The sequence below is a fragment of the Electrona antarctica genome (genome assembly GCF_951216825.1).
Source record: "Electrona antarctica genome assembly, chromosome: 6".
Classification (NCBI taxonomy): domain Eukaryota; kingdom Metazoa; phylum Chordata; class Actinopteri; order Myctophiformes; family Myctophidae; genus Electrona; species Electrona antarctica.
In genome coordinates, this window is record NC_136811.1 from 3,090,369 (window position 1) to 3,160,369 (window position 70,001).

The 70,001-nt window shown below is 42.9% G+C and overlaps 1 protein-coding gene and 1 long non-coding RNA gene across 7 annotated transcripts; both read right to left on the reverse strand.

The window, feature by feature from the left end:
* Nucleotides 1–1,617: 1,617 nt before the first annotated feature.
* LOC306925517 (alpha-actinin-1-like) lies at nt 1,618–27,912 on the reverse strand (the record flags this gene model as incomplete). Of its 4 annotated transcripts, none has more annotated exons than XM_079504382.1 (5): nt 14,641–14,892; nt 11,598–11,951; nt 11,280–11,444; nt 8,465–8,560; nt 1,618–4,046 (listed from the first exon to the last, which is right to left on the reverse strand). In XM_079504382.1, exons 1-5 carry the CDS (start codon nt 14,867–14,869, stop codon nt 3,088–3,090), a joined length of 1,803 nt encoding a protein of 600 aa, XP_079360508.1. In that variant the 5' UTR covers nt 14,870–14,892. The 4 variants fall into 4 exon arrangements, with proteins under 4 accessions (XP_079360508.1, XP_079360511.1, XP_079360509.1 ...); XM_079504385.1 differs by lacking the exons at nt 8,465–8,560; nt 11,280–11,444; nt 11,598–11,951; nt 14,641–14,892 and adding exons at nt 21,246–21,344; nt 22,715–22,879; nt 23,743–23,922; nt 27,513–27,535 and having other exon boundaries at nt 3,956–4,046; XM_079504383.1 differs by lacking the exons at nt 1,618–4,046; nt 8,465–8,560; nt 11,280–11,444; nt 11,598–11,951; nt 14,641–14,892 and adding exons at nt 18,607–19,673; nt 21,246–21,344; nt 22,715–22,879; nt 23,797–23,922; nt 27,513–27,912.
* A 16,035-nt stretch (nt 27,913–43,947) lies between these two features.
* On the reverse strand, nt 43,948–46,129 carry LOC306924564. 3 transcript variants are annotated; one of them, XR_013790178.1, is made up of 5 exons: nt 45,970–46,129; nt 45,223–45,345; nt 44,220–44,285; nt 44,093–44,127; nt 43,948–44,001 (listed from the first exon to the last, which is right to left on the reverse strand). It is a non-coding gene; the product is annotated as an uncharacterized lncRNA (long non-coding RNA). The 3 variants fall into 3 exon arrangements; XR_013790179.1 differs by having other exon boundaries at nt 44,220–44,288; XR_013790180.1 differs by lacking the exon at nt 45,970–46,129 and adding an exon at nt 45,399–45,494 and having other exon boundaries at nt 44,220–44,288; nt 45,223–45,307.
* Nucleotides 46,130–70,001: the final 23,872 nt, after the last annotated feature.

Below are 70,001 nucleotides of genomic sequence, written 5' to 3' on the forward strand. Positions count from 1 at the left end.
CAGGTTGACAACATTGTTGACTTTCAGTAGGGGCTAATGGGCTATTATTATTAGATATTTTACTAATTTTACTAAATACACGTTTTATGCCAGAGCATTCAAAAAGGATAATAGCACTAGATGACAATAGCTGAAGTTACAGCAATGCATTATTGGGTGTATACAAACAGTGCACTTTCAGGCCCACAGAGATCTTTAAATTTGATGTCCAAACATCGTAACAAAAGGTCTGGGAAGGGAGTGCATTGCAACTTGCAAGGGGGGCTTTGATAACATTAAACAGATAATACATGCCGTTTATTGCTGTATCGATACAACAGCCTCTCAATCGATTCACCGATCGTCTGGATTTTCGATCGATATATTGCCATATCGATTAATTGAATGCACCACTAATGGCTGTGAGCATGAACCATCCTGCAGTTTTAGGATTGATGTCCATAGCCGCAAGCAAACTTCTAGATCCTATTTTTAATATCTGGAAACATCAAACCTTGACAGCCCATACATCCAAACAGAAAAGTCCTATCTGATTTTATTAAACAGCATTAAACTCACCAGCATTGCGGCTGTATGGAAAGCTTGAATTATCCTGTCTGCAAGACATGTAACACTTTCTGTCAAGAAATTCCGTGCAGGTGATCCTTTTTCTAAGTGTTGTAGTTTGGAAACAACCGTTGGAAATCATGCAACGGTTTTGCTTATCTTTTGATATTGCACATAATGCAGGAGGCAGCAAAACACGCCTTATTACATTTTATATTCTAGTTAAAGATGGAGTGGCGTGATTTTTTGCCACCCTAAAACATGATCACCAGGTCTTATTGTTATATAAGGATTGTTATATAAACATCATATTATTGTTATGATGGGTGGTGATCCACCTGAACTGAAGCTGCACCCACAGCTGTAGTTGTATGATAAAGGGGGATGGGGTTAGGGGAGGAGCTGATAGTGTGATATTACTGTTTATTTCATTGGCCCGTTTGAAAGGGTTCAGCCTCCAGAAAGAAACCCCAAATACAAAGTTAATACACCATTGCACATAAAAACGACTCCAGGGTGTAATGAAGTACTGTCACCTAATATACATGAATAACTGGAAAAATAAAAAAATTGTGGCACTCCCTCTTTAAGGAGATGGACCACATGCCTTTTGATGTTGATCATTGTATTGTCTTTACACTGTACATTTATATAATTACTCAATATAAAATTGAGAATAAATGAATTAATGAAATGTTTTTGTAATATAGAACAAAGGATCAGTGAAAAGCAGTGAAACCTTTATTAAAAAGGTAACATAAGATATATCTGCCTTTAGAAAAATACCTCCATTATTAAGACGCAAAACATGTGTAATGTCTTGCTGAGATCTACTACATATGTGCTGTCATTTGATAGTCCAAACAACACAAGTGAACACACAATGAACAGCTACAGAGATTGTACGGCTTCTCAGAACTTTATTCATGAGTGCACGATTATGAAATTATGACTGATATCCGATTATTTGCAGGGTCATATCTGCCGATACCGTTTCTGCCCGATTTCGAAATTATACAGAGGACCACAATGAAAACAAGCCTAGGCCCTAGCCTGTTAATAGCCTGTTAAAGTATTGAAACAATCAATACATATACCTTTTCCAAGTGTCTGTTTTCACAACTGAATGACTACTGAATGAGACGAGTACACAAATTAAATAGAGAAAAATGTAAAGTTTATTTATACTTAAGATCGTATTTGATTTGGCTTTTGTTCTAGACTAGAAATACTAGACACTTTTGAAAAATTCCTCTGATGCCTTCAAACAAAAAATACGCAAAAACCAGTACTGTATTATGCTGATTGATATTTGAACATGTTTAACAAAAAATAAGCAGCTTGAGGAGTACAAAATAAAATAACTTTAAAAATTGCTGTAACTATTTAGTTACAGCACTGTCTCCTTCTCAACTGCACATTGCACAGGGGTTCACGTTAGAGAGACAAGCTGAATTCATTATTTTGTTCTGCTGGTGAATGTTGATGGTAAGCCCCTCTCCCACTAACCTACTATGATGAAAATTAGGTATGTGGCCAATTAAACTTTATAAGTTATTAGTGTGGGTACAGACATTGAGAGATGGTAGATCATTTGTGCTCAATCTCTGAGGCCAAAGGCTTGCTTGTTCAAAGTAGCCGTTGCACTCCAGTCCAGTAATGACTGCTCATACGAGGCAATCAAGTTCGTGTTGAAAACATATACCCCAGTATCACTACTCGAAACTAATTTAATTAGTACAACAAACCCTCTCTAAGTTCTGTTCTTATAGATTTTTTCCACCATAAAACATCATCATAGTAAGGGCATTTTATCAAGTATTTGACCAATCTGGGAACTAAATCGTTACCAAGAAATTTCTTCACCAATGTGTTTATAAAGGTGTCTAATAACATCTACTAAAAGTTTGAAATTCAACTCCCGTGGGAAATTGAGTTATTAGCATAATATGTGACCAATACCCATAACATCCTATATAAGGCAAAAAAGTCCAAATTTCATCATTCTTTAAGTAGCATGTGACATATGAAACTAGGGTGATTTCATGATTCTGAATCCATTCCAAGCATTAGTTTTGCACAAAAAACACTCCTTGGGCTAAATTAGGCCATATCCACTTGACCAAATGTGCTGACCTCAACACGTTTGTGTGGCCGTTTTCCTCCCAAGGAGTGTTTTTTGTGCAAAACTAATGCTTGGAATGGATTCAGAATCATGCAAACACCCTAGTTTCATATGTCACATGTTACTTAAAGAATGATGAAATTTGGACTTTGTTGCCTTATATAGGATGTTATGGGTATTGGTCACATATTATGCTAATAACTCAATTTCCCACGGGAGTTGAATTTCAAACTTTTAGTACATGTTATTAGACACCTTTAGAAACACATTGGTGAAGACATTTCTTGGTAACGATTTAGTTCCCAGATTTTCATAGATTTCTCTTACTATCAGGTATTATTATATAAGGCGGGATATTTCTTTCAAAAAAGTGTACAGTATTTGTTAAATTTTAGTTTTCATGACACGCCCTCCAGTTAATTAAGTATGCCTGGATTGCCTGGTGGATGGTGATCCACCTGAATTGAAGCCACACCCACAGCTGTTGTTGTATGATAAAGGGAGAGGGGTATGCTTTTTTCCCTTGTATGAGTCAACATGTGCGTTTTTAGATTACACCTTTGATTAAAGCTTTTGCCACAAACTGTACATGTAAAGGGCTTTTCTCCTGTATGAGTCATCATGTGTACTCTTAGCTCACCACTGTGAACACAGCCTTTGCCACAAACTGTGCAAGTAAAGGGTTTTTCCCCTGCATGAGTCAACATGTGTATTTTTAGTTGACCCCTGTGAAAACAGCCTTTCCCACAAACTGTACAATTAAAGGGTTTTACCCCTGTATGAGTCAACATGTGTGATTTTAGATTTCCCCTTTGAGTACAGCCTTTGCCACAAACTGTACATGTAAAGGGCTTTTCTCCTGTATGTGTCATAATGTGTGATTTTAGACTACTCCTTTGAGTAAAGCCTTTGCCACAAACTATACATGTAAAGGACTTTTCTCCTGTATGAGTCACCCCGTGTGTTTTCTGACCAGCCTTTTTTGTGAACATTTTGCCACACTCCGTAGAAATTACCCAGGTATCCTCCTCCGACTCATCACTGTGTTCAGTGATGTCAGATTCAGAACGGTGTGAAGAGAGGAGGTCATCACTAGTGGGCTGTGATGTTCCACAGTCCTCTACATCAGCTTGCGTTTGCATGTGTTGAGTTGAGGTGCTGGCTACAGGCTCTGTATCTCGGTTTTCATCATCACCTTCACTTTTCACTGCTAGTAATGTCAACGTTGACCCATCAGCCTCCTCTGGTCTTTGAAGCAGCTCCTCCTGTTCAACTTTAATGTGTGGAGGTTCTGGTTCCTCCTGGACAAGACTGGGGCTCCTCTCCTGCTGTTCAGGTGAAACCTCCTCTTGACACACAGGGAGGTGCAGGAAGTCTAGGCAAAAGATACAATGAGAGAAAACCAATGAATGTTGGTCAAGAAGTGTGGGTCATGACCGAAAGAATAAGGTCGCGAATACAAGCGGCCAAAATGAGTTTTCTTCGACGGGTGGCTGGCATCTCCCTTAGAGATAGGGTGAGAAGTTCAGTCACACAAGAGAGACTCGGAGTAGAACCGCTGCTCCTTCGCCTGGAAAGGAGCCAGCTTAGGTGGTTCGGGCATCTGGTTAGGATGCCTCTCGGGCGTCTCCCTGGGAGGAGATCCCGGGGCAGACCAAGGCACAGTTGGAGGAAATACATCGACTCACTGGCCTTGGAACGTATCGGGATCCCCCAGGAGAAAGTCACTAATGTTGCTCTGGAGAGGGAAGTCTGGAGCACTCTGGTGGAGCTGTTGCCCCCACGACCCGACTACGGATATAGGCCGTGAGCCAGGACCCCAAATCTGGGGTCATCGGTACCATTGGGCCGACTAAGCCTCATAGTGATTTTTGGGAAGGTATACATGTCTAGAATTAGAAAATATGTGATAGCATTGCAGTGGTGGTAGCTTTCTGTGTGTTATCACTCCGTTTATAACCACATGCCAAAACACAATTTTCAAAATCCGAATGAAGTATTCTACTTCAAACTGATGGTTCTCTCTCATTATTGATCATTTATCTTTGAAGAATGGTTGGGATACAGCTCAGACAATATATTTCTCTGAAAAGTTGTTAAAATTAGCATATCTAGAAATATTGTAATTATCTATTACAGGAGAGACAACATGAGACGTACTTCTGTTTTCATGAAAGATGTAGCACAAAGGTTCCTAACATAAATTCTAAGGAAATGTTTTATGAAATTCAATAAACTAAATTCTAAGGAAATGTTTTATGAAATTCAATAACCTAAATATAGTGCAAGTGTACAGTGTACTGTAAGTAATGCATAAGATAACTTTCCGTTCACCAATACATACAGTACCTTAATATTACCTTTTAGTCTTCTATCTGTTCAATACTAAACCTAATAATGTTGTTTTTTGTTTGTTTTGATTTGTATTTGGGGACATAGAACAATTTTAGCTTGGTTGCCCAAACTGGCAATTTGCATAATCCAAAAAGGCCACTGAGCAGCGAGCAGCTCATTGCATTTTCATACTATATGTATAGAACTAGAATTTTGCGGGCCTTCGGCCAGCTCATCCTAGCTTGCACGCGTCGCCAAGGGGAGCATACTCATGCTGTACTCTTCTGTACTGTACTGTACTCTACTGTACTCTACTGATCTGCTCTACTGTACTGTACTGTACTGTGCTCCTCTGTACTGTACTGTACTGCACTCTACTGTATGGTACTGTACTGTACTGTACTGTACTGTACTGTACTCTAAGGATTTCACTGCGCAAAGAGTGTAGAGTGTCGGTGTGTATAACACAGAGGATGTTAACGGAGGAACGCTCCCGAAAGGGTTAATGCCACTTTTCTGTTGTATAAGTAAGATGCATTCCTGAAGCTATTTTTTTAAATATCAGGTCAATTTCACATGTTGAGGTCAGGTCAAGGCTAAATTTGACCTATGGGAGAACAACAAATAGAAACAACTTGATGAGCGTTCATGATTCACTTAAAAAAAACTGTCAAAAACATCACAATAACTGGTATTTGTAATAATAGTATAAAGGCTCATTCATAGTCTGGATTTTCGGTGGTGAGGTGACCACCGAACTACAACATAATGTCACAAGCCGCGGTGAAGAGCAAACCACCGCCACTGCCCCAGCCCTTCTCTCTGTTTTTACTCACCACCGCTCAACATTATTTCAGCTCCGGTGGTCACCTCACCCCCGGAGCGGTGGTCACCCCACCACTGGAAATCCAGACTATGAATGAGCCTTAACACACTATGATAATATTTATCTTTTGCAACTACATTCAATATCTGTAAGCTTCAACTCATAATCAGGATCATAAAATCAACCCACCACATGGCCCTAGCCCTCCTGACTGGCAGCATTATCTTTCCCAAATCCTGGTCTACCTCATCGTTAAAATCCTCTTTATCAACATTTCTCATTTGTAGCTTGAACATTTCATCAGGTGTCAGATCACCCTTAGCAAAATGTGGATGTCCCATCCAAATTGTGTGACATCAGCCAAATGAACTTTCAAGTTGAGCTTGGTGGTCTGCCACATTCCACTTGGATATGAGGTTGCACAGGACTGTCCCATTCTAATGCTCTGTACTTTATACTATAGGTCCACCCGATACACCCCAATACACCAACAAGACAAGCACATCAGTTTATTAACTGAGCATGCGTATCACCCTGCATCAGGGACATAATGATGCCTGCCTCATCATGACCAAATGCAGTATCCATCATCATCATCATTACAAGGACCATGGCAGTGCTTCTTTCCTCTATTCAACAATAGAACATCACTTTGGGTTTGGTATGGACACCATCTTGGATTTGGCAATACATAATTACCTGATGATAATTTCACTTTCACTGATTCAGCCACATTCCTTTAGCCCTAAAACCCCAAATAATGATTAATTAGTACTAGTTTTATATAGCCATTTTAAGCTCCTGGCAGCCATATTGGATTCCATCTCGAAAATGGCGCCTTTCCGGAACATATGTATATATTCCTAGATTTTCAGTATATTCTTAAGCATGCCTAGAGGTACCAGAACCAATTGGAAAAACCTTTTCTATCATTTTTTTTGGCGGTGTATTACTATATGTTTTTCATATTGACCATGTAATTTTCGCCTAGTGTTATAAAATAAAATGCATGATATATGATATGTGCACTAGCCACTAGGCAGCATGGTCACGGGGCAGCCCGTGCCCTATACATATACACTGAGGACAATACACTGACACCACGGCGCGTAATCAGCGCCTCAAACTGTGACTCCGCCCACCCCCTGGGGAAGTTGTGATTTGCGCTCGTTCACTGCAATGCAATTTGCAGCATTTTGATAGCACTGATAAAGCTACCACTGCTGCAATGCTATCACATATTTTCTAACTCTAGACATGTATACCTTCACAAAAATCACTATGAGCCTTAGTCGGCCCGATGGTACCGACCAACCCCCCTGGCTCACGGTCTAATAAGTGGTTGAAGATGGATAGATATATATATATATTTTTTTTAAAGGCATATAAAAAAACATGACTTTTACACCCAATGAAAATATACACTTCACGGAGTATAGACCACTTGGAATTATAACAATGAGGATTGCCTGAGTATGGCGCAAGTTAAATTACCGTATTGTGCCGGATATAAGACGACTCTTTTTATAAGACGACCCCCATTTTTCAAGACTTATTTGTGGAAAAATAACTACCCGATTATAATACGATTAGGATATTTCCATTGGATAAAAACGTCTTATATTCAGGCAAATAGGGTACAACTTTGTGGGGGGATGCAGAGGAATTTGTTGTATGTGAGAGGACCTGCTTGGATTCACGGTGAGTGGCATGATGCAAGCTCATAACGCGCTGCGACTTGGAGCTTGTAGATCTTCTATTTTCTGTCCATTTTCAATAAAATGTAAATGAAGCTTACTAAGTTAGTAAATAATGGCCCATGGGCGTTTATACGGACGAGGGCGGTTATTTGGACGAGGCGTTTATTACGCAAAATGGTGTCAGACCCTGGGTTGTTATTAGGTAGTGTGCGGCTATTTGAGTAAGGGCTACTATTTGGAAATATACGGTATATAAAGCCCAAACCACACCATTGCAACTCAATGAGTTGCATTGGTGTGGTTTACCTTAAAAAACGTTTTGTCTCAACCCAACCCGTTGGTGTAGTTTGGGCTTAACGCATTTAGGCCCAAATGGGCTTAACCCATTTAGGCCCGACATTTAAAAAATTGATTTTTTACATTCATTTTTTTCTGAAAAACCTCATGTTTCTATATCAGTGGTTCTCAATATTTCATTATGTATATTATGTACATAATATTGTCAAGGACCCCAAAAACTATATGCAATATGGCGCCGACCCCCATCTGAAAATATGTTGTTCCAGGGACACCACAGATACAAAGATTTTAGTTAAAAAACTGAAACTCTGAAAGAATATATATTCAAAGATTTCAGGCACATTTTTACGGTTTTTCAAAAATAGCAGACCTACAAGTGTAGATCTGCTATTTTTCAATAGCTAAAGTATAACATAATGCTTAGAACACCAAAAGGGGTTCACGCCCAGAATGGGTTAAGAGTGATGTGATATTGATGGTACCAAATATACCAGCATTCAAAAGTATGCTCAATTTCCGAAATGAATTGTAGGCAGTTCAAGCGAGTGGGAACAGGGATTACTGAAACATTGATGAGATAGTCCTACAAAAGAAGAGAATTAAAGAAGGCAACTGACAGAGCATGCCACTTACTGGTGTCCAGGTCTTCAGGTTCCTGTTTAACAGAAACGGTCCAGGATGGTTGAGGAGAACTCATCTTCACCTGCAGGCTGGTCTCCACAAACTGGTCTGGAATGAAGGAATAGAACAAGGACTTTGATGTAACATGGCATATACATGTACATTGTGCATATCTAGCATTGAAATAAGATATATTTGGAATGCTCTAGATTGTGTAGAATGCTCTTAACACACTGACATATCTTCAACGTGATGAAGATATGTACCAATGTCCCTTAGAATGCATACAATATGACGTCATATGCTGGCCCCGGACATACAGAAGCAGACCGTGCAGGTAGGTTTTCCGCGGATGTCCCATGACGTGATGAAGATTATGCACCAATGCCAGGGTATAATTGGTTTACGATGGTGACGTAATGATGATATGTTTCAGTGTCAGGACATACGCAATCAAACCACCCGAGTAACCACATTATACCACTAGTCACTCAGAAATTACATATACATACATATAGACATATACACATATATAGATGAGCATATGACGTGATGAATATATGTACCAATGCCAGGGTATAATTGGTTATCGATGGTGACATGACGATGACATGTTTCAGTGTCGTGTGGACTAAAGGTAATGCCCCGATGTATACATGTATGTAATCTGACACCACTGCCATAACAGGCATAAGTAATCATTACCACTACTACTTTTTCTCCTCCAAAAGCAATGTACGTAGCAAATAGCTAAACCTAATAATTCAATATTGCAAACGTTCTTTCACAGAGAGGCTGAGATTTGAAAGTTTGTAGCGGTCTACAGTACTTGCACGCTCTGCTTGCGCACTAGTAGGCCATTTATGGCCTACTTGTGTGCAACAAGCAAGTAGGCACTCGACAGAGTGCAGTTCTAGTTAGGTCTGCGTCTGGCGTATTTGATGCACAGTTTTAATGGAAGCACATTGATGTGGCTATAAAGTTTTAATGCGGGAAAATGTGCAGTGTAAATTTAATGTGCACTAGCCACTAGGCAGCATGGTCACGGGGCAGCCCGTGCCCTATACATATACACTGAGGACAATACACTGACACCACGGCGCGTAATCAGCGCCTCAAACTGTGACTCCGCCCACCCCCTGGGGAAGTTGTGATTTGCGCTCGTTCACTGCAATGCAATTTGCAGCATTTTCAAAACAATATTGAGCAGAGTAGCGATTATCAAACGTATTTGCAATGCCATACGTTGAAAGATCTGTTGCCCGTGGACAAGGCACGCTACCTCCGCAAGTTAGATAGCATCGGCATAGATGTTTGTCCGTATGTGATTAAGGATTGGACCAAGTTGCATTGGCAGCCATAGAAAATTCTTACCCCAGGCTAAAACCGGATGTGACGTTTTTGGGCGTTCCTGTCTAGCTTGGTGTCAGTGTATGTACACTTCTAAGTACACAGCAGCTTCCATTTGACTAACATTGCCGGCCGGCTTTGGAAATGACTGTGTGGAAGTGTTCGTCATGGACAGTGGTACATCCTGGTATTTCCCAATGCATTTTAAGTGTTGTTTATTTATTGATTGGTCACCTCATCAGTGCAGGCACGCCTCTCTAAATTGGAGGGTGCCAAGTATTGTAGAGGAGGAGGGGTGTGTTGTCTGTCTGTATTTAAGAGCAATATTTTAGTAGTCTTTTGAATGTAATGTTGAGTGAGAAATGTAACTTATATTCTGTTGTACAACATCCTTTAGGATCGTTAGGTTAGTCATGGGCTATGAGAATGTATAGCTGGGTTAATGACTGTTAATTGATTGCATGCCATGTGGTAGGATCCACTCCCTATAAGAGGGAGACTGCAGGGGCATTCAGTTAGTTGGGCTTGGAGCAACAAGCTGTAAGCACCTAGGGGAGAGCTGCCAGGGCCGTTGTCTTGTAAGGGTGTCGCCTGTTAAACAGTATCTTAAGATCCTAGGCTGTTTAGTTTGCTGTCAAGTATTAGTTTCATTTTTGCTATTTTTGGCAAAGTCTATTTTTGATTTGTTATTTAAGGCCTTCACTATTTAAAATAAAACACCCCAAACTGTGCATCTCTGGACTTTGCATCTCTGAAATAAATCATCTATACCTGTACCTGATATTATTGCATAGAATGCATTCTGTAAATACAAGTAGATTTGTAATTTGTAGATATAATAATAAAGATCGGCATTTGTCAGACACCGACACAGCCAGGATGACCAAGGGGATGGTGTTACAGGAGCTCCAGAAAATGTCTAGTGGGACTGGGGATCAACAACAGAGGGAGGACCACGAGGACATGGACGAGCCACCTGTCAGAAGGCCACGGAGGGACCAGCCCTGCAGCAGTCTGGACAGTATGTTTGACAAAATAGCTGAAGTACGTGAACCCATGAGCACCAGTACTTCTCCAGTGACTGCTGCCCAGTGCCGGAATTATAGGAGTTGAGGCCCCTGGGCTAGAGTAATTTTTGAGGCCCTCCCCCCGGGCCCTTACGGCCACACGGAAAAGCCGTACGGGAGTTCATTTTGGTCGAAACGTTATTGGGTGAGTGGCAAAATCAACCTAATAAAACTAACTTTGTGCAATAATTAAATACAAATCTCACTTCAATTGGATAGCAATACTTTACAATTTCTTTCGTCATTATTATTAATATTTATTTTTGTTTAAAAAAAATTGCCCTCCCAGGCTCCCACCCCATAATGGTATCGGAGCATCTCTAATACATGTCAATTTGAGGTACACGTCTTTAATATTTAAAAAAAGAAAATGGTGAAAAATTGGCGTGTTTAATGTGTGCGGCGTGTACCTCCATGGTGTAGTTGAAGATGAGGGACTCCTGGCTGATCTGGTGGTCGCCCTCCAGGTTGTCCATGTTGCACTTGTAGTTGATGAGGTTCTGCTCGTTCCGTTTCAGGCTGTTCGTCTGTTCCCCCAGGGAGCCGGCGACGTCCACGGACACGTGGCCTATCTCCTGGTGACGGACAGGGCAAAGAGAAGCACAGCAGGGGCACAGTGAGAAGGGAATGGAACCTGAATGGTTAATGAGAGGAGTTTATTTCTCGTATGGCTAGAGGTGTGACTGTGAAGTGATGCACTGAGAATCACACAGCGGACTGGACAGTACCTCCATCTTGGTTTGAACCCAGGGTCCAATGATGTTGGCCTGGGTGGACTGTGCCTCCGTCTTGGTTTGAACCCAGGGTCCAATGATGTTGGCCTGGGGGGACTGTAGGCATATCTCCATCTTGGTTTGAACCCGGGGTCCAATGATGTTGGCCTGGGTGGACTGTAGGCGTACCTCCATCTTGGTTTGAACCCAGGGTCCAGTGATGTTGACCTGTGTGGACTTTACCTCCATCTTGGTTTGAACCCAGGGTCCAGTGATGTTGGCCTGGGTGGTGAACTGGCACCTCAGTCTCTGCTACCTGGCCACCTCCTCCTGAAGCATTTGGTCTCTGAGGGGCACCAGTTGTTTCACCTGCAGGAGGTGCCAGAGGGTCATGTTTCAGTCAGCGTTACCACACATTTTTACCAATGAATTTACAAAACTCTTTCCAAAACATTTCCAGAATATTTAACCAAATTGCCAGACCTATGTAACAATCATTCAGTGTAATAATAAGGGCCGATTCATACTCCTATTTTACCGCTGTTTCGGCGCTGTAGTGCCGAAATGATTTCGGCTCGTCAGAAAGTTTCAGTAGCACCGAAGAGCCGACTTTAGGACGGTACCCGACTACCCGGCCCCCCCCCCCCCCCCCCCCCGAACCTAAAATGCGTCCGTCGATCTGTTCTGTCAAGACTGTCACATCCGGTACACATTAGGCTGCAATCATACAGCCTGTTCGCCGAAAAATTACGTATGTTACATATTTCATGTAATGTCAGATGTTTTTCAAAATATTTGTATTAACCGTTATCAATGGCCAAAAACAATGCATATCCAAATATTTGTTCCATGACCTTTGATAAATTCCAAACCTTTTTTTCTATTTTCTTTTTTCTTTCTAATTTAAAAATATTTCCAGGAATTTCATGACCGTGGGAACCCAAAATGGAGCAGGGAACATCTCCGTACGTAGACAAAGTCTACGTCCCAAAACAAACTGGTCAGGCTACTGCTTGGCCTTCCATCTGGAACAGTAGTCACAGTACAGCCATTTGCAATGGGCCTGGTTGGTCTACAAGATACACTACACCTCAATGATATCATCATCGAGTCTACAATCACAACACCAGAGGGAGCTCCACAAATCACATTCAACCCTAGCCCCTTTCGGAACCCTCGGTTAAGCTTTTCTGAGGTTCGGACGTCGCTTACCCCAGGGTCCCTGAGTGGTTATTCCCATAGATATATATAGAAAGCTAGATGGCTCACCCGCGCTGCTGGCCAATGAGAGCGACGTTGCTATGTGGCAGCCATCTTACCGAGGGGCAGCATAACATTGTGGCAATTACTTTTTAAATAACCATAACTTGCTAAATTTTCATCCGATTTTCAAACGGTTTGGTTTGTTATAAACGTCAGAGACGTCCACATACTTCTATGCTTTTATATGACATTTTTATAACAAAAAATAAATTAAGCAGATAAGCGTCCTGAACCATAGCCCCATTGATAACGTTTGTATTAAACCAACCCGTTTGTAAATCCGTCAAGATTTGAGCGAGTTATGACTATTTTTGTTTGAGGTGCCATAGAACATACTGTACTGTAGCCCCTCAGCAAGATGGCCGCCGGGTGAACTACGTCAGAGACTCCGCCTTGAGCTATCTAGCCTTTATATATGTCTATGGTTATTCCACTCTTGTTGGGATACATAATGTACATACCCTCCGTTCACGCCGAGTGGCGTGCCGCTTGAGTGTTGGTAAGATGCATAAAGCGGCTATAGGAGACAACGGAAACGTGGGAGAAATCGCATTAACCGCCGATGCCGTTAAGTATTTTTAATCTTTTTTTTAAAGTTTTGGCTTCTCTGAAATTCTCTCTTCCTCACTTCCTTGACTTCCTTGTTGACTTCCCATTGTACCGCCTCCCGAGCGGCGACTGGCTAGCTGCACGTCCTAGTTACTGCCTCTGATTGGCCGACCGCGTACATGCAGGATGTTTATAATGCTGTCGTGTCGTGGGAGGCGGGACATGGGAAGTGAGGAAGAGAGAATTTCAGAGAAGCCAAAACTTCAAAAAAGGATTAAAAATACTTAGCGGCATCGGCGGTTAATGCGATTTCTCCCACGTTTCCATTGTCTCCTATAGCCGCTTTATGCATCTTTGAAACATCTCACCAACACGCAAGCGGCGCGCCGCTCGGTCGTGAACGGATGATATGTACATCTGTATCCCAACGAGAGTGGAATAACCACTCAGGGACCCTGGGGTAAGCTTCAGAAACTTCAGAAAAGCTTAACCGAGGGTACCGAAAGGGGCTAATTCAACCCCATAGTTTGCACAAACAAGGGCTTAAAATGCATTCTCCTACTATGCCACAAAAATGTGGAATGCCCTACCAACAGCCACAAAGAAGTGTGAATCCTTACTCTCTTTCAAAACTGCTCTAAAAGAGCAATTACAGGTGGCTGTAATTCAGAACTAGCCCCTGTAAAGAGTCAAAGCCACTGGTATATTTCTTATTTTTGTTTCCTACTTGTTTATAGGTTTTGTTTTTTTCATAGTAGGCATATTGTGTACATTTGTCTGTCAGTATTGTTTTCAATTAATTGAGTACAAAAGGACCCTAATGGAAACGAGCCAATAGGCTTTATTGGATTCATCCTTTTAACAGACCTTGTATTGTACTGCTACTCCATGCAAAGTCAAACTGTAAAAGCATTCAATCAATCAATCAATCACAATGCACGAAGAGTGTTTTGCTAGTTAAGTGTGTTTAGTCAGCCGCTTCCATGTTTTTCAAGTTGTGCGTGTGCATGTCGAGTGAACTGAAGTCAGTTGGAAATATAATTCCACATTCGATCAGGGGAGGCACCGAGAAGGCGCTAAAACTTTTCAACTTCCTTGAAAAACATGCGAAACGGGGGCGTGAATGTGACCTCCTCTAGGAGCTACAGAATGAGCGTAGGGACTGAGGGAACGTATTGGGACTAAGCTATAAGTAGTAGCTGCCTCAAACGGGTGTATACGTGTTTGAAATGCAACTTAAACAAACCTGCTCCGTGTAGTTTTATGTGTGGCTGTAAAATCACGTCCAGCAGTTTGCCTCGTCTCTCCAGCAGAGTTTCTATCTCTCTCTGAAAGAGGCTGCACATGAACTGCTCCACCGAACTGAGGCGCTCGTTGACAACACACGATATCTCCTCTCTGACCGACGCCATGTGTTCATTTATCGACAGCCGTAGAGACTCTATTTGGAACTTTTCGCCTCCTTTATGAGACATTTTTCCACAGCGCTCTTTGTTACTCTGCTCAGATACAAAAACTGTAAACAACAAGACGGTTAATACTTCCGAGTTAACGTTGTTCAAGCATGCGCAATAACGATCCAGAAGCTGTCGTCCATTGATGCTTTTCGCCCCCTGGTGGAGGAGGTTTGTCATCATCGTGCTCAGAGAATAATAAAACTGTTTTAAATGCAAATGAAGCAAAGATAAACACAAAGATAATCATTGAAATTAGACTATGGATATACAGTATAGTACAGTTTGTATCGTCAATACAAACCTAAAGTCTCAGCTTGTACTGTACATCTGTTATTTTTTAAACATTTGGAAAAATCTTGAAAGTGTTAATTTGAACATTTAACTATACTGATTTGTAATGTGTTTTTGCAAAATCATGGGTGGTTCACCTAAAAACAAAAGAGAATTGCAGTTTAACAGTTCCAAGACTGTACATATCACCCACAGACTGACCATGCAGTGTTTAAATACTGGTTTAAATAACAATTAAAACATTTGGAAGGAAGCCCAAATAAGCAAATACACTTTAGAAACAACCCCCAAAAAAACACAACCCGCAATTACCAATATTTAATTACAAGCACCTTTACAGAAAAACAAGCCCACAGTCACTCATAATTTAAGCGGACATGGTGACATTGCTACTGACAGTGGCAATTACACTACTGAGGCTGCAGGGTATATTTTGCAGCAGCTAACAAGATTTACTTTGTAGCTACACATCTCTGGCTTCCATTGACAATGAATGGTAGACTGAATCTTTTCATCTGCCTGTCAGCAAAACTAAATGGGGAGCTCTATTAATAATAATAATAATAAAAATAATAATAATACAACTTTTATTTTTATAGCACCTTTCATGACATGAAATGCAGCTCAATGTGCTTCATAGAGCAATGGAGAAGGAAAAAAAGAAAAGAAAGGCTGCATAATACATTAAAATAATAGCAGTAATGCAATACAGTGAGGATATTAGTGAAGTGAGTACGTGGTTGGTTGAGAATAGAGGCCTGCAGCTGAGACTGACAAATGGACGACAGGATTGATTACCACCCCAAACTATAGTCTCATAATCATAATTGTTTTACGTAACGATTGTAGGTCAAAGTCACTTATCTCCAGAACATGCGAGGAAGAACATTGGTGTCCATATCCTTCTCAATGCACTACTAGACAAAAGCAACCATCAGGTCCCAGTACTGTACGTACAATGGCACCTACCATCAGCTCCCAGTACTTAATACTTACAATGACAATCTACCATCAGCTCCCAGTACTTAATTACAATGACAATCTACCATCAGCTCCCAGTACTTACAATGACACCTACCATCAGCTCACAGTACTTGCGATATGTACCATGTTTCAACTACTAAGCCATTCTACTTTATATGCTGAATACGCCAAGTGGTGCCCAGAAATGAAACCTGAATCTTGGGGGCCAAAGGCGAGTGCACAACCAACTGCACTACCAGTACAGTTAGTTGTCTTAGTTGTAGCTGTTATTTGGAAAGTGAATTTGGGGGTCTTGAAAGTAAAAGACCCCTATTCTATGGCTGGCAATGAGGGACATTAGACTGAATCGCAGGAGACAGTCAAATGGTTAAAAAGGTAACAGAATAAATCTTTGCCTTTAGAAAAATGCCTTTATTAAGATGCAAAACATTATGGGCCCTATTTTCATCAGTGCGCTGCTAAACCCCTTATCCCTAAACTTCTGCTTTTTATTTTTTACTGTTTTGAAAAATGATGGACCAGATCTGGACACTAGTACATATCAGTCAACCTATTTTCAGCGGTAACAGGTCAGGTCGCCCCAATTCCATCTCGCCCCAGATTTTTTCCGCCGACCTCACGCCGACAGCTCGGTGCGGCGGTTCTTGTATTCTTTATATTGTTTTACTGAGAATAAGGTTAGACATAAGTTTAGGGTTAGGCATAGTTTTACTGGGGTTACGTTTAGGAATAGGGTTAGGTTTAGGCATCGTTTTACTGAGGTTGAGGTTAGGAATAAGGTTAGGTTTAACCGTTTAAGCATAATTTACTTAGATTACTTTAGGAATACCAGGCCGCGCTGTTCCGCCGGCTGTACGCCCGGGGCGAGTTGGTAAAGGGGCGAGCAGTCTCGTATTCTTCCCATGGAGGAGGGACTCAGAAGTTAGTATAACCTGTAATGTTGTGTTCACCATGGTGCGTTCGCATTGAGATCGGCTGCGATGTGACTCCACTGAATACCACGGGGCCTTCTGCCCGTGGCGCCTTGTAACTGAGTGAATTCTGTTCAATAAATCTGACCAGATTCGCCGACTATAGAACATCCAGCTTGACTTTCTTCCACTCACCATCGCTGTTACAACACACATGAGTCACTTGATAGGCCTACAGAAATATACATCAAAAACATATTAAAAAATAGGGCCGTGTAATGTCTTGCTGAGACCTACTACATAATGTGCTGTCATCATTTGATCCAAACATCACAAGTCAGCACACAGTGAACACACAGTTTGCATACATAGGAATAGCAATGGACACACCTTAAAACAAAACTGGACAGAGACTAGTGCATATATGTGACACATCACATTATAGCATTTATGTCATATATACAAATATAAGCTCTGACGTTTAAAGGTATATTCAGTGATTTGACTTAATTCAAATATCACTTGTTTTTTCTTTTTTTCTGGATAATCCTCCCTACTATAGAGTGTGCTGACCATATAAGGAGTTCCTCCCTGTCCCCAGTGAGCCCCTGGGGTCAAAAAACCCTAGTTTCAGTTTTGGTGGCGGGTGGCAAAACCTTCATCCAATCAGGATGAGTGGGGCCTTCCTCCAATCATGATCGAGTGGGGGCGGGCCTTGGTGCACATGCTGTTGGCCTGTTGCACTTCTCCCCCACTGTAGAGCGTGCATGTGCACATTTTGTTAGCGGGGCGGACTGGGTGGTTTTCCAAATCACCCAAATCACTGAATGCTCCTTTAAGTGGTATTGGTGGATTGCTGCTGTGGCTTTAACACATTTTTCTCTTCTGCTGAAAAAGGAGATTCTGCGTAAAGACTCAACAAGTATGACTGGTCACATATCAAATGTTGGCAATACCAAAAGAGAGAAAAGCAATACAACAGCAACACAAGAACTACGTTTAGATTAGATAGTTTATTTGTCTCGGTCATGGTTTATCCTGCATTTTTACATACAGAAAAGGGATTGACATGATACAATTGACCGAAAAGTAAAGGGCTGAAGCCGAAGTTTATTATGCCTAACCTTTTTGAGATTTCAGTAATCTCATAGAAGGAAACAAAAATAATAAAATAATAAAGAAATCAGATTTTCAACATTGATGCATTTCTAATCAAATCAAAAAAAGAATAAACAAAATCATGTGGAAAGAAAAGATTTTGATCAATCAACAGAAAAAGCACTACTTCTACCACTAATAATAGTGATAATAATAATTGTAACAATGATGATGATGCTACATAATCATTGTCTACATCATCATCATCATCATAAGTCAATCAAGGTGAATGTATGCATTCAAATATATTGCCCGTAAGAAGTATCATTATAACTTGTCATTGGCATCCAGCAACAAATTTGCATAGGTCCTCATGTGCATCTGCAGGAAATAGTTTTGACTGAATATAGATCAGAAGTTGTGTATTTCTTCCTTGCACGACTCCTGAAAGTCACATTTGAGACACTTTGACTAGTTGTCGCCACAAACTGTAAAGGGCTTTTCCCCTGCATGTATCCTCAGGTGTGTTTTTAGATTATTATTTTGTGCAAAGCCTTTGCCACAAACCGTACACGTAAAGGGTTTTTCCCCTGTGTGTATCCTCATGTGTATTTTTAGTTTAGCCATTTGAGAAAAGCCATTTCCACAAACTGTACATGTAAAGGGCCATTCCCCAGTATGAGTCATCATGTGTGACTTTAGATCAAAACAGCCTTTGCCACAAACTGTACAAGTAAATAGTTTTTCCCCTGTATGAGGTTTTTCCACCGTATGAGTCATCATGTGTTGGTTAAAACTCTTCCTTTGAGCATAGCCTTTGCTACAAACTGTACACTTAAAGGGTTTGTGCGCTGTATGTGTCCACATGTGCCTTTTTAGATTACTCAATTGAGAAAAGCCTCTGCCACAAACTGTGCATGTGATGGAGAATTCATCTGTATGAGTCGACATCATGTGTGATTTTAGATTCCTGATGTTAACACAGCCTATACCACAAACTGTACAATTAAAGGGTTTTACCCCTGTATGAGTCAACATGTGTGATTTTAGAGTTCCCCTTTGAGTATAGCCTTTGCCACAAACTGTACATGTAAAGGGCTTTTCTCCTGTATGCGTCACCCTGTGTGTTTTCCGACCAGCATTTTTTGTGAACATTTTGCCACACTCCGTAGAAATTACCCAGGTATCCTCCTCCGACTCATCACTGTGTTCAGTGATGTCAGATTCAGAACGGTGTGAAGAGAGGAGGTCATCACTAGTGGGCTGTGATGTTCCACAGTCCTCTACATCAGCTTGTGTTTGCATGTGTTGAGTTGAGGTGCTGGCTACAGGCTCTGTATCTCGGTTTTCATCATCACCTTCACTTTTCACTGCTAGTAATGTCAACGGTGACCCATCAGCCTCCTCTGGTCTTTGAAGTAGCTCCTCCTGTTCCACTTTAATGTGTGGAGGTTCTGGTTCCTCCTGGACCAGACTGGGGCTCATCTCCTGCTGTTCAGGTGAAACCTCTTCTTGACACACAGGGAGGTGCAGGAAGTCTAGGCAAAAGATACAATGAGAGAAAACAAATGAAGGTTGGTCATGAAGTGTGGGTCATGACCAAAAGTGGCTGGCATCTCCCTTAGAGATAGGGTGAGTGTTTAGTCACACGAGAGAGACTCGGAGTAGAACCGCTGCTCCTTCGCCTGGAAAGGAGCCAGCTTAGGTGGTTCGGGCATCTGGTTAGGATGCCACTCTGGCATCTTCCTAGGGAGGTCCTTGACGCACGTCCCACTGGGAGGAGACCCCGGGGCAGAGCAAGGCGCAGTTGGAGGAAACACATCGACTCACTGGCCTTGGAACGTCTCGGGATCCCTCAGGAGGAAGTCACTAATGTTGCTCTGGAGAGGGAAGTCTGGAGCACTCTGGTGGAGCTGTTGCCCCCGCGAACCGACTACGGATAAGCGGTTGAAGATGGATAGATGGATGGATATATATATATTATTATTATTTTAAGGCATATAAAAAACATGACTTTTACACCCAATGAAAATATACACTTCAGAGTGTAGACCACTTGGAATTATAACAATGAGGATTGCCTGAGTATGGCGCAAGTTCAATTACAACTTTTTAGGGGGATGCAGTGGAATTTGTTGTATGTGTGAGGACCTGCTTGGATTCACGGTGAGTGGCATGCTGCAAGCTCATAACGCGCTGCGACTTGGAGCTTGTAGATCTTCTATTTTCTGTGCACCATCATTCAACAAAATGTAAATGAAGCTTACTAAGTTAGCAAATAATGGCCCATGGGCGTTTATACGGACGAGGGTGGTATTTTGGACGAGGCATTTATTACGCAAAATGGTGTCAGACCCTGGGCTGTTATTAGGCAGCTATTTGAGTAAGAGCTACTATTTGGAAATATACGGTATATAAAGCCCAAACCACACCAAAGGGTCGGGTTGGGACAAAACGTTTTTTAAAGTAGACCACACCATTGCAACTCAATGAGTTGCATTGGTGTGGTTTACCTTAAAAACATTTTGGATCAACCCAACCCTTTGGTGTAGTTTGGGCTTAAGAGTGATGTGATATTGATGGTACCAAATATACCAGCATTCAAAAGTCTGCTCAAAATAAATTGTAGGCAGTTCAAGCGAGTGGGAACAGGGATTTTATATTACTGAAACATTGATGAGGAGATAGTTCTACAAAAGAATAGAATTAAAGAAGGAAACCGACAGAGCAGGACTCGATCCTTGGGCCGATACTCTTTTCTCTATATCTCCTCCCCCTTGGCCTAATCTTTAAAAAGCGTGGCATCTCTTACCACCTGTATGCTGATGATTCACAAATGTACATGCCCCTTAAAAAGGACAGCAACAGCTCCCTGACACCTCTGCTTAATTGTCTAACCGACATTAAGGCATGGATGGCACTAAACTTCCTAAGCGTTAATGAATCCCCCAAGGTCACTGCGGTCCGCAGGCCAGCTAAACCTTAGGGTAAAAAATAAGACCCGTTTAAAGACCAGAGGGGATAGAGCCTTTTCCATCATAGCCCCCAAGCATTTTGTAAACTCTGAGTGTGCTTTATAAATAAAGTGGATTGGATTGGATGACACTTACTGGTGTCCAGGAGGTCTTCAGGTTCGTGTTTAACAGAAACGGTCCAGGATGGTTGAGGAGAACTCATCTTCACCTGCAGGCTGGTCTCCACAAACTGGTCTGGAATGAAGGAATAGAACCAGGACTTTGATGTAACATGGCATATAAATGTACTTTGTGCATATCTAGCAGTGAAATACGATATATTTGGAATGCTCTAGATCAGGGTTCCCCAATAGGCGGCCCGCGGGCCATTTGCGGCCCGCAGAGTGCCCCCTTGCGGCCCGCGGAAGAATTAAAAAAATATATATATATATATATAAATGGCATTAAATGGGGGTCAGTAGCCTGTGCATGTCAAACTGGGCATCCTTTTCAAATGGGGTCCTGCCCTGAAAATGAATTTTCAGGGCAAGACCTCGACCTCACGCGTGCGGACTCGGCCCCCAACCTGGTACCCTAGTCAAAATATGGCCCTCGAGGAAAATTAATTGGGGAACCCTGCTCTAGATTGTCTAGAACACTCTTAACACACTGACAGCCAGGTACTAATTAACTATTCCGCCACTGCCAGCCTTTTTTCAGTGAAGCCCCAGTGACCCAGTTTTAATGGCAGCAAATTGATGTGGCTATAAAGTTTTAATGAGGGAAAATGTGAAGTGTAAATTTCATGTGCACTAGCCACTAGGCAGCATATTTTACAAACTTAAAAAAATAAATCATCTATAGATTTCTCTATAATTTGACATACACTGGTATTGTAAACTAAACTGTTCGATTCTCTCTTTTCTCTTCTCTTTTGTAATTTGTAAATATAATAAAGATCGGCATTTGTCAGACACCGACACAGCCAGGCTGGCCAAGGGGATGGTGTTACAGGAGCTCCAGAAAATGTCTAGGGAGGGAGGACCACGAGGACATGGACGAGCCACCTGTCAGAAGGCCACGGAGGGACCAGCCCTGCAGCAGTCTGGACAGTATGTTTGACAAAATAGCTGAAGTACGTGAACCCATGAGCACCAGTACTTCTCCAGTGACTGCTGCCCAGTGCTGGAACTATAGGAGTTGAGGCCCCTGGGCTAGAGTAATTTTAGAGGCCCTCCCCCCGGGCCCTTACGGCCACGCAGAAAAGCAGTACGGGCGTTCATTTTGGTCGAAACGTTTTTGGGCGAGTGGCAAAATCAACTTAATAAAACTAACTTTGTGCAATAACTAAACACAAATCTCACTTCAATTGAATTGCAATACTTTACAATTTATTTCATCATCTTTCTTATTATTATTAGTAATATTTATTTTTGTTTAAAAAAAATTGCCCTCCCAGGCTCCCACCCCATAATGGTATCGGAGCATCTCTAATACATGTCAATTTGAGGTACACGTCTTTAATATTAGAAAATAAAATGGGGGGGGGGGGTATCATAGGGATGGGGGGGCAAAATTGGTGAAAATTTTGAGTATTCTGTGTGTTTAACGTGCACGGCGTGTACCTCCATGGTGTGGTTGTTGTGCTTGTTGTCGAAGATGAGGGACTTCTGGCTGAGCTGGTGGTCGCCCTCCGGGTTGTAGTTGATGATGTTCTGCTCGTTCCGTTTCAGGCTGTTCGTCTGTTCCCCCAGGGAGCTGGCGACGTCCATGGACACGTGGCCTATCTCCTGGTGACGGATAGGGCAAAGAGAAGCACAGCAGGGGGACAGTGAGAAGGGAATGGAACCTGAGTGGTTAATGAGATGAGTTTATTTCTCGTATGGCTAGAGGTGTGACTGTGAAGTGATGGACTGAGAATCACACAGCGGACTGGACAGTACCTCGCAGGGCCGCTTTTTGGGTAGTGCGAATGGTGCCGCCGCACAGGGCCTCGCGCATGCGAGGCCTCGCGCTAGGCAGTGATTTTATTTTTTTTAAGAAACAATAATCGCATCACAGCCTGTTCCATTCCTAAACTGCGGTCGGTTTGGAGCCGCCACGCGTCGCCTCCTCCTCCCAACCGGCGTCACTTATTCATCCCCCCGTTAAGCAACGCCCGGCCGTCCGGTCGTGGGGCCCCCTGTTGTCCCCCTTTGCGCTGCGCAGTGCCGTGCTAGCTTGTGCTGCAGAATTAGAGCAGATCTACAAGCTCACAATGCTTTGCAGCACGACGCGTTGTGAGCTTGTAGATCGGCCGCGCCACCGCGCAACGCAGTCGAATTATACACACAATGGAAACGAAACAAAAACAAGTTGAACACATGTAGGCTAGTTGAGTGCACAACCGCTCCCGCTCACAAACAAAACGACTCGTCACTCGAGTGAAGTGAAAAGGTATGCTGTCATGTCATGTAGGACTGTGTGTGGACAAAAAAGGTTTTATTTCAAATAATTAGTCACGCATGGACCGACGACCTCTCTCTCACTCTCTCTCTAACTCTCTCTTTCAGTCTCTCTGTCAGTCCAGTCAGTCAGTGTCATGATTTCACAATTTTTTAATTGAATTTTGATCGATCACGGTCATGTGGGCCTGGGTGGATTGTAGGCCTACCTCCATCTTGGTTTGAACCCAGGGTCCAGTGATGTTGACCTGTGTGGACTTTACCTCCATCTTGGTTTGAACCCAGGGTCCAGTGATGTTGGCCTGTGTGGTGAACTGGCGCCTCAGTCTCTGCTACCTGGCCACCTCCTCCTGAAGCATTTGGTCTCTGAGGGGCACCAGTTGTTTCACCTGCAGGGGGTGCCAGAGGGTCATGTTTCAGTCAGGGTTACCACACATTTTTACCAATGAATTTCCAAAACTCTTTCCAAAACATTTCCAGAATATTTAGCCAAATTGCCAGACCTATGTAACAATCATTCAGTGTAATAATAAGTATCTTACTCCTACGCCCAAAATAAAGTGTAGCAAAGATAAAGCATAGGCTATAATTTAGAATGGTATAATTAAATTCCAGAATTTGTGCCACTTTATTGCTACACCACCTATCCTAGGGCATAGGATCAGTGGCGTTTCCAGGAATTACATTTTGGGCAGGCACAATGTGTTAATTGTTGTCCCCCCACACACAATAGTAGTACTAAAGGTTTTCAAAGAGATATACCTGCCAGACAGTAGGATACAAAGGCTGAAACTAAAGGCTCATTCATAGGCTGGATTTTCGGTGGTGAGGTGACCACCGCAGCTGAAACTAGAAAAAGTGCCCTTCTGGGCACAGGTCTCCACCAGGACGATAGGAATGTGTGTGATGCAAAATGTTTAGGAGTAATATAAAATATGTGTGTGTGTGTGTGTGTGTGTGTGTGTGTGTGACGCGGCTTGGCCTGTTGTAGCGCCACCATGAGGCTGATTAGAAAACTGTCAAGTGGCATTTCTTCCTCAGCCTAGTGGGAATATGCATGCACAGTTTCACCGCAATTGGACGCTGTGTTGAGTAGTTGTGGCGATTTGTAGGCTACAAAACGGGTACAAAGCGGGCTACTCCTGAAAAGTTTAGAAGCCAACCATAGCCAATAAGGGTGGATTATGAGAAATCAAACAAACCTGTCTTGATCGCATGACTATGGAGAGCATGTGTACCGATTTGTGTGAAATTTGGATGAAATATGAAGGAGTAATATCAGAAAATGTGTTTTACATATGTCGGCCTCCTGGTGGCGCTATAAAGAGCAGATGTGAAACTTTCCAGGCAAAGGTTTTTCCTTGGCCTCTAGGGAGTGTGCATACAACGTTTTACACAGACAGATCCGTGCAGTTAGAGGTGCACATTAGGCTGCAATCACCGTTCAGCGAAAAATAACTTATGTTACATATTTCATGTAATGTTATAGATGTGTTTCAAAATGTTTTTATTAACCGTTATCAATGGCCAAAAGCGCTCGTTTAACCGTTTAAACTTGGATTTTCTTGCCCGTACATAAGCTTCATTGTGCAGAAAAGGGTAAGAAACGTTCCTTTCGAAACCATGCACCGTTTCTGAACCGCAGTGGGAGGGGGCGTGGATGTGACCTCATCTAGGAGCTACAGAATGAGCGTAGGGACTGAGGGAATGTATTGGGAGTGGACTGAGCTATAAGTAGTAGCTGCCTCAAACAGAATACGAGACGGCAGATAAAATTTTAAGTTGTATCATCTGAGTACTTTAGAATGTACACGCTCAACCACCTTATTTACTCTGTGTTATTGGTGCAGTCCATGATCACTGGAACTATATATATATATATATATATATATATATATATATGCCTCAGCCTAAAATCTTCATGATTTGAGTCATTTTCAAAAATCCACCTGTTGGTGGCGCTGTAACTGGCCAATGTGAAAAGGGTGGGATATATTCCTCAGCCTAGTATGAAAGTCTGTGAAAGATCCCACGTAAATTGCACGCTGCCTTCATGATTTGAGTCATTTTCAAAAATCCACCTGTTGGTGGCGCTGTAAGTCTGTGGAAGATTTCACAGACTCCAGGTCCCCAGCTAAATCTTTAACTCTAACAAGTACTGTACTTTTAGGCAGACATAGAATAGTACAACAACTAATTTCAGTAATGGAGGAATGGAACACCTTTCCAGAATGGAATTTCAAGTAGGCCTGCTGTACTTTTAGACAGACATAGCAGAATAGTACAACAACAACAACAACAACAACAACAACAACAACAACTAATTTCAGTAACAATGGAGGAATGGAACACCTTTCCAGAATGGAATTTCCAGAACAATGGAGGGGGGTGAGACATTCATTATCCATGCATAATTTTCATTTGACCAACAACAACAACAACAACAAACTGGTTCTAAATATTCTCCTTTGACAAACCACATTGATTCTAAATGTTCTAATATGAGAAATAAGGTAAAATAAACATGAAATAAACATGGGGCGAGATATCCGTGCTTTGGGGCGAGATATCCAGTGCTTAATTTCAGCCGGAGCTTGGCGGAGCTCTGCTCGGGTACCTGTCACTTGAGCTCCCCCACCTGTAGAGGCAGCTCCGGTAGCTGTAGAGGGCGCACCGCCACCCCAAATGCACATTACAATATACAATACGTCTCTATTATTATTTTAGTTTCATTTTCAAGTCAACTAGGCTTCTTCCTCGTCATAGTTACTTCTATTTCCAGTACGATTCCAAAATAAAACATGGCTTGAATGATCGCATTGCAAGTACAAACAAAAAAACACTCTTATTTTGAAATGTGTGCCCGTTTTTGAGAGGAAATAGGTGGCTATGGAACCCCGGCGTCGTGAGGCTTGACGCCTCACTGTTGACGGTGTCGGATGCGTAAATAAAAACAACTCGTCTCGACTTTTGCAATTTGCGCATCTGTTGTCGTTCGTTGCATATGGAATATGGAACTTTCATACTTTTATGGAGCAATAGATTAACTGCTACTTGGAGTTTAGCCTTGGGAACAGCATGCGTTTTGGTGAGTTCTTATGAACAGAACTGACTGCATTGCCAAATCTCGCAAAGACACCCGGCTTTACAACATGGCTCGATCATAATCGAATATCATAACGCTTGCTTTGGTGGGCCCGAAATAAAAAAAGACTAGTACAGAATTAAGTAGTAGTAGCATTATTGAGTTGTCATCGGAGGAGGAGGCGGAACTTGGATAAGTACAACAACGCGCATGCAGGTATTTAGCATTGCATACTGTTCTGATGATGGGCCACCCTAACTTAATACTATATTTTATACAGTATCTAATATAACGTTGAGCCGCTGTGCCAACTGAACTGCAAATGCCTACTGTAGTTGTGTGTTGTGAGCCGGCGGGCCCCTGTGTAAACTGCTGCTGCAAATGTTATTGATTGACTGATTGGAAATTTGATTCCGTTTGTAGAATGGGTAGCCTACAGTTCAAACGAAAGTAGCCTACACAGGTCAATACAAAATCTAACTGCTACGAGTATAAAACCAGAAAAAGCTTAAGACTTGTTACTTCAGGATCCTCCATTTTCAATTCATCAGAACATTTAAAGACATTTAAAAACGTCTATATGCCTACTCTATTGTGTTCTGATGGGTGGGCTAGTGGCCGTTGGTTGTGCTAAAAAAAGGCAACAAGAATTTTGCGCGTGCATGTGCGTGCACGTTTGCGTGCATGCGCACGTGCACGCATTCTTAGGTGCTCCGGCACCTAAGAATTTAGGAATTAAGCACTGGAGATATCCACGCTTTGGAGGCGAGCTATCCACGGCTTGGGGCGAGCCGTCTTCACTTTTCGAAATTCCGGGGCGAGCAGTCTTCACTTTTCGCGGGGGCGAGTTACCCTCAAGAATGTGTATGTGTTTAAAATGCAACTTAAACAAACCTGCTCCGTGTAGTTTGACGTGTGGCTGTAAAATCACGTCCAGCAGTTTGCCTCGTCTCTCCAGCAGAGTTTCTACTAGTGTCTCTATCTCTCTCTGAAAGAGGCTGCACATGAACTGTTCCACCGAACTGAGGCGCTCGTTGACAACACACGATATCTCCTCTCTGACCGACGCCATGTGTTCATTTATCGACAGCCGTAGAGACTCTATTTGGAACTTTTCGCCTCCTTTATGAGACATTTTTCCACAGCGCTCTTTGTTACTCTGCTCAGATACAAAAACGCAACTGTCAACAAGACGGTTAATACTTCCGGGTTAACGTGGTACACACACACACACACACGCACACACACACGCACACAAACACACACACAAGGTGCTGCCACACTATGGAAAGAGCCGCGTACGTTCTCGGCTGCGCGCAGCTTAAATTCTGAGTTTTTAGACAGCTGGTGGATGGAAATTAAGCTCCACCTCCGCGGAAGACTTGCGCGACGGCCAGATTCCTAGCCTCGGTCCCAGGCTCACTTAACTGCGAAAAAGAAGAGCCTGGTCACAACCTAGGACAAATAAGCTATCGAAAGGCCCCCGGAAGTTAACGTTTTTTGACCAATCGCAGCGTTGTGTTCCCGAAAATGTATTCCCTCTGAAATGATCATTGGGTGGGGACTAGTAAACACAGCCGCACCGCGTGACGTAGTTATCTTACACGCAACACTTCCGCCACTTCCGCTGATAGTCTTTTCATCGTAGGTCTTGCCCAGGGTGCCAGATTCCCGGAAACGCTCTCCTCCGCGGCAAATGTAAGCTGCGCACAAGCGTAAAAATGAAGCGTGTCACCCGGAAGTGATAGGCACTAGCCAATGGAACAGATGCAGCCTTCAGCCCATCTACGGGCGGGTTTTCAATTGTAGTTTTCTTCTTTCACAGAGCCAAACGCCCCTGGGAGGGACTTGTGAAGTTGTGAACTGTGATGTCGAGGGATAACAGGGGGACATCTGGGCACCTCAAAGTAACATTGTCTGTCCAAAATCAAAATTGTTAACAAATAAAACATTAGAAAAATCGTCTGAAGTAATGTAAAGCAGTGGTTCTCATGTTTGGTTCAGATCACCCCTGTAATATTTTCATCCATGGCACCCCTGAATTATATTGTTATTTATTTATTGTAACCCTGTTCCATGATGACATTGAAAATAACTTTATACTCGTATGTTTAACCACTTGAACCCGGGGACATAAAATAGATATACAAGCAACGTGACATGATGTGAGCTTGTATATCTGATATTTTTGGCAGAGATGTAGATTGAAAAATAATGCACAAAAGTACAGTGCACTGAATAAGTATAGAAGGTCTAAGTGGTTAAACTGAAGGGACAGGACATGATTAATTACAGTTATTAGTATCCTGCAGGCAGCATTTTGATGAATTGAACAAGGCGAACCCTCTTGTAAACAAGTGTAATGCTTAATTGGGTCCACTCACAGTTAACAGTATTTGTATTGAGTTTGTGCATATTTCAATAAATCAATCAAAAGCATTCCTGTCCCCTGGACTTGCAGCCATTAAGGCACCCACCTTACATCATATAAAGTATACATGATGTGAACATGCACGGTTGACATTATCAGGCTAAATACATTCTTAAACTTCTTGTTTATGCCCCCAAATGACTGGATTGTGAATGATTATGTGCAGGTAGCATTTTTTGTAGCAATGGTAGAAATATTAGACCCCAATTGTCAGATAAGCATGTTCTAATCATGCGTCATTTACTGTACTGAACATTAATTTTCCAAATAGGCCCATTTCACTTTTTGTCCACTCTTCCTTGGTGCTCACCTATCTGTTACCTCATCAAGTACTGATCAAGTACTGATTTTGTGTCAAGTCTGGCACTGATTTGTAAATTATTGCATGTCTTGAAATGTCTTCATGAATTGAATACACACTACAATGAAAACAAGTACTTGGGGCTTTTTTGTTTTATGCCCTAGCATCATTGTATAATCATAGCACTGTAGTATCTGCATTAGAAAAATGTTAATAAAATATTCAATCAATCCAAATTACTGTCAAGCCTGATACTGATTGTGCCCATATGCTATAAAACAGCCCAATGCACATCAGAGAGCAGGCAAGCATGTCACAGGAGGACACAATCCAACAGGAGCCAACGGATGAGGCGCTCATCATGAGTGTCAGCCAGCACCCAATTATTTATAATACAGGTCATGCCGAGTACAAAAACACTATTAGAAAAGAGAAAGCTTGGCGTGTAGTGCCTTGAACGTAAGTATATGTAACATGTACCAAAGACTTTGATCCATATTCCATAGACAATGTGGCTGCACCTGTGTTGGTTGAATGTGCTATTCTCGTCTAACCTCCCAATATTGCTATTGTTTGGTAATTGTCATTGCTGCAATGTCAAGGAGTGAATCATGTAACAATAATTATACCCAGCATTACAAAGTTGCAAGTACACATATAAACAACTATCATGTACTGTCAATGTTCTTCCTACTCATGAAACCAGAACACACAAATTACAATGATGTGAAGACTTTTATTTTCGATACAGCAGCTGTATCACAGCAGATGATGAATCCCAAATACCACCAGTTAATTTATACTGTATGTAGTCAAAGACTGACCAAAGATAATACATTATACAGACATAAAATATTGGACCAAATATGTGTGGCCACTATACATACAGAATACTGTCAACATACACTGCAGTGTAGCTTGAAAACAACCAACGTGTACATGACTTCATCCTGTCAAGATATGAAGCAGAGATGGTTGCTGTTGAAGGGTTCAGGTATCCAAAAATAGAATCTCAAACTAAGAATCTCCATGGTATTGCCTTAGCCCAGGGGTTCTCAACGTTTTTGGCCGGGGACCCCCGGAAATACTTTGGCAATGTCTCGGGACCCCCGCCCCGCCCCCTCCCGACCCCCAATATAAATTGACTGCTACAATAACCTTAAACCATTTTGGGCGGGAACCCCTTTTGGTGTTTTAAGCATTGTTATAATTTAGCTATTGAAAAATAGCAGATCTACAAGCTCATAGCGCGCCACCGAGTGGCGCGCTACGAGCTTGTAGGTCTGCTATTTTTGAAAAATCGTGAAAATAAAAATTTAAAAAAAATCTTTTTTTTTAAAAAATAATTTGGGGACCCCTTAAAATAATTTGGCGACCCCCCCGAGGGGTCGCGCCCCACGGGTTGAGAACCCCTGCCTTAGCCCATAAATGAACAATTTGAATGGGACAGAACACAAACCATTTCTACTTCATCTCAAAATGCTTTTGGTGTCCACCACATACAGGGGGTCCACCCATAATTCCGACGGGCCGGTGTTCCGACGGTCCATTGTTCCGACGGGCCGGTGTTCCGACGACCCATTGTTCCGACGGTCCATTGTTCCGACGGGCCGGTGTTCCGACGGCATCGTATTAATTTCCACAGAAGCACACTTCTGACGGAGGTCATGCGTGCCTGCTCAGCAGTGTTGCCATGTCTGCTTATTATAAGCGACTGTTTTTGTATTGGTTGCTTGTAAATTAAATAGTGGTTTTGGGCTACGAATACATCTGTGCTATGGACCCCATGTAAAAATATTTTGTGTCAGGGGGGACCCCCCCCGCCCCCCCCCCCCCCCCCCCCGATTTGTATTATTTAAAATGTTTTAAAAATAATTCACAGTTGTCATTTGTTTGATATTTGAAAATAGCAGATCTACAAGCTCACAATGCATCACATTGCGACGCATTGTGAGCTTGTAAATTGGCTATTTTCAGATGGCGTATGAAGTCCCTCACAAATTACATCCTGCACAGCATTGCCACATTAATTTAGGTAATCAATATAACAATGTGAAAGAATAATACATACAATAAAGTATTCAATGTGAAACATGTTATATTCATTATATATCGTTACATATCAAACATAATGTTGAATGGTTTTATGTGGCGTTATTAAAATGAGTCTTGATATGCACACTTACTGTCTAGAAAATAAATGGCACTTCATTTTAAAAGGTTGCAGAGGCTTGTATATCCGCTTCTTTTGGGATTATTTTCATAGACCTGGTTTAGGCTGGTTACTTATTTCTCTGACACAAACTGAAACTGGCAACACTGTTCCTCCTCAATGCTGTTTGTCTGTCCAAATAAAAAGTTCAAGTTTGAGGACGGATAACCTTTTTTTTAAGTTAAAACTGATCCATATTCCTTGGGAAGGGTGCTTTAATTTGCAATATCAGCCATGCTTCTATTTTCTCACCATGAAACGCTATCAAGTGAAGATAGGCCTATACATGATCGGTATGATGGCCATTACGCACGCCATTACGCACGCTGCCGCACTCTTGAATGAAATGAAATAAAAATAATAAAAGTTTTTTACAGCTGTTTTTCCATGGAAACAAATGAAGAGAGTGTGTGCATATATAGGCCTACATGAAATATCTTCCTCCTTGTCGGGATGCGTCCTCACTCTTAATTCTCAACAATGTCTGATAATTTTATAATCACCATTTTATTATTCAAGTGTTACATTAATCAGACATATGTCACGTGCGTGTTTACATCGTGTGTGTGGGATAGCAGAAGCAACTCAAAAATATTTGTGCCCTTGACAATGTATAGGCCCATTTGTGAACTCAGTCAAATAAAGATAATTAAGTGTGTGTGTGTGTGTGTGTGTGTGAAATGAAATGAAATGAAATCTATATTTACCCAGGGTATCTGGGCTAAGCTCAAGAACTTGTTTCCAGCCAGGCCCTGCTCATAGAACACATTTCATCGTAGTGGTTGATGCCTTGTTCAAGGGCATTTCAGCGGTGGTAATTTTAACGTGTCGGACGGCTGATTCGAACTGGGAACCTTCCGGTATCTAGACCGCGCCGCTATCCGTTCGGCAAACCGCTGCCACTAGTGAGTGTGTGTGTGTGTGTGTGTGTGTGTGTGTGTGTGTGTGTGTGTGTGTGTGTGTGTGTGTGTGTGTGTGTGTGTGTGTGTGTGTGTGTGTGTGTGTGGTGTGTGTGTGTGTGTGTGTGTGTGTGTACGCGCGCGTTATTGTCCTAGTCCCATGCTGTGGAGTAGGACTAATAGATTAATGGTTTTCGTTATCGGAGCGCAGGAATCGTCTCTAGTCTGGAAACATACACCCAAGCGAACATGCAGAGCAGCAATGACACATTGACAAATTGGATGGATTATATTATCAACATCCTATTTATTTATTTACTGCTAATATGACTGCAATGTTTAGGCCCACTTTGATTATAGCCTGGTGTGGTTAGGCCTATAGCAGACCAAATTCTTCACCATAAATTATGGTAACAAAATAAGCCGCATGCACTATAGGCTATATATGCTAATATAATCCAAGTAAATTCACGTGCGTAAAGAGTGACCGTAGTATAGTCCTCCTTAAGAGCTGTTTAGCCTACTCTGCCATCGGAATAGGCTACTATGTATTCGATTGAAAGAGATCAGGGCATGGTGATGCAAATTCTAACCATAGGCAGCCACTGCGCTGTCCGTGGTGCTGAAGCCGAATGTGGGGAAGTGTCTTTGATACGCTGGGAAAATGTTCTTAATTACACACGGGTGGCCTTTAAAACACTGAACCATCACAAACCATTGGGGTGATTCATTAATCAGAAACCACCAATCGGAAAACAACAATTAAGAAGAACAAATTTGTTCTTCTTAATTGGTGGTTTCCAATTGGTCAGCAGTGCAATAAATACCCCACTTTCACGCCACCACGCTGACCGATTAACATTATCCAAGAAAATGGCATACATGCAGGCAGGAAATCGCGGAGGAAAAGTTCTGATAAATGAGGGGTTCAGGTACCAACTCAATAAAAAAACACCTGGGGGAAAGATGCACTGGCGTTGCTGGAGGCAAACGTGCGCTGTTTTCATGACCACTGCCGCTTTCGACCTCGATGAGGCCAACGTGCGCATCCAGGTCCTTAACGCCGCACCCCACAACCACCCCGAGGACACACCTTTGATTTCGGCGGGTGCCATTAGGCAGCAGATGGTACAAGCCATCCAGGCTGACCCGTCGAGGCCCATTAAAAGGGTGTACGACGAGGTGGTCAGGGATGCAGATTCGGACGCGGAGGTGCCCGAATTTGTGAGTGTGAGGTCGAGGCTGCAGAGACAACGGGCGTCTCTTCTCCCCCCAGTCCCCGATAGCGTGGATGACGTTCTAGTGGAGGGTGAGTGGGCACGCACGTGGCGTGGGAGAGAGTTTCTCTCCCACCAAGATAATGGCTGGGGCGTTCTGGTCTTTGGCACCTCCCGGAATTTTGAAAAACTCGGGAGGTGCCAGGACGTCTACATTGACGGGACATTTAAATCCTCCCCCCATCCATACCTCCAGTTCATGACAGTGCATGGCAAATACATGGGCAGGGTGGTTCCCCTGGTGATGTGCCTGGTCACTGGGAAAACGGTGGGCCAGTACAGGGAAATTCTGAGCCATATCAAACAGCGGGTACTGCTTGCCACTGGGCACCAGTGGACACCCCAGCGGGTCATCACTGACTTTGAGAGCTCCCTCCTCCTGGCCATCGAGACGGAGATGCCCAACAGCCAGAGTTCGGGATGTTATTTCCACTTCACGCAAAGCTTGTGGAGGAAAGTCCAGGCGGAGAGCCTTGCAGGTAACTATATCTTTCTTGCGCACAAAAACATGTTAAATGTAAAAGTTTGTTCAGAGCCCTCAAAATATTTGTATTTCAGTTTCACCTCCAATATTGTGGGAAAAGTAAAATATGGGGCAGTTAACCAAACAATGGGCACTTTGCCTTAAATTACCTTTCCGTATAGTAATGGGCAGATATGGAGCGTGTCAGATTGAAGGCATAACCCTCTGTCTGGCAAAACATTATAATCAATCAATCAATCAATCAATCAGCTATTATTATATTGTCTTTGTATTTATTTTTTGTCAGGGTTCTTGCGTTACATCCTGTAGAGCATGCATGGGGTCCAAACTATGGACCTGACTATTAAGATGTCACTTGATTGAGTATACGCTGTTCTATAATAATAATAATATTATTATATTATTATTATTATTATTATTATTATTATTATTATTATTATTATTATTATTATTATTATATATTCAATTTATTATTAGTAATAATAATATTATTATTTATCCATCCATCCATCCATCCATCCATCCATCCATCCATCCATCCATCCATTAATTCATTCATTCAGTCATTCATTCATTCATTCAGGGCATTACCGGAGACATCCCCGTCTGCGCGCATGCATCCAGAAGTTCATGGCGATCGGCTTCCTGCCCTTAGCTTTGGTTCACAATAATTTCAACATGCTGGCAGACGCTAGACCTACAAGACGTCTGGCAAGGCGCTTCGAAGGCCTATCGAACTTCATCCGCTACTTGAGGCGCAACTATATCAATGATGGATGCCAGTTCCCACCCCTGATGTGGAATGTCTTTGAAAGGAACTCCGACAACAGGACCAACAACTTCGTTGAATGTAAGACATTATTACACTCTGAATGTTGTTAATTTTGTGCTATTTCACTTAAAGAAAATGTTGGGTCATTTTTTATGCCTAGGCTACTCAGGAGTTTAACACCCAATACAGTTTTTATTTTATTTTATTTTTTTAATGTATCTTATTTATTTTATCTATCCACATTAGAAGTGGCAGTGGGAGAAATATCCTCTTAATATAATTATTAATTTACAATAACTATATGATTTGTATACCTTATAATAGGTATAGGCCTACAAATAACTGGAAACAAACACAACGAAAATGGTTACCATAATTATGTTTTTTATTCGATGGTTTAGCCTTTCATAAAAGGTGGAACCAGAAGCTGGATCGGCGGCATCCATCACTTTGGATCTTCCTCAGGCAGCTAAAAGACGAACAGCGTCTGATGGAGGTCACCACCAGAGCTGCTGAGCGAGGTGCCGCCCGACCACCCCAGAAGAAAAAATGGAGAGACCTGGAGAAGAGGATTCGTCACCTCAAGCGGGACTACAACAGGGGCGACCGCGATCTGGATGAATACTGGGATGCTGTGCGGCATTCGGTGCACGATTTTATGTGATCATTTTTTGACTGTCCATACATGGACACAGTGGCAGGACTTGTGTGGCAAGTTTTTGATTTTGTTTTTACACTAGAATGTTCTTATTTTGAACAGTGTATTATAGGCTAAGTATAGCCTACAATTTTGCGTTTGCACTTTACTAGTATTGATATTTACTAGTATTGATATTTTTACCTTTCCCTTTTCCCACTTTATTTTAAAATAAAAAAGTGAAAATGTAAAAAAGATTCAGTCTCACTGCCATTATACAACTGTTAGCCTATCAATCAAAACACTTCCAATGTACAGTAGGAGTCTTTTCTCAGGTCACTTTATACAAAAACAGAACAAACTTGATTTCATAAAATGTAAAAAGGGGTCTTAGAATTAGATGTGTGACACATTTTTGTTTTGCTTGGAAACTATAGGGTGATGTGACAAAGACAAAGAGAGAGACATTTAATTATAAACTATAGCCTATATAATAAACTAAACAATATAGGCTAAGTAAATGCTATTGTTTCGGCATTGTCAAGGATATAGGCTATATGTATTTGTTTTTCTTGACATGTTCCACTTGGGTCTATCTCCCGGACTCCCAGCTCCGCCAAACAATTATAAAGTTTAAGTATCGTTTCGTTCCCATGGTTGTCATATAGGGTGGACATGGTAGGTATATAGCCTATACTGTAAGCATACTGTTGTAGCCTACCGTAAATGGTGTCATAGAAATTTAGACTGCAAACATATAATAATACCCCTTTATTGCACTCTGATGTTATCTTATCTGTGACACCCCTGTGGTGCTGGTTGGTTACTTTGTTACTGCCCAAATTCCTTTGGGCTATGTTGGGGGATGTCTCTTGTGGGAGTGGAGACTATAAAGGCTGTGGCCTTATGTTTACTCAGAGAGTCAGACTGGGGTCTTCCGATGCATTGAATTGGTCATGTAAGTTCCTGACTCCTTACTCGAGTAAAATCCTAATACTTCCAAACTATGAATCCTTGTGTTGCCTCATTATTATGTCTTCCTGAGCATGTGTCCCACAGATTGCCATAACATTTTGGAGGTTTCCTACCGAGATGGTGTGCTAAATGCTGGACTTGGCGGTCGTCGGCTTGGTGAGTAAGTTCATTCTTTCGGGCTGGGCCGACGACGTGCGCAAGTGAGTATATGGGTGTCTGTTTGGATGTTCAGGAAATGAGGTATTGCTTTTATTCGGGGTTTTAAGGTATTAGTGATGAAATTTGGTTGTGATCACGATAGGCATTTTTTGATGGCCTATTTAAAAGAGGGAAACGAAAGTTTTGCCTTTCATGTGCATGCCATGAGAGACGGAGGAACAGTGTTTGGTTGGTTGAATGACTCAAGATGGTTAGACAAGGAGGTCTGACAAATGGTACCAGTGTACGTTGGGAAAAAAGAATAGTCTATTCAATAAATCACTCATTACGTTGCCTGCTGTCTAAAGAGGGGGAGAGATCCTGCCTTAGGGTATCCTTGTTGTTTTATGAAGCAACAAAAATTGGCTAGCCAGAGTGTGTGTGTGTGTGTGTATTGTCCTAAGTCCTAAGTGTATGTCTGTGAGTGTTAAATGTATGGCCAGAAAAAAGGGAGACAAGTTGTCTTGCCTAAACTTCGTAGCTACTGAGAAGGGGGGTTGATCCTCGCCTTATACTAGGGTACCTTTGCTAACAGAAGCATAAAACAATTGTGAAGCGCTATGTATGGATATATCATTTGAAAATGAATGTGAATGGTCTGTCACGAAAACTGATTGAGTGTAGAATGGAGTGTTCTGCCTGTATGTGAGTGTGTGAGAGAGAGGCAGACAGTGTGAGACAGAAAAGAAGTGTGAGAGGAAATTGTGAAAAAGGGATGTTAAATAGTTAACAGCCTAGAATGAAAATGAAGATATGAGAATTGATATAGAGATATATTAAGGTAAAGTAATACGTTTTAAATCATATGATGTCATATGATTCTCGAGACGAGAAAATGGAAATAGTTCCAAATAGGGATAAAAATAAGGAAGTAAATAGTACCTACAGTATGTGTATGAGTGAAAATGCTCAAACTTGTGAAGAACATTTTTAGGGCCTGGAGAAGATATTTAGGTGCATTATGTACAGTTTCTGTGTCGAAATGTGGGCTAGAGTAGTCAACAGGTGAAATGGTAGTCAAAATAGTTTAATCTATTACCTCACTCAGTTATCCTGAGTGTGGGGCTAAAGTAGCCTTGATGAAAGAGTAGCATCGATGACTGGTTTACTAGTTATCACTTCATTTTGATCAAGTGACTGTCTAATATAGACTTATTTATCCTTAACATGGCATGATAGCTAGCCCCTGAGGGCTATTACGGTTCCTTTTAAGGGGAGTTGTCGTGAAATTTAAAATTGTTTTATGTAGAAAGAATTTAATCTAAAATTCCCCAGGCAGGCCATGCCCTGATTGATATTAAAAGTTAGTTTAAGTGTTTAAAATTAAGTGGCTCTTTAGTTCCTAGAGAAGTGAGCCTTGCTAAGCCATGCACCATACAGTATAGGAGGCTATCGCCTGTTTTCTGTAATATACGCAGCTTGATGTATAAGTATGCCCCTGGATATTCATGTTGTAAATCGCTCTGAATTAAGAGCGTCTGCTCAATAGTAAATTGGACAGTGTGACAGTTAGTGGAGTGAGATTGAGATAAAGATTACTTGAGACTGAAAGAAAGTTTTTTTTAAAATGACAGATCTACTGCGTGCGCGCGAAACTAGTTATTATAAGCACGTTGTTTAATTGTAGACAGATTGGAGAAAAGAAAAATGCCAAACAGTATGGTAATGTTAAAATGTTTAAGGTAAAACAGAATGGATAGGTAAGATTAGGATATAGGAACACCAAATAGGCCGAAAATATTACAGAGCAGTGTATGCAATCAATACATTCAAAAGAGCTGAAAATGTTTTATGGACACATAATAGTGATTATTGTTTAAGTTGTAAACGACACTTTTGGATAAGCCAGAGCTTTTGTTTGAAGCCGTCGGCTTGTAAAAGCAGAAAAGATGCAAAGAATGTGGAGTCTTCACTCCATGTGGTACACAAATAATGCCTGGGGCTAGTGTTTTAGTCAGTAGGGAGAACCAGCTGGTGTTCTATTTAAGGACTTAAAGTGTAAAAAATGTAGTGTAAGTCATAAGTATACCCGGTTTGTGTTGGGTTGTAATCTACAGTATGTCTTAAAGTGTAATCTACAGTAGGCCTATGTCTTAAAGTATATACAGATTTGCATAAAATAAAATAAGTATGCCCACATGCTGATAGCTTGTGACGGTGATTGATTTGATGACATTATTTGAAGGACAGGAACCCAAAAGTTAAATATGGAATAGAATATAGCAGCTATAATTGCAAACTTTAGTGTACAGTGGATTGCAATATTATGCAAAAATAAATGTACAGCTGTCGACAACACCTCATCCTGTTCCGTTGGAAAGAGGGTACCACATGGACGGGTCCAAACTACTGGTTTTGTTTTTTTCCAGTATGAGGGGGCAACTCTGTGTCAGGGTTGAGAAGAGAACGAACTGAACATTGGACATTGGTCACTAGCATTGGACATTGATGCACTGACATTGCAAACAGTGATGGGGGATCACTGGACAATGATACGATCGGAATCTGAAGGAAACAAAGATTCTTGAATCGGAATCCCGACATGAAGGAGTACGCGTTGGTGACAACTGAATGCGAAAAAAGCTGTGCTATTTTTGTGGCTGATTGTGTTTCTCTCTGCAGTATGGTGGAGGGGTGAGGTGAAGCTGACAGGTGTACATTGGGATCGAATGATAGTGAGTAGCTACAGAGTTGCATTTGTTCCACTTATGGCTGCTATAAAACAAAAATAGGTTGTATTTACTAAAATATAGTAGTGATAAATACTGTGATCTCACTGACAACTGACAAACTCTTAAAAACAGAGTTTGACTTTTTGTGTCCCATGCAGGCCGTAAAATTATCTTATCAGTAAACAAAGGGATTTCCAGCTGTTTCAGGGCACGTATCTAAGTTCCTGTGACATGGTCAATAAAACCCCCTTCTGGGAATAGACGTTTAAGTGCTGCCAAGAGGCTTCATTCGGGTCTATTGATTACATGGCTGTTATTGATGTATTGGCTGTATGAGTTAAATTTAAGACATACTGTACTGATGTAACCTGTTTACATGATCAGATTGTGATCAAGCTTTAGTAGTAGCCTGGGCTTACTAAAAATAGGAATTATATTGATGGGTAACACATTGTTATCAGATAGTCATCGTAGGGAAATATTAGTCTATTACGTCCTAGGAAGACAGGGAATAATGATGGACCACAGGCAGTGCATTTTTGCTGCTGACAAAGTACTGAATTGTATTTGGTCAAACAGTGGTTAAACATTGATACTAAAATAGTAAGGAGGGGTTGATGTAAAGAAATGGGTGGTGGGTCTGGTAAACCTCAAAATGGGTTTTGACTTGTGCCCCAGGATCTGATCTTATCTTGACCTTATCTTGACAAAGCTAAGGAAAACAGCTGGCCTAGTGCTATTTGAATGTTTATGACTTTACAACATGGGCAAGCCACAACAAAAACCCCCTTGTCCTTCTGTACCTGCTCAGGGCAGATACTACAATACTAAATAAATTAGTGGAGTTCAATAGTATAGTACTAGATAAGTGAGATAGATCAGTCAATCTCTACATTATATTGGTTAGAGAATTAATTAGGATACTAAGATTGTTATGTTTCCTGTATGAATATTCTGATCCAAGTTTTCTTAGGTTCATGTGGAGGCGATCCAGATTGATGTGACATGAGATTGATTTCTCTCATGTTTTGTGGCATGATGTTACTAACGAAATTAATGGTGTTACTAACGAAATTGACTAATCCCTGACGGAAATTGGAATTGTGCATGTGTGCATGTGCGCCGAATATTATCTTGCTGTATTTGCAGGAAAAAGTATCAAAATCTGTGAGTATTACGTGGGTAAGTTATGCAACACCTTGATGTTTCCTGGCGGAATAATTGAGCATAGGAGGATGTTCTAAATCATGTTCTGTTGCAGTTATGCGATTAGTTCTGAACAACGGTATTGTTTGATGATGCCATACTAAAGAGACATATAAGAATGTGTTCAGAGATAAGATATCTACGCAATAGATAGTTGCACAAACACACATATGCTTACTGAGAATTAGAGTTGTACGTTAGAGCTGAGCATAGCTGCCTGGTTGAGTCAGAAAGGGCATTGAGAAGTGGTGGACTAGCAGTAAATTAAATTCGATAATACATGTTTATTGCTGCTGTAACTACGTAGTATTGAGTCCACCATCAACATTGAAATTAGTAGTAATGTGACTGTATCTGAGCTGGAGATGACATAGCGAAGGAAATGTGATCCAGGTAGAGTAGGGTTTTTCAATGGTGTTGTAGTTTTTTCTTTCAGCTCCATAATAATGAGAAGAGTCGTGTTGGAATAACATGACGAATGATGAAGTGGATCTGATGACATGGCTAAGTATCGTTTGGGGATGATATGGAATATGTATTGATGAGAAGTTGTCAACTGAGTCAACTAACTAAGGTCCACTTAGATGCGGAGTCGGGTTGAATGAATGATAGTATGTATAGACTGGTTTATGAATGAATAGTTAATTTTGGTACTTACATTTCCGTGTTTAAGAGACAGTTGTGTTACATGATCAAGCCAAAGCTTATTATGCCTATCCATGTTGAGATAACACAAGGTAATAATGTGCCAGCTGATTGTTGTGGACAGAAGATAAGTACGGTTGATTAATGCAGGTTAGGTTCAAGACCCGACTTAACCTACCCATAAAATAATTGACGAAATAGACCAGGGGTTTGCTGTGACTGCTCCTGCAGGCTGAGGGCTTATATGCAGGCATGCCCACGGAGCAGGACCCGTGATTTATATAAGGTCAGGGGCCATCTCGAATGAATGCCCGGCTCCGGTTAGGTGTGGTTAATGACATATTACTCGCATTGGTTTTCTTTCTTTTTCAGAAATGAGTGGTTAGTCTGCTGTCCGCGACGTGTCCACGCTGATGTCCCTATGGGGGATCAAGTGCTGTTAGCACTCTGGACTCTGAATCCTGCGATCATGTGCTCGGGAGCCGTTTCTGAATGATGTTGCATCACCTGTGCGGTGACAATTTCTGGTCTTTTGGAAGGCTGTGACGTGTGCAGTTCTGTCAAATGGCCGATCTGCAAGCTCACGACATGTCTGGAGCTTGTGGAAGTAATGCACGTTGGTGCTTTGAGCTCTGTGAAAGAGCTACTTCCGGTTTGGATTGCTCTGTGCGGTGTTGACCACATGGCACCTGCAGTACACTATCGAGTGTGCAGTGGACAGTTCTGAACGGACATTTTCTGGTGCTGAGATGTTTTTTGGTCTGAGGGGAGATGTTTTTTGGTCTGAGGGCTACGACGTTTTGCTGTATGTTTAATTTGGCTTTGCCTTGTTTTGTTTGTTGTTGTGGAACTATTGTAACACTGTGTATCGTAGGCCTTGTGTGCGGTCGCTCTATGATGAGGGCCATGTAGGAATTTTCCCTGTTTGTCTAACCCATTGGGTTCCAGGTTTTTTGCCTACATCTGCGATGTACTGATAAGTGGTGTTTAGGGGTTTTTAAATGTTTAAAAGTGGGGTAATGTCATAGAAATTTAGACTGCAAACATATAATAATACCCCTTTATTGCACTCTGATGTTATCTTATCTGTGACACCCCTGTGGTGCTGGTTGGTTACTTTGTTACTGCCCAAATTCCTTTGGGCTATGTTGGGGGATGTCTCTTGTGGGAGTGGAGACTATAAAGGCTGTGGCCTTATGTTTACTCAGAGAGTCAGACTGGGGTCTTCCGATGCATTGAATTGGTCATGTAAGTTCCTGACTCCTTACTCGAGTAAAATCCTAATACTTCCAAACTATGAATCCTTGTGTTGCCTCATTATTATGTCTTCCTGAGCATGTGTCCCACAGATTGCCATAACAATGGTATTGTGCGTTAGGCCTACGTTCGTTTTTTCATATAGCCCCCTGCGCGGATGCTTAGGTATAGGCTAATTGCCGCTTTTTTCTTCTTCACCGAACGGGACACAAAAGGAACCATGCAATGATGATCCATACATACCATAATTACATCCATCAATATCAATTATATTAACGCGCGCGCGCGCACACACACACACACACACACACACACACACACACACACCACCGTCAGTCCGCAACTGCGTTCCAACAAGCTGAACTATAAAGCTAAATTATATAATTTTATTATGACATCCAGTTAGCCTACATGCTTTGAGCCAAGGGGCCACCGCAGGCTAGAGAGCAGCTATGTGAATAATGTTTTAACGTGCACTGTTGAAAGTGTACGGCTTTGCTGTATATGTGTGTGAGAGAGAGAGAGAGAGAGCGAGCGAGAGAGAGAGAGAAAGAGAGAGAGGCAGGGGGAGAGAGAGAGAAAGAGAGAGGTGCATACGTTTGCTGGAGCTACTTGCTGGCTACTATATGTTTAGGACTCTCAATCAAAATCAGAATTATTTTAATGATCATCTAGGTCTAGGCCTACTCGAAACTGAATGTTGCCCGAGAGTTACAGTAGTGCACGGACAGTGATGCGTGATGAGGAACAGCGGCCACACGGAACGGGGTGTCGTCGGAACACCGACCCCTCGGAACAATGGACCGTCGGAACACCGGCCCGTCGGAAAAATGGACCGTCGGAACACCGGCCCGTCGGAAAAATGGACCGTCGGAACACCGGCCCGTCGGAATATTGATGCGGACCCCACATACAGTTGGTAGGTGCAAAAGACGATGGAAGTCCATCAAGGACTACTATCGTACTCTTAAGGATGAAGGTGCTGAAAATGAAGCCAAGCGGGAGTGCAGGGACGCCCTAAAAATAAGTGGGCCTACTATGGGATTTTAAATTTCCTAGACCCATACATCCAGTCCAGGAAAACGACCTCCAATTTTAGCCGGACGTCTTCAACTACAGGTCAGCATGTGCTTACTGAAAGATTGATTGAATTACATCGTCATTGCCATTGTGGAGGACATCAGTTGTCATAGCTGTACCTAACAAATGTTTGAACCTAACTTTAAAGGGAGCAGCCAGCAGCAGGCGGAGGAGCACAATTACTCCAGTCCTGCTGAAAGTGGTAAGAGATACATATCAGTCATGACAGTTTACTAATACAACAATCATAAAGCAGTACACAATCAACTCTCTAAACTTACTTTATAGAGCAGCCAGCAGGCCTTCTTTGAAAGCCAGGATTTCAGCTGTGGCACTGCTGCTGAAAGTGGTAAGAGATACATACTTTATCAGTCATGACAGCTTACAAATACACTAATCATAAAGTTGTACACAATACATTCTCTTACTTTATAGAGAGCAGCCAGCCAGGACCGGTTAACCACTGAAATTGTTAAGATATACATATTAGTCAGACTGTTTACAAATACAACAGCAAACTCTAAAAATGTAGGCCTACACAGTAAATGTTTAAACCTTGCTACATAGACGCCACACTGGAGGACACAGGAGGACATGGGAGCACTACTGGACATGGGAGCACTGCTGGACAGAAATATGGTAAGGTATTCAGATGACTCACTCAAGACATATTACTTTGGTAGAGGTTTGTGTTTTGTAGTAATGTAGCCATGATGCAACTCAAAATCTTTGTGAGATATGTTCAACAGTTGCTCTATAATCCAGAATAGTCTCCCCCTTTACACTGCACAAAGAAAGAGGAATGATTATGCCAATATTACAAATCCCCAACTGTTTTATATTGGACTTCCAACATGGCAAGGTAAACTACACAACCCAAACCTCTACTCAAGTCTAGTTGTGCTTTACAGTTTACAAATCTAACAAAACGATTGAACCCAGTGTAAGACATGTTTGATTATTACCCAATAGTATTCGTGACCATGCCTTCACTGCCGGTGGCACACGGGGGAGGATAATTGTCACACGCCCTCCACAAACAAGTGGTGTACACCATGTGGGACCACCCACTCCCACAAGCGGTGAGATATTCAGATTTGACACAAACTTTTTGAAATACAATATGAATTCACTCCTGCTCAATATAACACATCATTCAATCTTACTTCATAGTCCGCCCGGCGAGTCCAGCAGCGCTGGGAGCCCCGGGTCCCTCAACAGCTGCCATTCCGTCCCAGCTGTTGTCTCTTGGGATAAGGGCACCCACTCCCACAACTGGTGAGATATTCAGATTTGACACAAACGTTTTGAAATACAATATGAATTCACTCCTGCTCAATATAACACATCATTCAATCTTACTTCATAGTCCGCCCGGCGAGTCCAGCAGCGCTGGGAGCCCCGGGTCCCTCAACAGCTGCCATTCCGTCCCAGCTGTTGTCTCTTGGGATAAGGGCACCCACTCCCACAACTGGTGAGATATTCAGATTTGACACAAACGTTTTGAAATACAATATGAATTCACTCCTGCTCTACATAACACATCATTCAATCTTACTTCATAGTCCGTCCGGCGAGTCCAGCAGCGCTGGGAGGTCCGGGTCCAGCAACTGGTGGTCTCCAGGTTTCTGGAGAATCCTCTTCTGCAAGTGGTAAGACATTCAGATTTGACATGAAAGTTCTGAAATACAATACAAATCCACTTCAGCTCAATATAACACGTAATTTACTTACTTTATAGTCCACCGCAGGGCCAATTGTAATCTGGGGGTAGCAGCACGGGGACCCCGAGATCCCCCACCACCAGCTGCTCGTCCTGTGCCAGGGCCAGTGGCGTGCACAGACATTTAGAGGGGCAGGTGCTCAAGTTAAAAAAGGGCACCTTGTGCAGCGCGTGGAACCGGCCGGTTGCCTTAATCTATTTTGGGCGGGAACCCCTTTTGGTGTTAGCATTATGTTATACTTTAGCTATTGAAAAATAGCAGACCTACAAGCTCGGTGGCGCGCTATGAGCTTGTAGGTCTGCTATTTTTGAAAAATCCAAAAAAAAGAGAAAAAAATGTTTTTTTTTTCTTTCTTTTTTTCAAAAGGGCACATTGCCAAAAGGGCAGGGGGTGCTCTAGCACCCCCTAGTGTCTATCTGTGCACGCCACTGGCCAGGGCCACCCACTTCTACAAGTGGTAAGAATTCAGACCTTACATGAACGTTATGTAATACCAATACCATCCAAAATCAAGTTCTGTAATACAATACAAAATCCAGTGCAGCTCAATATTGCAATATTGTTCAATGCTTTAACCTTACTAAATAGCATCCAGTCGAAGGAGGGCCAGGAACACTGTGGGCGGACAGGAGGAGTCCCAGTCTCACGAAGCCCCAGACGTGTTCGAGCAGGCTGTCATGGCAGAGCTCCAGAACAGAGATGGGACAACTCATTTTGGCATGTACATGGCCCACCAGCTCCGGGACCTGGATCCCCAAACCAAAATGGAGACAGAAATGGAACTCGAGAGTCATTTACAGAGCCAAATTTCCAGGCACATTTTAGTTTTTAGTTTTTTTTCTTGGTAAAATGCCCTTTTTTTTTACTTTTTTTGAGGGGCACTATCTATAATTTAATCATGTTGCAGGCAAAGTCTATGGCCTTTGATTTTTGTTAAAAATAAAAATATTTGAAGACTAGACCGTTTCATTTGTGATTTGCTTGTGTGAAGATTGACAGATGTTACAAAACCGATGGGTAACGCATCAGTTTTAAAGGTTATTTTTTTATACCTCAGGTCTTTACCGATTGTCTGCTAATAGGTGAGTCAATTTAGGAAGAAATATCCCTTAACCCCAAAACAATTGATACACAAGGTTTTTCAATGGATTCTGGTAGTATTGGGCATGCTAAATAAAATAACATACTAAAAGTCTACCAAAATCTACTCTCCAGAAAGCCGTCATTTTCAAGATTGCGTCCAAGACGGAGTTTAAAATGGCCATATATCAAATGGGAAAACATTTTCAAAGTAATTTTTCAACTTATTCTAGTACCTCTGGACATGCTTAAGAACAAGTTTTAGGAAAATATACCTTTGGGAAAGGCGTAATTTCCAAGATGACGTTAAAAATGGCAGGCTTATAAAGCGTATTGTAGTGCCCAAAGCCCTATACTTCTGGCACTACTGGTTACTGACGGTTAGGAGGTTGTTCAGACGTGTGCTCTCTATTAACTGGTTACTGGTTACTGACGGTTAGGAGGTTGTTCAGACGTGTGCTCTCTATTAACTGGTTACTGACGGTTAGGAGGTTGTTCAGACGTGTGCTCTCTATTAACTGGTTACTGACGGTTAGGAGGTTGTTCAGACGTGTGCTCTCTATTAACTGGTTACTGACGGTTAGGAGGTTGTTCAGACGTGTGCTCTCTATTAACTGGTTACTGACGGTTAGGAGGTTGTTCAGACGTGTGCTCTCTATTAACTGCAGACCAAACGTTTTGTTGAGTTGATACATGATATTTATTCTCACCGTTGTCCTATACTTCAGTAAGAAATGAATACATAAATAAACCGTCAAACATAGATATTATAGTCAGACCACAGCTCCTCCAACACAGTTTAAAACAGTGTGCAACACCTGTGCTCTTCTTCTTCTTCTTCGTGGGGTTTTATGGCGGTTGGCATCCAAATAGTTGCATTACCGCCCCCTTCTGTTACTCTCACTTTTCTCACTTACAGTCTATCCCATAAACCAGTTTCTTTAATAAATCTGATCACCGTGCCTCTCCCTGTGTTATCCTCTGCTGCATCAATTAACTTATTAAAAGTGATTTCTTCAACTCCCACTCCCCTCAGCTCTTCCACCATACTCTCTCTTTCTCTCTGGTACTGTCTGCAGTCCATAATGGCATGCACCACCGACTCCTCCTCCTGGCAGTGTTCACATAGGCCTGTAGGGTGTTTGCCCATCACCTTCAGTGTTTTGTTTAACGCACTGTGTCCCATCTTTAGCCGTGTTATTATCACTTCCTCTCTTCTACATCCATTACTGTTCTTTCTACTTCCACCCACTTTACTTTGACTGTTGTAATAATGTCTTCCTTTTCCTTCTCCATCCCATCTTTGCTGCCATTCTTCCATCACCGTCTTCCATATCACTGATTTGGCCTCCGCTTTACTTATACAAATTTCCACCTCTATTTCCTCACTTAGCAGTGCTTCCTTGGCTAACATATCCACAGTTTCATTTCCCTCAATCCCCACATGCGCTGGTACCCACATGAATTGTATTCCCACTCCTTTTTGGGTCAGGTTATGGTGCACATGAAGCACTCGGTACATTAGGTCTTCTCTGCACCTTGATCTGAATGTCATCAGGCTTTTCAGTACCGAGCTCGAGTCTGAGCACACCACCACCTTTCCTGGTCTTGCCTCCTAACACCTGTGCTCAATCAGGGACTAGGCTTAAATACCCTGGGTAACCATGGCAACTTTGGCCTCGCCCATGCCCTGCTGTGATGTCATCAATATATATACCATTTAAAATCAGTAGACATCGTATGGATCTTACACTTATAAACAGCTATACTGTATATCTCAATTGAAACGAAATATACAAAAGGTTTTTCACTTGATTCTTGTACCTGTAGACATGCTTATGAACATACAAAAGATTTAGGAAAATACACCTTCCGGAAAGGCTTCATTTTCAAGATGCCGTTCAAAATGGAAGCTGGCACCGCTATACTGAGGCCCAATCCCAATTGCCTCCCTCAAGCCCTGAGCCCTGAACCCTCATTGGGCCTCATTGGGCCTCATGCGCCAATAAGTTCCTAACTTTTCCTCTTACATTTCTTCCTAAGTGAATTCCTAAGAGAGGTCTAGTCAAATGCATGACGTGTTCTTAAAGTGCCAAATTGTTCGCACCTGCTGTTCTTAAGTTGATGAATTCCAAAGTGGAAGCGCGTGCCCGTCTATCATAATTTGCATAGGTAAACGCCCTTAATTCCCCATAAAAGGGCACCTTGCCGGCAGAAAAGGAAAACACTCAAGAGACGAGACGAAATCAAACGAGACGAAATACAAACTAATTCAAGTTCAACTCTGAAAATGCCTAAAAGCAAGGAGAAAAGGGCGAAAAAAGGCCCCGAGCCAAAAAGAAAGAAAAATTGGTCCAGCTCCGAAATGGAGGTACTTCTACAAGAAGTAGAGAGAAATAAAAAAATATTATTTAGCAGCAGCAATTCGGGGTTCAAGGGGACCCACAAGGCTAAATGTTGGGGGGAAGTCACGGCAGCGGTAAATGTTGTCTCGAGTGAGGGGCGTACAGGAGCTGATGTTAAGAAAAATGGTTCGACCTGAAGTCCGAGGCCAAAAAAATTATTTCCCACTATAGACGGGAGACACTCGTCACGGGAGGTGAGTAGGCTATATGCTGCTAAATGTCTGACTGTATTCAGTTGCTGTTTTTTACATTTCTGTCTAATAAACTTTTCAAACAAACAGGTGGACAGGGTCCTTCCAATCTGGAAATTACAGACCTGGACGCCAGAATTGGGGACATAATTGGCGAGACGGCAGTGTCCGGTGTTCCTGGCACAGAGGGCCTGGATTCAGGCCTAACCACCATGACACTGCCGTCACCACCTCCCGTCTCAGAACCCGATGGTAAGCTTTAATTTCATGTATTTAATTTCATTTAATGTATGGTTTAAAATATTTATTTTACCCTTTAGGCTACTTTTTAACAGATTCCATAAAATGGAGCGTTCCTGGCTACAACAGCAATTTGTGCCTCTGGTGCTGCATGTGTAGGTCTAATGTCATTCTAAATTAGGCCTATCTTTTTAGAATTAGTTTTCCCTGGCTTCAATATACATAGGTCTTGCAGGCCCACGTGTTAAAGTGTTCCCTTGTTTAGTTAAACATTTTCTTTTGCTGTAGCGGTGCGTAATTGAAACCCCACAAATAAAGGTCACTAATGGTTTAATTGTATTACAGGACTAACGCTGCAGCTATCGTCCGAGTCGGATGGTGCAGCCACTGGACAGTCTCGGGACTCCCAGGATATAGAAGTTATAGAACCAACGCTGTCGCCCTCGCCATCCTCCTGCAGTGGTACTGTGTCGGTGTCCAGTCGAACAGCACCACCCAGGTCCCGTCCGCAGCCTACCTCTGCCCCCCCACGGGTACTAACCGATGCGGTACTCGATACCCAGGAGAGGCTTGCTTGCTCAACTGAGAGCATAGCTCAGTCGCTCATCGAGATTGTCAATGTTTTAAAGGGAATTGCTGCCACACAGGCCAGGATCCTAAATGAACTAACTGACATAAATGTGAACTTCACACCTTAAATAAAATGACTCATGTTCTGAATCCTGGTGTTTTTTATTGGGAAATATGAAACTGACAAATTAGAAACGAGCAATTAATTGTTGCAAAATGTCGTTAGCATGCCTATCATCTGGTCCCATGAGTGGTTCTTCTGGTGCGTTATGACGCGCAGCCTCTTGTGGCAGTGGGGGAATTGGCACACCACGTTTCATTGCGATGTTGTGCAAGACACAGCAGGCCATGATCATCTTACAAACCTGGGGAGGGGGGAAACTTTTCAATTAATCCAGATTGCTAATTTAATATTACACTTAAATTAACGCTGATCATATAGTCTATATAACGTTTTTGGAATGGTAAAGCAAAATCTGTTCTATTTCAACATACCTTCTCCGGTTTGTAAAGCAGTTTGCCTCCTGCTGTGTCCAAACACAACCAGCGTACTTTCAGGATTCCAATTGTCTGCTCGATTTTTGTACGGGTGCGTGCATGAATGTCATTATATGACCGCTCCTGGGCAGTCTGAGGTCCGTTGACTGGTGTCATTAACCAGGGGGCCAGCGCATATCCACGATCTCCTAATAAAACAAGACAAGTTATAATGATATAAACCCATTGGTGCAGTCATTTATAAATTATAATTAATTTAAAGCATCATTCTACAGATGCATAGCCTGGCCCTACACGAAATACATACCAATGAGCCATGCGTCTCCAGCAGCTCCTTCTTGAAAGCGCATACCCACAGAACTGTTCTGTAAAATAAATGAGTCATGTGCTCCTCCGGGGTACCGGGCGACCGCATTCAGAAGGTTGTGCTCGGAGTCACAGATGACTTGTACATTTATGGAATGGTAACGCTTACGGTTGAGGTATGGGTATGGCTCTGGAGAGGGTGCCTTGATGCATACGTGCGTGCAGTCTATTGCGCCGATGGTGTTGGGTAGGCCAGCAATAGAATGGAATCCTCTCTTGATGGGGATCTGTTCCGCTGCTGTGTAGGGAAACTGTATGTACTGCGGGGCCAGTTTTATTAATCCATCCAGCACTGGTGGCATGATGCGGCTGATGGTTGATTGAGAGATGCCCACCCTGTCTCCCAACACCGTCTGGAATGTGCCAGTGGCTAAAAAGCCCAAGGTAGAAAGTACCCGCACATGTGTTGGTACTGGGTTAGAGCGTCTGGTGTGGCTCCGCAGTGCTGGCTCCAAACTGTTACACAGCTCTAACAAAACAGCTCGTGGTAGTCTAAAGCGTGAAAATAAATATTCATCACTTCGGGCAAATAAGTCAATATGGTCCTGAAAAACGCGTTCTCTCCCGAGGGCACGATCTGCGATATCTTGCAGCAGCAACAAAACTGCCATTGTGAGTTGATGCAGGCAGAAAGAGGCCTACTTTGGTCCTTTATAAATACCAATGATCAATCACTAATTAATGGCCAAAATTTACATAATTGATGTAAGTGTTAACGTGTGTGTGTGTGTGTGTGTGTGTGTGTGTGTGTGTGTGTGTGTGTATATATATATATAATATGAAATCGTTATTATTATTATTCGTCATTAACTGAAGAAACACAGATAATAAATTATTTTTACACAAACATGTGACACTAAGATGAGACATAAAGGAAAAACAGCGCCCTCTTTAAGTCAACTGAAAGAGGGCGCTGTTTTTCCTTTATGTTTAGATTGCACTTAAGAACACAAAAAACACCCTAAGAGTGCTCCACGGTGTGCGTAGATTCTGTTCTTACCTACGAACAAATCACAGCTAAGAAAACATTGAGGGATCCCAAAACCTTCTTAAAAACTTCCTAAGTGGGTCTAAGAACAAATTTCCTCTTAAGACGTTCTTAAGAACCGTTGGCGCATGAGGCCCATTGACTTTAGTGACGTCAGCTGTAAGTGCTTGAGGGTGAGAGGCTGCAAGGGCTCCAAATTGTTGTGAAAGAAATGGGACAGCACTTTGAAGATGAGTCCGCCATTCATGACACTTTGCATCACTTTATAAAAACTGCCCTTATTCACAGCCAGTGCTTACCTACATGCTTCGCGTATTTATACATGTCTATCACGTCTATTTTAGTATTTAAGCTGATTGTTTTATTATTAGTTTCATAAATACACTTTCCTGTGTGATAGGGGTTGTAATATTAATATATAATAATATGCATTATAAATTGCATTTCCATATTCTTTTACTTTGCTCATCAGTCATTTCTCATCATGTTTCCCTTATTATTATTATTATTATTGTTATTAAATATATAGCCTATCCTTCCATTCCGTCTCCCTTTGAGAACAGTGAGAAAGCACTATTGTGTTTGTTGACATTCCAACCGCGATGAATAACTCATTTGCATACTTAAATGATTGACGTTCGGAGGATCCCCCTCATTCCCCTGGTAACGCTATGAACTGTGGGTAATTTATTTGCCAAAGTCAGCTAAAGCAAAGATGGTCTATGTATGAAGATGGGCCATCTTCATTGGATCCACTAGAGGCTAAATGGTACACAAAGCCTACAAATGGTCTCCTAAATATAGTAGGCATGGTTTGCTTCTCCCCGACCCCCACCCTCCCCCCCTGACAACAACACTGTTTCCACACTCAGTCTAGTAGGTGGCGGTAATGCACCATTTAGGTTTGCCAACCGCCATGAAACCCGATAGAAGAAGAAGACAACAACACTGACAAGTCATTTAACAAAGTACATTGAAAACAACTGACAAGGTGTACTTTTGAAATAGTCGTTTTAGTTTCTCGAAGACCTCCAACCATATAAATTCATGATTCATTAAAAAGTCTCTCCCTAATAGAGTTGTAGAATGGACAATAAAAAACAAAATGCATTTCATTTTTCATTTCCTTTAGATCACACAGACTACATAATCTATCCTCCTCCACCGTGCCTACATATCTGCCTGTCTCAATATGCAGACCAACTATGCCAGCTCTAATTTGGGCACATAAGGATCGTTTCTAATCGTTTTAAATATGTCCATTCATTTCACGTTATAATATTCACATATTCTCATCTTAAATATGGGTCCAGAGCCCCCTATGTGTTGTCCGTGAAATTGCAGATGGACAGAGAGAGGCTTCCGGACTCATCTCAAATCTCGCGAGAGTTTGTTGCTGGGATAAAGAAATGTCATTAACAAAGTAGATTTTCTCCTGATTTGTCTCGCTAAAAGAAGCCATTTTACTATGAATATTTTGTAAATATTGTGTGCCTTGTGATGATTGGGTCCAGTATTTAGTGCAGTGACCATGGAGTTAAGGAATGGTTCAGATGCTGTGTTCACGTTCATTCTCCCATTGGAAATGAATAGACTCCAACATTCTTCCCGTCTCCTAATAATGTTACCGCCCACCTCACGCAGATACGGGAAGTAAGCAAAGTTGGCCTCTCTTGCTAATTCTCCTCTTGGGCTAAAGTCAGCATCGATGCTGACTTTGGCAAAGGGCACATAAAGGGGTGGAGCTGAGCCCTCACTGACTTACCGATTTCAAATGGGACATCCCTCAAGCCCTCGCAGACTTCACATGAACGCGCAGCTAAGTCAGTTTTGGGCCTATACTGTATATCTCAATAGAAAAAATTGATACAAAAGATTTTTCACTTGATTCTGGTAGTATTGGCCATGCTAAATAACATACTAAAAGTCTACCAAAATCTACCTTCAGGAAAGGCTTCATTTTCAAGATGACGTCCAACATGGCAGCCGTGGCAGCCAGCCAAGCTTAAATTGGCTATACTGTATATCTCAATAGAATATATTTATATTAATGATTTGTCACTTGATTCTGGTACCTGTGGACATGCTTATGAACATAACACAAATCTAGGAAAATATACCTTTGGGAAAGGCTTCATTTTCAAGATGGTGTCCAAAACGGCGTCCGGGAGCTTAAAATTGCTATATCTCAATCCATCTTGAAAATGAAGCCTTTCCTGAAGGTAGATTTTGGTAGCCTTTTAGTATGTTATTTAGCATGGCCAATACTACCAGGATCAAGTGAAAAATATTTTGTATCAATTTTTTCTATTGAGATATACAGCAGGGCTGGACTGGGACAAAAATTCGGCCCGGGCATTTTCGCGTGAATTTGGCCCAGACCGGCCCACCACAACCAGCGCGCAGATAGGCAACATAATATTATGTGGCCCCCCCCCTGCACTGCACCGCCGGGGGGGGTCAGGGGGGGCGCTACCCCAGAATGGCAGCACGCCCGGACCTTTTCTGGTGGCCTGCCGCCTATTGGCCTGCCTGCCTGTTTTTTTTTTTTTCATCATGGCGGCCCCCTACGGTCGCGGCCCACCGGGAAAATGCCCGGTATGCCCGGTGGCCAGTCCAGCCCTGATATACAGTATAGCGGTGCCAGCTTCTATTTTGAACGGCATCTTGAAAATGAAGCCTTTGCGGAAGGTGTATTTTCCTAAATCTTTTGTATGTTCATAAGCATGTCTACAGGTACAAGAATCAAGTGAAAAACCTTTTGTATAATTTCTTTTCAATTGAGATGTACAGTATAGCTGTTTATAAGCTTTATAAGCCTGCAATTTTTTACGTCATGACGGCTTTCTGGAGAGTAGATTTTGGTAGACTTTTAGTATGTTATTTAGCATGCCCAATACTACCAGAATCCATTGAAAAACCTTTTGTATCAATTTGTTTGGGGTTAAACCTTATATTGATTCACCTATAACTAAAACCCAGAAGAATCCAGATTTGTTTCTAACAGAAATCTATCCTTGAACAATATAGTGGGTTAGTGCTTAACCACTTAAACCCTAGTCTAGTCTTTGCCAAAAAATAGCCGCTCTACAAGCTCACAATGCGTTGCATTGTAAACTTGTAGATGGGCTATTTTTGTCTAATGTTCCCCCAGGCTATAGACCACTATGGGTTCAAGTGGTTCAAAAAAGGACCATAAAGGAAAGGACTGTTGTTCAAAGGCTAGGATTATGACCCGCCACAGTGGCGTCTGATTAGAACCTGAGCCGGGATGTTTAACATGTGTCATTGGAAAGATGGTGTAAGGAATCTAGTAAAGGTACCTGGAGTGGTCAGATACATTGGCTCGTATGGGTTGAGGTGTGCTTGATCGTGATCGTCTACTGAAGGTCAAAGGTCTTGAATGTAGTCTTGAAGAGGTCGGTGTCCTGTCTTGGACAGTCCCCCGGATCCTGGGACTGTTGTTGGCTATATGGAAGGTCTTGTAGATTCTTGAGTGTGTTGGTTGAAATATTTTATACAAGGGGAGGTCTGCTCCTTTTATACTATTCTGCTGAACTTGTTTGGTCATCCTGTTGATGTGAGAGGATGTGTCGTCTTCTCTATGTATGGAGATCCAGCTGATGAACAGTCAGTAATGTCGAGGTTAGTCAGCTCCATAACCATATATGGAGATCCAAGTAATGTAGAATCAATGTCAGTAGTACTAACTTGGCAGGCAACTATGATAACCTGACAAACCATCAAGATGATGTGAGACTCAACAAACTTTGAACTACTTCTGTGTAGCTCATCGGTTTCTAAACTACATTTCTCCCAGCTAGGGTAGATTTTCCATAGTTCAAACCATTTCCATGGTGTCCTTGGTACTTTAAGGTAGCTAAATTCACACTGACATGACTAAGAAGATGACAGAATTAAATTGTTACAGTGGGAGAAAATAGCCAATCCCACTGCAGTCATGGAAATCCAAATGTGTTGCATTGGTCAGTTTTTTATTGGGCAGCCCTTTGAAGCGGTCGGAAGATTAGAATGGTGCTGTATGATTGTAGTCTTGAACAGAACCTTGACTTGCAGGAGGGAAGCCAGGCGGTGAGGGCAAATGTCTGTCGCTCTCACTAAATTCCTTCTGGGGGGGTGAGGAATGAGGATGCTTGCTCAGTGGGGTGTGGAACTAGGATGAATAGTGTGGACTGGAGCCTCCCAAATGTGTTACTTGCTCATGGTGACACTGCTCACTGTCAGTTAAAGAGGTTTAGACTGGTGCAGGATCACCAATGTGTCCGTACTAGGGCTGTCAAAGTCGATTAATCGCAATTAACTCACCGTTATAATTCACAATTAATCGCATAATTAGCCTATTTGTTTTAGCTATATGGCCTACATATAGTTTAGGCTTTCCATGTCCGTCAGCATGCTCCTTCCCAGCAAGCACGTTCAGGCCCAGAATAGATCACCTGATTTCATCTGTCTATATATAAAATAATTATTTTTAATATTGTTCCTTTTTTTTCCATTGCCCACCAGACCTTGTTACTTCTGTATTTGTCAAATAAAAAACATGCATTTTTGCATAAAGCAAAGCATTTGTCTACGTCCATGGTAATGATAGGTGTGCCAATATATAAATATTACGAGATATCGCAATACTTCCTCCCGCGATGAATAATCGATACACTTTATTATTATAGGTAAAATGGGCCCAACTTTAAAATACATAAAACATATTGGTGATGATGAATAACTGGAATCGGTCCTGGTTCATTGCATGTTATGCTCAGCACTTGAATGTGTTCATCTTATTTTGTTTGTTTCTTGTCAATTACATTTTCACTACATATTTTAGGGGTGGATTGATTAGTTAGTACTAGTAGTGCCCATTGTTGTGGACAGACAAGTTGTAGACTAGTTATTTTACTGTTTGGGGGAGGCAAGATTCATGTACATATTGGCCAGTTTGTGACACAGAAAATCTTGTAAATTGTGAGATTATTCCAGATTTTTGCCTTTTATGTTTTTTTTCTTCATTTCTTGCAATCTCGCAATATATAGAACATCGTGATATCGTTATCGAGGGTCTAATATCACCATAGTATCGTGAGGTGCCCATATCGTTCCACCCCTAGTTGATGAGAGCATTAACAACTTGAACAAATATGCGATTAATTTGTGATTAATCAGATTAAATATGTTTATCAATTGACAGCCCTAGCACTCCATACACAGACAAATATGGCTATGGCAAGACTTCTCCATGTCCGTGGCAAATATTTGAGCAAAGCCAGTGTAGTTACTGTCTTGCCAGTCTCGAGGTATTTTTTGGAATGGGTAGGACATGGATGTATTTTTTGTGGAAATAGCCTAGCCTACTATTGTTTGAAAAAGGTAGCTGCTTTTGTATGTCTATGACATGAGGAAGGAGGCATGACATGCCTGAAGAAGGCCGAAACGTTGCTATGACTCTTTCAAATAAAGTTCTTGAACCAGCAAGTGGCGGTGTGCGGGTCTCTCCTCCTTCCCCATAACGTTTGCTGTACTGCCAGGACCTATACGCACCTGCTATAAAATTGAACCGGGTGTGCGGAAGTCATCCCTCGAATAAGTATGTCTATGACAAAAATAAAGTTGCATAAAAATGTCCACCACAGTGAGGACCCTAGGACTGCTGGCATCAAGTTCTCGCCTACAGCCTCCCTGGGTGACAGCAGAGTGACTCCAGTACCAGCGAAATGTAGAAGTTACTGGGAAGGTGGAAGAACTTGGGATGAGGGAAGATTTAAAATAAACAGGTAAAATGAGGGATGTCATAGTGGCTAGATTCCCTTCATGGAGGACGCCTGTGCGTTTGTGTAATGTGGGGAGACACTGTCCTTAACAGATGTGGGTCAGGAGGGTCCAGTCACATGGAGTCCAAGAGAACTAGGGGCCCAGTGGTGTACATAGGTTTTCAATGTAGTGGGTCCTAGGACCCAGGGGTGGTCTTTTAGATGGGTTCCAAAGACATTTTATGAGTCGCCTCGCATGCTGGCATGCGCTGGCGTTTTTGCCGGTGTTCTACTCCACTCGCTGTCTGCGTCCAACATATCAGCTTTTTAAGCAATTTTAAGCTTCACCTTCCTAAAACCCTCTTACAGCCACGATTGCTCTGCTGGCCTATTTTAACTTTATCATACTTTCGTAACGATCAGTCCTCCCGATCTTGAGTTACAGCGAGGTTTAGCTGGCCTGTCAAACACAGGCGTCAGCGCACCGTGACAGCTAGCCTGTTTTGACAGCTCGCTAGCCGGGAGCTATAACCTTCATCTCAGCCAGCACTACCTCAGCTACGGATGACAAAAAACACCACCATCGCCACATGATCTGACTCCGTTCCAACTCACAGGCCCCTTGGTAAGTCCCGCTCCTTGACTATTGACTCCTCATCTGTACTTTGTCTCTGCAAACTGAGCCTACTATCAGCTGTGGGCACCCGTTGGTGCCCTCGCCTGTATGTACTGCCCTGTGTCACTGTCCTGGTTTAACATCTAGTCTGCTATTCACCACCATATCCTGTCGCTTTCCAACTTTACTGGCCACAGTCTGTTTTCTTTCCTCAGCCATCGTCATCATCATCATCATCATCACCACCACCACCACCATGACACTCACCTTATCTCCTGGATGCGACAGCTGCCTCCACCTGAAGAGGAGAGTGTCGGAGCTGGAGGGCAGAATTTCAATCCTCCATCAACTAAAGAATGATGAGCTGTTCCTGGATTCATTCGATCATGTTCCCATTCCTCTGCCCCCCGACCCCGAAGCCAGCCCCTCCGCCGAGGAGCTGGATCTGACTGTCCCCGGCCACCGGCCTCGAATGTCCCCGCCGGCGCTCCCCCTCCAAGACACGGGAGTATGATGCGACTCTCCCCGCCGATGGATTTGCACGTCCCCGCTCCAAGGCGATCAGACAGTTACTCTCCGTCTCCCCTCCATCCAGGAGGGTGCGAGGCAAATAATCACACCCTCGGCCAGCTCCACTCCTGGACCCTGGACAACGGTCCCTCGGGGGAAGCATGGAACGAAGTAGCCCGTCTCCGGACCCCCCGGGTTGAGCTCCTTTGGACCCCTAACCCGTAGGGTCCGGTCTCATCGACTTCAAGCGACGTGGTACGCAATCTGACTTACCCTGACTTACCCCTGTGCTGCGCTGTGGGTATGACGCTGACATATTCCAAAAGAAGCATATGAGAGCTATAGGAGACAACGAACCCTCTGACCCACCCCCGCGAACGGCGCAGAAGCCGTTAAGTATTTTTAATGTTTGTTAGACCGTTTTGGCAGCTCTCTTCCTTCCTTCCTTGACTTCCTTATTGACATCCTATTGTACCGCCTCCAGCACCGTGGCTGGCTACCTGCGACAGAGGCAGGAACGCGCAGATAGCCAGTTCCGGCGCTCGGAGGCGGGTCCGGAGACGGGCTAGGAACGAAGCCTCTCTCACACGCACCGCCACCCATATCCATAACTAACTCATTTTCTCTCTTGGACATAAATGAGTTCCCCACATTAAATCCGAGCGCGTCGTCCAACCACCCGCTGCCCAGTGTATCGTCCCCTGTAAGTCCATCCACCTCCTGCCAGAAACAGCCACGTTACAATGTTCTAAAATCCGCTGTAAAGCGCCGCTCGGACGGTCCCCCAGGGTCTCATCCCTTGAAGAAACCCACCCTCTCCAGCACCTGGAAACCGCTTGGCAAGAAGGCTCTACAGAAGCCCACCTCCCCCGTAGTTATTGAAAATAACAACAGTAACACCACTCCAACTCGACCCCCCGCACTGCATGTCCGCACACCCACCCCACCACCCCTCCTGTTGATCCACCCCACCACGGTCATTATCGGTGACAGTCAAATCAAATGTATCCGTTTTATTAATTGCATTACGCACTGTTTTCCCGGAGCCACCACAGCCAAACTACTCGATAAACTCCACGGTCTGTTAGCCTCACTCCGACTGTCCACGCTCCACTATTGGCTTCAATTCGCCTGCCATTCACACAATATAAACTATATATCCAACTTTTTCCTCTTCTGCAATCGCCCCCACTTCTATGCCCGTGACGGCCTCCATCCGAGTCGTTTTGGCTGTGAAATGCTAGCACACAATTTACGGAACTCACTAGCAGCTCAAACACTACCTGATCATTGACTATCGATCCCAGCTGACCGGCCGGCTCACCACCAGAACCATCACCTGACAACCCGTACCCACTATATCGCCCCCTGCTGGCCGGGCGGACCTCCTACCACTAGTCTCGCCTTATTTTCACCCATCAATTTTATTTCTATTAATACTCACACACAGTATTCAATCCCTGTTCAAATCAGCCAACGACCGCACTATAACCCCAAATCCCACGGAATTAAGATCAACAACCTAATGTATCCACCCTGCCCCCCCTACATTAATCCACCACAAATAGCCCCAATCAACACTAGATCCTTAAACACACCACATGTTCCCACACATATAAAACCCATTCATGTCCTTGTTTTAGACAGAAAAATTATTAGCACTAGTACTAGCACTAGTTTCATTATTGCCTCTCTTACTTCAAGAACGGACGATTAAAGCATTACTCAAGCTGCTTACACTTTATTCACGTAGCATGTTTATAGTCTGGCTCTCTGTCACTCGAGCATGTTCATTCTGCTGCCCTGGTGTTACACTCTAACATGTCCGTGTGGAAACACGTAGCCAACTAACAATCATATTGTTACATCCTTTTTCTTTTGTTTTGAAGTGTACTCTTATTCAAATAGAAAAACGCAATAACATCAACAACATCACCGAAAATAATGTCACCTCATCTGTAAGCTGTAACAAAAGACATTAGTAAAACACTATTTTGTTCATCAACAACTGAAAATAAATCATTCTCTGAGCAAGTTACTGTGAAAAATAACAAATAGAAATGTTCCTCACCAAAATACTCAAAGGCAAAAAACTACAAAATATATTGAAATACTTCTCAAAGGCAAATATTACTCCAACCATATTTTCATTCAACATGTCAATACATTTTTTTTTCTTTAGTCCAAAGTCACAAAAGTCACATCATTGTCTTTTTTTTCCTTTTTGTAAGTCCAACCAAAGTCATTCGTTGTCACTCCGTACCGTCAAAGTCCTAGTCACATAGCAGCGACCACATATCAGCGTGTATAGTCCTGCAAATACTTTGGCCTAACAACAGGTCGGCCAGACCTGGTAGTCACAGTCTGTTGTGTGTCACTCATTACTCTGTCAGGGGTCGCAACAGTGTCCGGTGCTGTGTGAGTGTCAACAGTCACTGTACGGGCTGTCACACACTGTGCCCTGGTCCCGCCTCAGATGACGCCGATTCCTCCGTAGAACACATCCATTGTCCAATCGTATCGAGTAGGACCTGTGGTCAACAGGCTCCACCACTGTAGCCCTCCTCCAGGTTGTGTGTGGTTCATATGGCTGAACTCTAACACGGTCCCCCTGTCTGAGCATGTCCATATCCTTAGCCGTTCTGTTGTAGTATTTCGCTTGCTTCTCCTGCCTGTCGATCTGCTCCTGTGTTGTACGTCTCACCTCAGGTTGTAGAAGACTGTCCCGAGTAGTAGTAGTGTTCTGGTCCTCTGAGTCTGAGTCTCTGTCCCGCTGCCTTAGGCTGAGCTCACACCTTTCATGCAATTCTGTGCTCGTTGGATGCTCGTTGGATGCATGTTGTGTTGTGTCATGGCCGCCCAATGTATTTCCAATGGAGGTCACATGGTTTGACCCAACATTGTGTTGTGTGAGGGGGAGGGGCGTTTCGACTGCGCCCCTCCCCCTCACACAACACAATGTTGGGTCAAACCATGTGACCTCCATTGGAAATGCATTGGGCCGCTGGGCGGCCATGACACAACACCCAACGAGCACAGAGAATTGCATGAACCGTGTGAGTGCACCCCTAGCTCTCAGCATCAGTCGTTTTGCCGTTTTCACAGCAGACTCTGCCTTCCCGTTGCTCTGTGGGTATCCAGGAGACGACGTTTTGTGCTCGAACTCCCACAGCTGACTGAAACGCCGGAACTCTTCGGACGAATACTGAGGGCCGTTATCCGAAAAAAGAAAATGCGGAATCCCCCGACGGGAAAAGTGAGCCTTCAGCTTTCTTATTACAGTACTTGACTTTGTATCAGGAAGGTAGTCAACCTCCCAAAAGTTGGAATAGTAATCCACTGTAATGAGGTAATTCTTATTGTCAAAAGCAAACAAATCTGTACCGACCTTGGCCCATGGCCTACCTGGTACTTCATGTGGATGCAATGTCTCCTTTTGTTGTTTTGTGTCAACCGATCTGCAAATGTCACATTTCATTATGAATGTCTTTATCTGTTCATTCATTCCCGGCCAGTAGACACATTCTCTTGCACGCCTGAGGCATGCCTCCACCCCCAGGTGAGAGGAGTGAATCCGGTGGGTGATGTCCCTTTGCAGCGAGTACGGGATGACAGCTCTCTCACCTCTGAAGATGATGCCATCCTGCACACTCAGTTCCTCCTGAAATGAGAAGTAGTGCATAATATCCATTGGTGTGTCTTTCTTATGCTTAGGCCATCCATTCTGAATGGTGTTGCTCAGTTTCTGTAGCGTTCCATCACTTTGTGTAGCAGAGCGGATTGTGCTCAGCCTCTCTTCAGAGATAGGCAAGTAGGCCACCATGTTGACTGTCTCAATCTCAGCTTCCACTGTGCTTGTAGATGAGCTCTCTGGTAAGTATGCTCTGCTCAGTGTATCTGCAAGCAACATGTCACGACCTGGGACATAAATTACATCAAAATCATATCTCTGAAGCCTGAGCAGCATACATTGTAGTCTCTTTGGCGCACTCAACAGCGGCTTCTTCACAATGTTCTCCAAAGGCTTATGGTCACTTTGTACTGTCAATCTCCGGCCATAAGTATATTGATGGAATTTTTCCATGCCATAGACAATAGCTAAACATTCTTTTTCAATTTGGGCATAGCCCCTTTCCGTTGGTGTCAGTGCTCTGCTCCCGAATGCGACTGGTGTTCCTTTCTGAGTCAGTGCTGCTCCCAGCCCCGTTTCCGAAGCATCACACTGCAATGTCAGTTCCTCTGGTGGGTCATAGTACTTCAGTACTGGTGCTTTGGCTATATTTTCCTTCAGCCTGCTGAATGCTTCTCCATGCATTTCTGTCCATTCCCACATATTCTCCTTGTGTGTGTGAGCCGTCTCAGTACCTCACAGTCATCTGACAGGTGTTTGTAGAATTTAGAAAGATAATTCACCATGCCCATCAGTCTCTGTACACCCTTCACGCCATTGCTCAAGCTGCTTACACTTTATTCACAACGTAGCATGTTTATAGTCTGGCTCTCTGTCACTCGAGCACGTTCATTCTGCTGCCCTGGTGTTACACTCTAACATGTCCGTGTGGAAACACGTAGCCAACTAACAATCATATTGTTACACCTCACACCGTGGTGTAGTTCTCCGAAACCTTTCCACTTTGACAAGAGAACCTCCACAACCCAAATGCCCCACCCCAGTTAAAATGGCCCTATTTAATGCAAGATCCATAAACCAAAAAACTGCATTTCTTAATACTTAATACTATACCTTAGATTTTTTATTCCTAACCGCAACATGACTCAACACAGATGAGTCCGCCCCACTTATAGCAGCATGCCCAGCAAACTATTCATTTTTCAGTTCACCTAGATCTGGACGTGGTGGGGGCCTAGCTGCTATATTTAGAAAATATTTTAACTGCCGCCTAGTTAATACTGACCACTACTCCAGCTTTGAGGTTAAAAGCATTAAAGTGGATTCAGAAAGTCCACTATTAATTGTACTTGTGTACCGCCCACCAAAATCCAAATGTCCATGTCTGCTGCCTTCACAAGCCCCTAGCAAATGATTTTATCCACCTAATCTAGTCCTTTAACTTCTCACCCCTTGACACTGGTCCCACCCACAGGCTGGGTCACACATTGGACCTCGTTTTATCCTATGGTTTCAACACTATTAATATGAGAAAAATAGCCCCATGTCTATCTGACCACTACACCATTTTATTTGACGCCGCTCTCCGCCTCCCTTTATCAAAACCTCATCTCCCAGCTCGCCGCTCACGTTACTGTAACTCTCAAACTGCCACACTATTTTCAGAGGCTCTCATTGCTGCCCCAAACACCCGTATCATTGAGGCCTTGCCATCACAAATGACCACTGAGGAACTTACTGCCCTATTCAACTCCACATGTGCCACCATTTTAGACACTGTTGCTCCCATAAAAGAAAAAAATCTAAGCCCAAATGCTCCCCCTGGCTTAACGATACCACCAGAGCCCTGAGAAGGGAATGTAGAAAGTCGGAGAGGAGATGGAAATGTGACAAGCTCCAGATCTCCTTCGACCTAATGAAAAACAACCTCCTCAAATATCAGGAAGCTATAAATGCAGCTCGTACAACATACTTCTCAAACCTCATCTCCAATAACTCCCATAATCCACAGATCCTATTCAAAACCATTAACTCTGTTATCCACCCTCCCCCCAGCACTAACCTGGACATTTCCACTGCAAAATGCAATGAGTTTCTTCAATTTTTTATCTCCAAAGTCAACAACATTAGACAGAATATACCCCCACCCACTGACCTATTGACCCCATCAGTCTGTACCTCCACATTTCACAGCTTCCTTCCCATCACACTCCCCACCATTATCAAGATCATCTCTACCATGAAACCTGCCACCTGCCAACTAGACATTGTCCCCTCTGCCCTCCTGAAAGAGGTCGCTGAGACCGCTGGTCCCAGTATCCTCGCAATAATTAATAGCTCCTTGTTCACTGGCACAGTTCCGACTTGCTTTAAGCACGCAATAGTTCAACCCCTCCTGAAAAAACCCAACTCAGACCCCTACCTGCCCAATAATTACAGACCCATCTCCAAATTACCATTCATGTCCAAACTACTCGAAAAAGTAATTCTCACTCAGTTAATGCCATATCTCCAGCAAAACAATATCATGGAAAAATTTCAGTCAGGTTTTAAAACCCACCACAGCACAGAATCCGCTCTTCTGAAGGTCCACAATGACCTAATCCTCTCTGCTGATGCTGGGGACTGCGCTGTCCTACTGCTGTTGGACCTCAGCGCAGCGTTCGACACGGTGGACCACACCATTTTGCTGCAACGCCTGCAGTCCCATGTTGGGGTTCACAATACAGCCCTGCGCTGGTTTGAATCCTATCTTAAAGATAGAAGCTTCGCCGTAAACATGGGCAGCTTCTCCTCTACCCCCGCCAATCTCTCCTGCGGAGTCCCCCAAGGCTCCATCCTAGGCCCCATCTTGCTCTCCCTCTATATGCTCCCCCTTGGCCAAATTATCCGACAATATAACATCTAATTTCATTGTTACGCAGACGACACTCAACTCTACCTCCCCCTGAAACCCAATGACCACTCCACACTCACCAACTTAAATAACCGCCTTACTGACATTAAATGTTGGATGGCACAAAATTATCTCCAACTGAATGACAGCAAGTTTGAGGTCGTACTATTTGGTCCACCTGATTCCACTACTCAAATCCAAAACAATCTCGGCACCCTCTCCACTTCTGTCAAACCCCATGCCAAAAACCTAGGAGTATTTTTTTACTTTAAATTCGATAAACAAATTAATGCAATAGTCAAATCCAGTTTCTTTCACCTCCGCTACATCTCCAAAATCAAACCATTTCTCCACACACGACCTTGAAATAGTCATCCACGCACTAATATCATCCCGGTTAGACTACTGTAATGCCCTCTACACTGGGATTAGTCAGTCATCCCTGTCCCGTCTACAACTTGTTCAAAATGCAGCAGCCAGACTCCTGACCAGCACCAGGAAGAGAGATCACATCACCCCTGTCCTGGCCTCTCTCCACTGGCTGCCGGTCCGGTTCAGAATCCAGTTCAAAACCCTCCTGTTTGTATACAAAGCCCTTAATGGGCTGGCCCCCTCCTACATCACCGACCTCCTATCCTACCCCCCCTCTACCAGGACCCTCAGGTCAGCAGACAGGGGTCCTTAGGGGTTCCGCACACCAAAAAGAGGCTCAGGGGCGACCGCGCCTTTGCTGTCGCAGCCCCCACACTGTGGAACAACATTCCCCTCGCCGTTAGGTCTGCGCCCTCCGTTGAGTCTTTTAAATCACAACTTAAAACATTTTTATATTCACAAGCCTTTGCACCACCGACATGATCTTGCACCTTTCCTTTTTAGATTACTTTGTCCTATTTGCCTGTTTTTTTTACTATTGACGTCTTCTGCACTGAATTGTACTGTATTGTATTGTATTGTATTGTATTCCACTATATTCTGCCTTGTGAAGCACTTTGGTACAATGAGAGTTGTTTTTAAATGTGCTATATAAATAAATTTGATTTGATTTGATTTGATTTGATTCTTCAACAACATTAGAGTCTGGCATCCCAGGACCCCCAGAGGGTGACAGGATTTGGTCCTTTCTCAATTTAGTGAGTCGCAGGATGCAGGCTATTTGCAACACTGCGTGAAGTATGCTGCAGCTTTCATTTGCTTTGGTTGGATCGCACTTTGTCTGGAACCTCCCCCTTGAGCTTTCCGCCATGGGTGACCCTACCAGGAGCAAAGCTCCAGACGGCATAACTCTCAGGTTCATTGGAACACACAAGCTTCTCCACCACTACAAGGTGGCGATCCGAGGAGAAGAAAAATGAAATAGAGAAGAAAAATGAAATGAGGGTAATGGGTAGGTGAGGATTAAACATAGTTGTCCTGCCATGACACAACACCGGCTGGTGAGTTGAAGAACTCCACAAAGTTACTTCTCACAGCGCGAGCCTCTTCACCTGGATCATTGTTCCCAACAACCCTTCCCATTGGGTGGAGGGAATCTGGAATCTCCTCTGCCACGTCGGAAACCAGATGACTGCCGGTGCCATCTGAGGAGATTATGCAGGACAGTGATGGCTCTCACAACCTTCTCTGCATTCTCAGGGTTCAGCTCAATCACTGTGTGCAAGACGCGGAACTGTGAAGCCATCACGCCAAAGGTCATCTCCACCATCATCCGTGCACGGGACAGACAATAGTTGTAGATCCTCTGGGAGTGGGTCTGGAGGTCTCTTCCAGGGACTGGCCGCATTAGGTCCTGCCGCAGAGGAAAGGCTTCATCTTGCCACGAAGACATACGGGACAGGTCCGAGGTGCTCAGTGTTTGGGAGTGGTTCATCCTCAGGGAGGTTCAGTGTTCCGTCACCTCAGAGCTTCACCAAACGCTGATGCCCAGAGGATGCCGCTGTCGTTAGAACTGCCATAACCTCCCACATCGACCATACGGAACAGGTAGTTGGCATCAACAACAGCCAGAAGGACGATGGAATACTGGCCTTTGTAGTTGTAGAAGCGGGCCCCTGAACGTATGGGTGCCTGCATGACAACATGTTTTGCCATCCAGTGCACCCACACAGTGAGGGAAGTTCCACTTCTGTGCAAAAACATTGGCTGCAGCTTTCCACTCCTCCTTCGTTGGCACAGGCATCAACTCTGGTACCAAACACTCCCAGATGGCTTCAGCAACGGTAGGCACGATCTCAGCCACAGTGGATCTGTGAGTTGTATTGGTAATGGGATTAAGGTTTATGACCCACAACTCCACTACATCTCTGAGGCAAATAATGTACTTTTTGATGGCAATTATTTTACAAGTTAACCACTTGAACCCCAGCATCCCTATTCAGAGAAAAAGGTTTTCCAAAACAGTTGATCTACAAGCCCCCATATAATCGGCGAAATCATCTGTTATCAGCCCGTTTGAATGGGGCCAAAATGTCCATACTGGCATCCTCACCACATAGCCTGGTCAAGGTTTCCCCCTGGTGGACGTGTAATTTTGGTGCATGATGGAACTAGGAGCTACTAATATATACTATTCTCTGTCTATCAGGACGTAACTCGAACGGCGCTGAGTCGGGTCTGGTGGCCTTCGCAACGCTCGGCACGGCGACTCGCTCGGCTGGCGCCTCGCTCGGCGGTGCCTCACGTAGCTCATGGCCACCAGACACGGCGCGTCTCCGTCAGGACATCAGTGATAATGACAATGCTACAATCACTGATAATGACATACTGAACAGTGAGGATGCCAGTATGGACATTTTGGCCCCATTCAAACGGGCTGATAACAGATGATTTTGCCGATTATATGGGGTGATACCAGTCGAATGGGGTGCACAATATCACGTGGTGTGAGTTTGGATAACGGCTATTTGGGGCAAAGACATTTTGGGTAGTGGGGATAAAGAACGTGAATAGTTGCAACTAAATCAATCTGTTTTTTGAGGGGCCCTATATACAGCTTTTTGTCTTTAACTCGTGTCACATTTGCCAACTTAATTCTGTCCCAACAGCCAGGAACCTTGGTGTTGTCCTGGACAGTCAGCTCTCGTTTAAAACTCACATCACAGCTGTCACTCGATCCTGTAGGTTCACACTCTATAACATACGACGAATTAGACCGTTCCTCACCCAGGAATCAGCCCAGCTCCTAATCCAGACAACAGTCTTGTCAAAACTTGACTATTGTAATTCGCTCCTTACTGGCCTACCGGCATGTGCACTTAAGCCTCTCCAACTGATCCAAAACGCCGCAGCTCGTCTGGTCTTCAACCAGCCAAAATTCTCACATGTCTCCCCCCTGCTCCGCTCCCTGCACTGGCTCCCAGTCGCTGCCCGCACAGAATACAAAACTCTGATGCTGGCATTCAAAGCAACCAAAGGTATGGCTCCCCCATATCTTGCAAGCATGATTGAACCCTACAAACCCTCCCGCGCACTCAGATCAGCCAACGCAGGAAAGCTGGAAGTACCCTCACTAAAAACGCCGGGACAACGCTCCACACGTCCCAAACTCTTCTCCCTTCTGGCCCCAAAACTGTGGAATGCACTCCCCGTTGCAATCAGAACTGCAGCATCACTCCCAATCTTCCGCCGTAGTCTGAAGACCCACCTTTTCAGACTCCATCATGGCCCATAGCACTTATCCTACCCCCTTAGATAGCACTTTTTAGACTTAGATAGCATTTGAAACAGACTTATAGCATGTCATGTAGACAGCACAATAATTGCATTGTATGTAGTCATAGCACATCATAGTACATATGTATAGCATAGTATAGTATATATGTATATTTAATATGTATAGTGTCATTATATAGATATGTTCTAGTTACGTTCTTAGCTTACGCATGTTTCTTGATAAATGCATTTTATATATGTGATGTATTCCCATACTTTTGTTCTTGCCTAATGTAAGTCGCCCTGGATTAAGAGCGTCTGCTAAATGCCTAAATTGTAAATTGTAAATTGTAATTCAGCTCGGGGCTTTTATATATATATATATATATATATATATATATATATATATATATCTTACATGATCATGGTGAAAAGATGCATTTTAAACTGTATCATGGTAAAAGGTGTGATTTTTAGGTTTCAATTGGTTAATGTATTTCTTTATAATAATGTAAATCTTCAAAGTAGTAGTAATAAGTATATTATAACAATTAATACATTAACCAATTGAAACCTATTTCATGGTTTCATCCTTGGAAAATATCCAGGCTACAGGCTCACAATGCGCTGTAATGCGACAAGCTTGTAGATCTGCCATTTTCAAATAGGTGATAGACACATTTGGATATATTTGAGTACTCTTACTTAGGTACTATAATACATGATGTATATTTGGAAGCCAAGTAAAGTTACTAAACCTACCTCAAGTTACTAAACATACCTCAAGTTGGGCGACTGTGGCTCAAGAGGTAGAGCAGGTCGTCCAATGATCCATGGGTCGGCGGTTCGAATCCCGGCTCCTCCTGGCTACATGTCGAAGTGTCCTTGGGCAAGACACTGAACCCCAAATTGCTCCCGATGTGCTGGTTGGTACCTTGCATGGCTTCCGCCGCAATCGGTGTATGAATGTGTGTGTGAATGGGTGAATGTAATGCACAATCTATGTAAAGCGCCTTGGATAAAGGCGCTATATAAATGCACCATTTACCATTTACCATATGGGTAAAGTTGAGTTAGTGCTTTCATGTGAAATGTTAATGTACCAATTCTGCAAACTGTTAATAAATACTTCAATCAATCAATCTGTGGAAACATGACTTTTACGTGTGACTTAATATTTTCTACATTGTGCTATTGCTACATTTATTG